This window comes from Arachis ipaensis, chromosome B2, assembly GCF_059453495.1.
Source record: "Arachis ipaensis isolate K30076 ecotype BB chromosome B2, ASM5945349v1, whole genome shotgun sequence".
Classification (NCBI taxonomy): Eukaryota; Viridiplantae; Streptophyta; class Magnoliopsida; order Fabales; family Fabaceae; genus Arachis; species Arachis ipaensis.
Window position 1 is genome coordinate 101882344 of NC_142437.1, and position 71009 is coordinate 101953352.

Below are 71009 nucleotides of genomic sequence, written 5' to 3' on the forward strand. Positions count from 1 at the left end.
ATGAATTTCATGCTAACTACTAGTCAGCGGCCCTTGACTCGGTTTTTGTCGAGGCAAGCAAGTCTTGGTGACTGAAGCCGTCATGCAGCAGGCACCTCCGCACCACCAGCAACACTTCCACAAGCATCTCAATCTATCCACCAACTAGTGATTCAGCTCTTCTAGAAGATTGACCGACAAAGCCAGAAGATCGAATAGAATGAGCATCATAGTAAGTGATGCTATGAATATTTGAAGAAGCTAATCAGCTGCAACAACCCACCCCCAGAAGAACCAGATACACCGGAATCCACCTCAGACTACTATGGAGACGAAGATCAGGCGGTGGACGTGGAGGCGCCCCAGTCTCACCGGCCTGAGGATATTGGAGGTGGAGATTTGTAGCATCCCTTACTCCCCAGTTCAACATTTAACGTACGGAAGACCGTACAAAATTTTAAGTATGGGGAGTTCGATGACCGATTTTTTAGGTGATATTATTTTAAACTTTTCTTTAGTATTTTTGCATTTTAGTTAGTTTGTACATAACGCTAGGCTTTATTTTGATTCCTGGTACGCTTTTTAGGATCTTTTGCACATATTTCTTTTATCTTTGTAGTTGTGATTGGATGGATATGGATTATATGACCTAGACAACTTTCTATATGCATGAGATAACTTGGAATAATATAGAATAGAGATAAGAACTTGGAATTTCAATTTTTCATCCAACCACCCTTAAAAAAATTAGGCCACTTGGTTAGAGTACTGATTTTCCAAGAAAATTATTTTAGGGCATCCTGCTGATTTGAGTCGAAACCTTTACTGATCTTGCTTGAAGAAAAATACTTTTTGAAATATAATTTAGAGTTAGAACACACAAATCAAATAAGATTTGAGATTAAATGTTTGGTTGCATCTTTCCAACTAATATTTCATTCTTATGGTGTTATTCTCTTTAAAATTGTAATCTTTGACTTGTTTGATTCTATATGTCCAATAATTTTTGTATGTGAACATGTATATGTATGATTGAGGCCATCAATTCTTATAAACTCACTTGTCTAAATAGCCTACCTTTCTATCTACCATTATTAGTAATTTTAAGCCTATTTAATTTCTTTTGTTCTTAATCTTTAGCTCATCACTAGCCCTAGTGGAAAACAATAAATGTCCTTGCCCGGATCTTTGATTGGCTTAGATTAGTGTGTGAGTGCATTATGTGATCTTGGGAATGGGAAATTGGGAACTTGGTAGAAAAGAAAGATATATTTTGGGTTTTATTGAGGATTTTTGGAGAAGCAAGTTTATTTTCATGCAGTAAATGTTCGTTTAAACCATGTGCATCTACCCCTTTATGTTTTATGTTTTATGTTAAAAAAAAGGAGAAAAAAAGGAGCAAAATAGTAAGTGTATATACTTGTACATAAGAAAACAAAAGAAAAGAATAAAAGGGGATAAATCATACCCCAATAGAATTTTGGAAAGTGAATGCATATATGATGAATCTTGACAAATGCATGAGTGAAACATGGGTAGTTGGAAATTCACATTAGGAATAAGTAGGCTATCTTGGATTAGGTGATAGTCTAAGCTAATCAAAGGTTTGAATTTTGAGTCCACCGGCCAAATACATGCCCATCTTAACCGTAACCCCATTACAACCTCTTATAAGCCCTCATGATACTTGTATGCATGCATTAAATGATTGTTTAGTAGAAAAAAATAAGTCTTAGAAAGCAGGATTAGAAGAGAATTGAGAGAATCAACCCGAAATACTAGAGAGACTAGAATGTAAACACATCCAGTGAGGGTTTGAATGCTCAATTCTATGTTTCCAACTTTCATTAATTGTCATTTTGCAAGATTATTTATATTTCATTTTGGAACTCAAATTAGTGGGATTGTATTGACCACTATATTGCTTTTGACCCTCTATGCTCATATGTGTTCTTGAAAATTGAGTTATTTGTAACCACGTAGATAGAAGTATGTAAAATTAGGTAAACTAGTTACACTCATGTAGATAGTTTGTATTCCATAAGTTTTACCACTCCCTTGATCTTGTCTTTTCTAATGCTTAGCATGAGGACATGCTATTGTTTAACTATGGGGAGGTTGATAAACCCCTATTTTATGATAAATTTTGGATAGAAAACATGGAGTTTATCAACTTAACTTGCATTTATTCACCAAGAATGCATGTTATTATGATTTCTTTCCTAAATTTTGCTTAAGAGTTAAAAACATGCTTTTTGGACCAATAAACTGTCAATTTTAATTCACTCTTTATTCCATTCGTTGTCGTAATGTGTTTGTTGAGTGATTTTAGGTTTAATAGGACAAGAATGGATTAAAAAGAAGAGCAAAAGTATACAAAAGTGAAGAAATCATGGAAAATTAAAGAATTGAAGACCTGGCTTCCATGCGTATGCATGACCCATGCGTACGCATCTTTCTCAATTCGCGCGTACGCACGAGGTGTGCATACGCATGACATGCAACACATACCTCATTAATGGAAACACGTGACCGCAATTTTGAGGTTATTTTTTTGGCTCAATTCCATTTTGAAGTATTGGAGGCCTAGACTCAAAGGAGAACACAGACTGCATCATTCCATCATTCCACATAGTTTTAGATAGCTTTTGTTCATAGTTTCTAGTGAGAGAAATTCTAGGTTTGCTCTAGATTTTTTCTAGGATTCTTGTCAATTTTGCTCTCAATTTTATATTCCGAACTTGTTTAGTTGTAATTTTGCTCTAGTTTTGTTATTCTCTCATTTGCTATTTCCTTAGTTTATGAATCTTGTTAATTTCGAATTTTTATTAATGTATTGATGTTTCTATGTTTTTATATGTGTTAATTGAGTTGCTATTGTTGATGTTTGGTAGTAATTAGATTTACTTTTGATTAATTTTCACAATTCCATGATATGTTCTCTTATTACTCACCAAGGGTTTGATGAATTATTTACTTTATCTATGGAGTAGATTCTTGAATCCTTGACTTGGAGTTGAGTAATTAGGATCCCTTAATTATCAATGTCCAATATTGAGTGGTGATTTAGGGTTGGTAGTTGATTTGGTTTCCACTAACGCTAATCTTTTACCAAATTTGTTTGGTAAATTGATTATGATTTGTGGATTGATATCAATTACGCCTACTTGAATTTTTTCCAATGTTAGGGGATAATGAAGTGGGAATAGCTCTTAATAATTTCCATGTTTGTGGTTAATAACAAGGATAAGAAGCCTAAATTCTCAACCCTAGCCAAGGCCTTTTAAGTATTTGATTACCATCTCTTTTATCGATTCAATTCTCTTAGTCTCTTTTTGTTTAATTCCATTGCTTCCTAGTATAGCTGCCTCGTAATTGTTGCTATTTCAATCGCATGCTTACTAGCTAATTATTTACTTGTTTATTGCTTTTACTCATTGCAACTTTATTACCGATTACTCTTTAATTTCTAATTACCTTAACTTTTTGCAATTATATTCAAACCTCCCCCCCAAATTCCATAACCAATGATGTGCATTCAATTGCAAGTATAAAGGAGAATGACCCGGAATTCAACTCCTTGTTATTGAATTGATTTTTGTGACAACCTTCTTAACTTTGATTTTGAGTTAATTGCCGATTTAGACTATACTTGCGACATAATTGAGTTTTTAAAACTGGTTAAATTTTGAACTGATGATTAGCCCGCGTCACATATATTTGGTTTCACCCTCTCTTTTAATTATTCTATTGTCCTTAATTTTGGACATTTGTATTTCATTTATCATCTAATGAAATATATCTATATCTTTGGCAAAAAAAATGCACCTTTCATCTCAACTTTTTGCACAATAGCTGGACCCTACAATTCTCTACTCCTGAAAAAACTTGAAGCAATTTTTAAGGATCCATATTCAACCAACTTGAATCTCTACCTTCATAAAAAAATAACACACCTCCAAATCTCCAACCGCTATTGCCTAAAACAAGAACAACAATCATAGTCAACAGAATTTTCATACTCCACTTAGAGTATATTCACTTGGAATAAACCCCTAATGATTTCACCATGTCACATCTCGAAAGAAAATTTTGTTAAAATTTAAGGTCAAACTTCCTCGTTAGTAATACCAAGAACTACGTTAGTCATCCATATAACTTCACAAAATACCTTGCATCATTGCTAACCAATGTCATGTGCAATTGTAAACTTGCTAGCAGCAACCCATCCTTTTTCATGGTAGTCCAAAATACGATAAAAATATTTTTATCATTCCAGAAAAAATCACCAAGAGAGATAATGTGAGATTCTAACTTCAACTTTTCATTTAAACTTGCTCCCGCTGCACAAAATAACATTCTCAAACTTGACTTTTTTTTAGTCTCGTGTAATCCTTATTGTATGAACACGTCCTTGACTTGAATTCACGCCAAGCTAAATTTTATCTTTCTATCACATTTCTATGTCAAGCATCACAGTTTCAGCAAAGGACCATGTAACTATACATCAAAGTAGTGTGTTCACATTATAAATGATACAAGATACACCAAATAGGTTTCGTACCATACTTTTATAATATTGCACTTCCTCCAATAACCAAGGCAAACTCTTTAACAACAAAGCAATTCTTTTCTAATGTGGAAGATCATATGACATTACAACTATAGAGCATATAAAGAAATGAACTTTCTAGCCCCTACAAGCTTCAATCGAACCATAGGCTCTAATATCACTTGATGTGAATTTTTTTTTTTTGCAAAAATATGACATCATTTCCTAGATAATCAACTTTAACAACAGAGGAATAAATTTGATGAAAAATATATTCTTGAACAATATCACATAGATCAATACTATCGTATACATATACAAATGTAAAATGAATAATACTATATCTAACTTATTAAAAAAATAGTAGTTTGCACCAATATTTTATATGAAAAATCTCAAAATAAGGTAAAACTAACAGGCCAAAACTTTGAAAGAAGTTTTATTATATTTAAGATAAGAGTATTTACTCAAATTAGTCCCCAAAAATTTTAAAAGTGGATACTTTAGTCCTCAAGAAAAATTAATAGACAAAAATATCCTTAACGTTTTACTCTGCCATACAAAATAGTCCATGGCTTGCTTTCTCCATTTGTACTTGATGAAAAATGATAAAGTGGCACGTTTAGCCACTCACATGACCCATTACGTTTTGCTAACAAAGACGGGGACTGATTTGTCGATATGGGTCACCTTCACATGTAATAGATTACATGAGCGATTAAATGTACCGCTTCATCATTTTCCATCAAGTACAAACGGAAAAAGCAACACAGTGACTGTTTTGTCGGCCAGAGAAAAACGTTGCAGATTTTTTGTTTATTAATTTTTCTTGGGGACTAAACTGTCCATTTTTAAAATCTTTAGAGACTGATTTGGGTAATTACTCTTAAGATAACTACATAGTGTCTTTACTACACTTTTACAATATGAGAGTTACATATAACGTTTTTCAATAAATACCCATTCCTATTCCGATAATAATAAAGATGTTATCCAAAAAATATTTTCATTGTATAAACTCACACCTTATAATTTTTGGACACTATACACACTTCTTTCAGAGAAAAAAACCTTTCTCTACATGTAACTTAATTGTTATATAACTTTCTCATGAATTATTCTTTCTCTTGTACATGATACAAATGAAACTCTCTTATTTATAAGCAAAAACCTATTCTTTAAATTTTTACATTCTTACATGTTACTTTGCATAACAAAAATTACTTCAGATTCTTTTACTTTTCGGTTACTGTGTACAAACATATTTTTCACTACTTTCATTTAAAAAATTATCTAAGCACTATTTTTTAGTAGTTGTACCCCAAAAATGAAAAGACATAGTACCAATATTTATTTTGTCTAGAAACTTTTGGAGAAAGGAGGATTAATAGGTTGAAAAAATATTTGGCAAAAATTGGTAGAGATATTAAGAGATATTCTAAAGTTTCTTATGATGTAGAAAAAACAAATAAAGACTTATTGAAAGAAATTTAATAAAAGTACAAGTAAAAAATAAAATGTAAGCTTTACCTATGAAGGAAGTGATGAGATTAAGGACATAATCGATGAAGCAATAGCAAAAGAGGAGTAACAATAAACTCCAAATCAACTACCAGTTAACAAGTAAGTTTATTGTTGGAAGCACTCCTAAAAAGAAAGCAAAAGTCTTTCCTGTTATCTTTGCACCAAGGCCAATTCCAAGAGCTCAACAAAGTCTAATAATTGTCTTCTAAAATAAAGAAGAGATACATGAGGATGATATGTGGTTGCTAGATTGCTTTTAGATACAAGAATTTCCTTCAATACAATTATGTTACCATAATATAATGATATGTTGGATAGTATTATTGTTGTTGGGCCGACTATAAATTGTTGATAAATCGTCAAACTGGTTGAACCACTATGATTTTTTTCGGTTTAGATCAATTTTTTATTGTTCCCATATTATATCATTAGTTCAATGTTGTCTCTCATTAAATTTTTTCATTTCTATAGATGCATAGAAATTTAAGTGAATAAGATTTATTTTTCAATAAGAAATTACATTAAATAATTTTATTTTGTTTAAACTAGTTAACCACGATTTATCACCATTAGACTATTAAATGTTTGAGCTAGTCACTCAACCAGTTTATTACCCGGTCCAGCACTTAGAATTTTCGTTATGAATTGTGATAATTGGTTATTTTAAGTCACAGTTTAAAACTGTAATTATAAACTCTTTTAAGTTATCTTATAACTGTGCTTATTATAAATCTTTTTAGGTTACAGTTTAATTGCGTGACTATAGAACCTTTTAGATCATTCAATAAAATCATGACTATAGACTTCTTTTTAGATCATACTAATAAACTATGATTATATACTTTTTAGATTACGCTTTAAAACTGTGGTTATAGACAGTTTTAAGTAACACTTAAAACTCCATAATTATAGACCGTTTAAGGTCACAATAAATCTTTATAGGTTAAGATTTCTAAAAAACCATTACTCTAGGTATTTTTAGGTCATGATTTTTAAACATGACATAAAAAAGATGATCTAAAACCTAAAATAATTATGATAGAAAAAGGTCATCATTTAAAACAGTGACTTTTGACATTTTATTGTTACGTTTTTTTTTTTATTTTTTTATAAAAAAACTATTTTATAAATTAACGGTTTAATATCATGATCATATGTTATCTATGGTAATAATTGTTAAACTTGATGTAAAAAATCGTGGCTTAAAACAAAAAATGTTGTAGTGATAAATGATGGATTTATTTTTCTTATTGATGATAGAACATGAATGGATTCATCAATATTTATCCATTGACTCCCATGTTCTTATGAGCAAGGAGCTTGGTCGCTACTATCAATAAACTATCTCTCCTTAGTTGTTAAGTATATATTTAATAAGTTTTTTTTTGTAGGAGCTTTTTTGTTTTTTCATCTTAAGTATGGATAGACACGTCATTTTTTTTGTATTGAACTTCTACTTTGTCGTTTAGAAGAATCGGATAATAAAGGGATCAAGATAAGGACTTTGCGTCGAGGGACTTAGACTTCAAGAGGAGTGGGTATCCACCTCCAGTATTTCCAAGGCTGGAATGATCATCGAAGGAATGACAATCGTCAAGGGCATGGTAAAGAAAAGCAGGCGAGGACTTATTCAAATGACTTAACTTGCAAGAGATGCGGAAAGTACCACCCAAACCAGCCATGTAGGGCCAGGTTAGGCATATGTTACAAGTGCAGAAAGTCAGGACATATCTCACGAGATTGTCCATACATGAAAACTCATGGAGAGGGTCGATCTCAACAATAAGGTTGGGAGAAATCGTGAGATGGGTAAGTATGATTAAATTCAAATTGCTTCACATAATAATGGTGTGTGGTATTTGTTTGTAACGTAAGGCTGAAATTGCAATAAACATGATTTTCAAATGAACTATTAACTCAGTCACAGATTCTTGACTAATCCTAAGAACAAGGAAGATGCATCGTGGCTTAAAGAGGAATTTGAGGCAATTAAAATTTTGAAGGCAAAATTTCTAATAAGGTGTGTAGGATGTAAAACCCGGTCAAACCGTCACTTATTTAAGTAATTAGTTAAATATGGGTGAAAATAGTTAGAAAATTTAGCAATTAGAATTTGACAATTAAAATATGATATTTGGACTCATTGGATCTTTCTAAATCAGAAAACATAGTTTTCTGCGTTAAAATGCTAATTTTAAAGGTTTTGGCCCAAAGTTAGGCCAAACGGGCTAAACCAAGTGAACCGAGCCCACGTAGACCCAAGCCCACATATATATAACATTACTAAACACATTTTCAGCCACCATACTCCCCCATTTATGAGAGATCCGAAAATAGAGAGGAGAAGAAATAAGAGAGAAACCCTAGCCTCCTTGAAATTTCAAACCACCATAACTTTCTCTCCAGTACTCCGATTGACAAGCCGTTTATAGCCACGCATCGCTCTCCTCCTCTTCTTCAATTATATCTAGGTATTGTGGTGAGATTTCTAAGCTCTCTATCCAGTTTTATTTTCACCTTCAATTTTCATTTTTGGTTAAGTGTATGTTGAGATATTATGATTTTGGTTGTTTAGAGATGCTCTAGTGTGAGCTATTGGTGAGGTTCATCCCAAATTCTCATGGGTTAAGGTAAGGAACCTCAAAACCCTTGTGATTTATCAAATTTATGAGCCCTAGGTTGACATATGTATGATATTAGTTTTGTTAGAGTTGTTAGGTGAATTTTTGGTGCACTTGAAAACTTGAATTGGCTTGTGAAACTCTTGGGTGAGCTCAAAAGTGGAGATTCAATTATGGGTACATTGTAAAAGAGGCTCAAGTGTGGGTGTCAACCACCGTCAAGAAGGTACGGTTTAAGTTTCATTTAACTACCGTGTGGTGTGATGAGAATTCCTAAGTTAAATTCTCTTAGGATTAATTTTGAATTGTGTGTTTGGTTGGAATTGATGTGTATAGATGACATGTTGCTGAAAGTAATGATTTGGATAAGTATTGTGTGATTTTGCATATTTGGATGACGATAGTATCTGTTGAATTATATATATATATATATTGCATTGATGAATTAGGCCAGAGGCCATAAATCCTGGGCCGGAGGCCAGAAAGAGGTAAGGACGACAAGTGGTGTTTGTATGGTGTGATGATATATGAGATTGAATGGATTTTTAGATATTGAATGTGTGAATAATTGGAATGATTATTGAATAATGAGAATTGAGTCATTGAGGTGTGGAATTCATGGATTTGGGTTGAATTGTGTGGATGAAGTAGGCTTGGATTTGGTTGAGTGTAAATATGTGAATGTGGTTGGTTTGTCGTCAATTTGATAAGAGAAAACTATTTTGGCTTGTGGACATTTGGAAAGATTGGTAAATGCCACTTTTGGTTGAAAAAAGATTTTTGGTCAACTTTGATGGGCCATAACTCGGTCCTCAAAGTTAAAAATTTTACAAAACTAATTTTTTTTAAAAAATTCATTCATCGATCTTTCCAATGGTTTAAGAATTGTTGAAAAATGAATTTTGTACCAAAAGATATGAAGGTTTGAAAATTGGGTTCAAAAACTGATGTTTACACTTAACAGCTTTTTACCTTTTCTGCAAGACTCGCGTACACGGAGGTGCCACACGACGCGGGCACTAGGCTCTGTCCAGTGGCCTCGTGTACGTAGAAGGAGGCACGCGTACGTGGGAGTGTCAAAATTGACTCGCATACGCGAACGTGCCATACGACGCGACACCTTCAGTTTTCATTACATGCGTACGCGAGCCACTTGGATGCGTACGTGAAACCCTCAGATTTTGGAAAAGTGTGCTTTTATGTATTTTAATCATTCTTTTGGCCTCCTAAAGGTTTATAAACTTTGATATGAATGAGTATAGAGAAGCTAAGAATGAGAAATTATGAGTTGAGAACTTATGAATAGAGAAGCTAAGAATGAGAATTTATGAGTTGAGAACTTGGAGAGGAATGATGAACTTGTTGGTTATTGAAAGAAAGTGTGCCAGACACTATATCCTTGGAACGATAGTGTGTCGGCACTATATCCCTGGACTGTTGAGACTTGAGAGTGAGAATGGATTGAGATGAGAAAATAGTGATGACTGATGATGATTTGATGTTGATGGATGAGTTGGGTTTGAGGATTCTCCCTTAGTTATTGTGGTTATAAAAAGAGACACATGTTTTATGCCTACGAGGTGTACAGAGTACTCACCCTGCGAGAGATACTGGCTGTTTTGCCTGCGAGATAATAGGAGTGATGGTGAAATCGTGAATGGTTATATGATGATATGGCAGGGTACTAATCCTGCGAGAAATACAAGCTATCCTGCCTGTGAGGTGTATAGGGCACTCAATCCTACAAGGTTCCCTCTATCTGCGAGGTGCATAGAGCACTCTCCCTGCAAGATATATAGATTATTAACTCTGCGAGATGTACAGGGCACTCACCCTGTGAGGCTATGCAATATGGCAAGTAAACAGCAGAGAGGACAATGTCTGGGTTAGCTACCAGATGTGTCGGATTTGGCTGTATAACTAACAGATGATATCATTGGTCATAAGGCAGGCATACATCATTTGCATGTTTTAATTTGTTTGGGTTTGTTTAATTGTCTGGTTTGCCTAATTATATATATTACATGATTATATGCTACTTGTTTTACTTGAATCTACTTGTGTATTACTTAATTGTATTACTTGTGTTTGTATGACTGAGAGGTTCCTCATGCTAGTGTTGGTTGACGCTGAGAGTTGGTGTTTGTTCTGGTTATGATGCTGTCTGATTGGAAAGTTAAAGAAAGGCGAGAATTGTTGACTTAAACTTAGAAATCCCTTAAGATAGTTGGCAAGTTATGGAGTAGAGAGAATAATAAGATGGATATGATGAGGTGTGAAGTTAAGATGCTTAGTGAGTTCTTATTATAGTGCATTGTATTTATTTGGCACATTTACCGTACTGGGAACCCATGGGTCGAGGGTTCTCATTCCGTATATATATCTTGTTTTTCACATGCAGGTCCTGGTGCTCAACAGTGAGCTGTGCTTCATCTGAGAGATGGCGAAGATCTTTGGACTCTGTTTACTTTCTGTTTAGAATCTCTCCGTATTTATTTTGAAGAACTTATATTATGTATTAATCTCTTTTGAAACTTGCCTATAGAGGCCTTATGTATATTTTGGGAGAGATAGCACCTAATGTTGTCAAACTGCTTTTATTCTGTATCCTAGCTAGCCTAAACTTCGCGGGTCATGACTAGTGGCTATTTACTTATTTTATATATCTATATTCTGTCTTTATCTTATTCTTCTCTACGGCTTTATCTTTATATCGTTTTTGAATCACGCTTTATCTTCTTGTTGATACGTGAGTATTACGCTTTGCGATTTTATTTTCACACTTTTCAGGCTTTCTCGATTAATAATTCCTTTCAATTATATCTATACTTATGTATTGTAATCCACCTTAAGATTCGTACCACCTTATTATCGTTGACATATGACTTGAGTATAAGGATTTGAATATTAGGGTGTTACAGTACACACGTCAACATTAATATTCTCTTATAGCAAACTTCTCTTATGTTATTGTTAGAGAAAAAAAGATAAAATAAAAATATAAAAAATAATAACTTTAATATAATGCACATTTCATATAGCAACTATAACAATCAATTTGATTTTTATTTTCATTTCCATTACCAAAAAGAAATCAAACATTTTAAACAAGCAACAGTTGATGCGTGAGCATCTATCTTATCTTTTCCTAGTAAATTTGCATTTAAATTATTAAGTTTAATCAAGATTTAAATACTTTTTAGCCACTATGAATGCTACTTTGAGTTGTGTGAAATTCTATTTATTTCAGGTAGTATTCGGATGGATTTGACAGAGTTTTATAGAAGAAGAGGAAGAAAGTGGATGATGTTGTCAACCCTGACCTCCTTTCACTATAATGGTCATAACTTGAGCTACAGAGGTCCAATTGATGCGGTTTTAGTGGCATTGGAAAGTTAACTTCTAGAGCTTTCCAATGATATATAATAGTATACACTTCTTCTCCAATCTGTATGGCCATGTTTGCGCCTAACTTGGGATTCTCCAAGTTAGGCGCCGGGTGAAGAACTTGCTCTCCAATTCATTCGGGAATGATGGCGCCTAACTTGGCTTTTCCCAAGTTAGGCGCCAATCTTGAAGTTAGGCGCCACCTTTGGAGTCTGCAGTGGTCCCACACGAAGATTTTATTTATTTTTTATTAAAACTTTATTTTATTTACAAATAGGAAAAGATATTATTTAGTTTTAGAAAATATATTTTACATTAATTAGGATTAGATATAAAAGGAGAAGAGATCTTGACTTAGGCATCTCCTAATTTTCATTCCACACTTTCATACTTTTCTCTATTAGGGTTTATTTTCTCCATGAGGAACTAAGCCTCCATTGTTAAGGTTAGGAGCTCTATTTACTTTGATGAATTAATAATTATTTGTTCTTCTACTCTTGATTAATGTTTTGATTATTGTTTAAGAATTGGTTTCGTTCTTCATCCTAAGAATTAGTGATTATTGGAAAATAACTCTAATTCAACTTGAATTCTATTTGAATCTTGGAAAAGCTATATCATTAGAATTACATCTTGAAATCAATTCCTCACAACTCTCTATTTATCTGGATTTAACGCGATACATGACATATAATCGTCTTATTTTTGGGTATCTAGGGTTTGTGTGGCTAATAAACTAGTTTTGAACTTAACCCTCTAATTGGAATCAAGTGACCAAGGAATTGGCAGTTGATGAAGATTAGAGGAGACTAAAAAGGTATAAGGAATTAGGGTTTAGTCACATATAGTTTGCCATGAACATAATCTTTGCATGATCAAGGTAGTTAACATTGAATATTAATTCGAAAATTTAAATATCTCTGACACCATAACTATTTTTTCATATTATTTTCTTAACCAATTTTAGTTTGCTCTTATTTAATTTTTTATTTTTATGTTATTTGCTATTGAAACCCTAAATTTTGACTGTCTTACTAGAATAATCAATTGACTATTGTTGCTTGATCTATTAATCCTCGTGGGATCGACCCGCACTCAGTTGAAGTATTACTTGGTACGACCCGGTGCACTTGCCGGTTCAGTTGTGGTATTCTAATTCTGCACCAGCAGTATATCCCATGAGACACTTCCCTAACCTAGTCTTGGCTACGGAAGTTGAAAATTCCAGAAAACTCATACTTCTCTTGTGGTTGGTGCTACACTTTGCCCTTCCAACCTCTGTATTTAGGCACAAGAGAAATTTTGTTGCCTCAAACCTATCTCAGATATGATAGAACTTTATTATATTTATAGTTTAATTTGTTAATATAGAAATTAGTCTTGGTGGTATTGTAATTATTAAAAAATTCTTATTAGTTAATTATATTGCCTGTTGATTAGTTCTCTAATGAAAAGAATACGTCTGTTCACAAAAAAGATATAATTTGGGTTCCTAATTCTAATCATCATGACATACACTCTAGTTCCATCTCAAGTTGGTGGTTCAAGAATTGAAAGTTTCAAATTTGAATAAAGAATATTTGGCAATAGTTAGAGTTACATAAATTATTGGTTTAATTAAATAACTAACATGTGGTATTAGAGCAAACAATTGCCTCTGGCTAGCCATTATCTGAAGAAGCATGAATAGTTTTTCAATCCAAAAGAAAATTTCAAGTTTATTGTTAAATTTCAAAGTTACTTGATACTATTTAGATAATGTTCATGCATATTTTTAGAATTTTTGAGCGTTTAAGATATTTATAATGAAAGAATAACTTTGAAATCTAACTAAGAGATTCAAATAAAGAGAAGAGGGAATAATGGTAAATATTCTTGAAGGACTTTCTCAGACTACCATGACTCGAATGTCAACGATTTGTTTCGGTGGTAGTGGAGTAAGGGCTTACGGTAATCCTTTGCGTGTTTATTCTTCGAGTAAATGGTCAAATTGATCCCTGAAAAATCACCTGATCTCCAAATTGTTCGAAGATTAAAATAATCAAAATCATCTCTGAAAGATTTTAAGTTAATCATGTTAGTCCCTCCGTCAGCTTTGTGGCTAACGGCGTTAATATTTTCTAATATGGCATGTTAAAAAAATAATCAAAAGAGAAATTAGAAAAAAAAAAGCATGAACTCTTTTTGTTTACTCAAGGTATAAAGCAAACTTCCATATTATACTAAATTTGAAACCATTTAAGCTCTAATAGCTAACCTCACTCTCACTTTTACTCTCGATATCAATTTTTAACACACCATAAAAGCTAAAAGCAACAAATGCGGTGAGTGGAAACAACGTTGTCACAAAATCCCTTCCCTTTCTCTAGGCTCAGCTCAAGCTAGTACACAACAGCGAGTGAAAACCACCACCTGCAGCTACGTTGACGAGGTGCGCTGTAGAAGCACCGCCAAATCTGAGCTAAAGCATCATTGACGCTGATGGAGAAGCTGCAGCAAAAGCTTCGGTGGCGGTGGCAAGAGAGGAGATTCTGTTCCTCCAACAAGGGTGGAGTCGGTGGAGGCAAAGGTCGGTGGTGGGCTAGAACCCAACTTGACAAGTGCACTGAATTGTATTAAGTAATACTACGGTGAGTGGATATCATTCCCACAAGGATTAAAGGACTGAGCAAGCAATGATTAGAATATGCTCTAATTAGACAAGCCAAAGATTTTGTTAATGAATGAATGATTATAAAATAGTAGTTAGAAGTAATGTAAATTATGCTAGTTGAAAATAATAATGATGAGAATGTTAAGGTTTTGGAGATGTTCACTCTTCAGAAAAATCAATCTTTATGTTTATATAGTTTGAGGCTTACAGAGATCCCTCATGACAAATCTTGTATAATCAAATTCCAATCCTTGACATTCAATTTCTCTTTAACTAATTAATCGCCAATTCCTTGGTCAACTACTTGATAAAAGAGGTTTAGCACAATTCTGATTTAATATCTCTTAATATTCAAAGGTAGTTCTAGGTCGAATTATATGTCACATATCCAATCTAGTCCTAAACAATTGAAGTTTATGAGAATGAAAAAAGTTGCACACTTTTTAATATTATAGGTCGAATTATATGTCATGAGAAAGAGTTTTCAAGCTGATTCCAATATTAAATTTTTCAAAGTAATAATCAGAACCCAAAATAGAGTTAAAATATTTTCCAATACATCTAATCTTTAGGATGAAGAACAAAAAATCAATCTTGAGATCGGATCAATGTAACAACCTCAAAACAAAATAAAACACTTAGATTAATAATCCATAAAAAGATTAACAGAGCTCCTAACCTTAACAAAGGAGAATTAGTTGCTCATGATGCAGAAAACAAAAACAACGATGAAGTGTAAAGTGATAAGATAAGATCCGCAAAGCTCAGATCAGATGTCTCCGGAGGAATTCCTTGAACTTATTTATGTTCTAACCTAACCCTAACTTTTAAATTCAAAATGAAATGAAATCAAATATTTCCTAATCAATCTAAACCAAAAGTGATCTACCCCTTGTAATTGAAATTCAAAGCTTAGTCATTACTTGGAGTGTTTGGTATTCATTGAAATCATGGTCCTTATAATTGGTCTTGGATTTTGGGCTTGGAGAGTTGGCGTGGCACTTGGATGAAGTAGCGTGGCACTTGGTGGAGTGGCGTGGCATGCCAATGTGTTTGCTTCTTAGAGGCTCTTTGTAATACCCAACCACACAGAGCTTTACGCTTACGTCATAAAACAGAGGTGGTGTGGTATTATGACCTCTAAAATAAAAAAATATATATGTATAATAATTGAAAGAACGTAGTATACTAGGAGCCTTGAAGAATAGGTAAAGCAAAAAGCGTAAAATTAAAAGCGCAACGCTTAGGAATAAGGATTTCTTGCGTACAAAGAAAGCTAAGGTGCATAAACATATATATGTAAAAAGTGAGAATAGAAGGCCAAGAGTACAAAATAACAAGCTCCTAACTCAACTTGCGAAGCTAAGGCTGGCCGGAGAATATTTACATACATATATATGAAACCCATAACCCAAAATATACAAAAGTAACCCTAGTTCTCCATACACCTCTAAGAGGTACAAAAGTAAAACAACTTAATAGGAGAGTTCTATATATATTGTCATATATAAACAGTACACAAAATAATGTCCCAAAAGGTCCACTTCGCTACAGAAACACCAGACGCCTAGCGATGTGCCTCTCAACCTGCCTTTGAGAAACACAAATATCCGTATGGAATGAGAACTGGGGGTTCTCAGCATTGTAAAGGTGTCACATACATAAGATATAAGGTCCCGGGAAAGCCAGAGGCAATCCTAGAATGCAGACACTCAAATTATAAAGTTTAAAGAACTAAAGCAGAAACCATAAGTCAGGGTAATTCTCTAAGGACTCCTAATCCCAACCAAAATCTTACTAAAACCCTAAACTCTTCTGCCTTTCCCCCAATCCTCCAACACCAGTGAACCCACACAGACAAACAAGCAGACAATGGCAAACATAGGTAGAATACAAGTACTGCAGATAGCAAATATAATAATTAATATAGTAAGTTCACTTAGGCATTCCCAATTAGTGCACAAGCAAGCAATTCAAATAATATGCATATGATGCATGCCTATCCTAGGGCTGATGAGTCTCATCTGTCGGTTATCAAGCCAGCCCGATAAGTCCGGCTGCTAAACCCTGGACTGTCCCCCGTCATGCATCCCTAAGAGTCAACCTTACGACGTAGTCTCATTTATAAAATTTGCTCATTGGGGGTATCCTTCCCGGGACCCGGTCACCTTACGACATAGGGTCAACAGAGTATCGAGTCTCAACCTGGAGCACGTGGTGGCAAGCCACTGCTCTTTACCCAGGAAAACTCGTATCTCAGATAAAATCGAGTGCATAAGCTACATAAGCATTCATAATCATTCATAGTTATTGCATAACCATTCATTAGAGCCATGACATCACATATACTTCATATCTTCACACTTTTCATACATAACTAATCATTTTTCAAATCTTATTTCATCTCCAACTTATCACCTTTTCCTAGCTTCATCTCATTACTAGGCATACCATTAAGATCTAAGGGTTAAAAGAGTAAAAATAGAGGTTTAGAGGTTCAAAATTAGGTTTTAAAATATAAAATTCCCTTTGCTGAAAACATGGGTCCCGGTACGCGTGAGTGTATATTTTTCCTTGCCCGCATACGCAAGAACCTTGCTCGTGTACCCGAGATGCCCAACCTGAAAAGGTTGGTCACGTCGCGTGCAGGTGGTCGCATACGCAACCCCTCAAAATCACTGCTCGCATACACAAGATGCCAAACCCGAAAGGGTTGGTCACGTCGCGTGCAGTGGTCACGTACGCAAGGTATGCAGAGTGGCAAAAATGTTGAATGCTGCAGAATTTCAATTTTGCACTCCAAACTTCTGACGCACATAACTCTTTTGTTTTAAAATATTTTTCATCCATTTTTTGAATGGCATAAACTTCACGGACCCAAGTTTTATATGAAATAAGTTTGAAACAATTTGAGGGTCTGGAAGCCAAGTTATGGCTCGCCGAAGTTCGACAAAAAATCAGATTTTCACAAAAGTTCATAAACCTCTATTTTCACCAAAATCAAACTCAATATCAACATTCTATACATACAAACAGCACCACAGCATTCCATTTACAGCACCACAATCCCCCTATCCTACCACAATCAACGATACCTCAATTTTACATAATCTCATACATAAATTCCTCAATTAACCAACAAGATCATCAATGATTCATCATATATACACATTCATTCTTAACACCTTGTCAATCATCATTAAATCATCATTTAGCATTCTATTTCCATCCCCAATATCAAACAACAAACCAATACTCAATCTAGTTCAACAATTATCATCAAGGCACTAAGCAATTAACACACTCATGCATTCCCACCTATCCTATGGTCATCTAGCCTAAGTTTTCACAAAACATTATATATTAAATACGAGAAACCAAAACCAAACCTTGGCCAATTTTCTCGTATAACCCAGAGACACCACCAAATGGCACAAAACTCAGGCCCCAAGAATTCTCAATCTCCAAAATAATAGCACCCAAAGCTCCACCAAGCATCCAACACTCACAACTATGCTCCAATTTACATATATACACACCTAACACATATTATCACATTTACACACCCCAAATTCAATACCCAACACACTTAATCAAGGAATGAACTAGGGTTCAAGGATTCTCACCTTACCCAAGCACCAATGAAGCAAGATTAAGCATTTTCTTCAAGCTAATCGGATCCTATAACATCAAGGAACAAAATCTAAACACTCTATTTATTGAATTTTTAAAAATTTAGGGAAGGAATAACTGAGATTAAAACTGAGACTTTCTTACCAAATTAGGCACTGGGCTTTGTAGAGCTCGTCACCGTAGACGCGTGACCGCAAACCAAGGTTGCAAGAACCGGACCGGTCAATAAACCGGTGAGGTCACTGGTTCAGTGGTTCACTGGTTCGACCGGGGTTCAACCGGTTTAATTAAATATTAAATAAAATTATTAAAAAACCTATATATAATTTTGAATATATAAATTCAATAATTTTTAACTTAATAAAATTTAAAATTTCACAATTTTACTTCATAAATTATCCAAAATTCATAACAAAAAACAACCATTTCTCCAAGGCATGACCCAAATTGCTTCCATTTACACAACAACATTCAACAATCATATCAATCAAAATCAAAATCAAAGTTTTATTACTCAACAAGAAGCATAGTTCACTTGAGCTGCAACTATTCATAACTAAATATGCATTAACAAACATGTTGAATAATGTGAAGAGGATCAAGAAAGGGTTAGAGAGAACAAGGTCAGCTATTATTAGAATTAGACCAATGATTGATGTTCCAATTTGCACCCAGGTCAAATTCTGACTTTTGTATAATCATATAGAATGTGCATTCCTTGTGATGTCACTAGAGGCCATAAATATTTGATGTTCTGCATGTGGGTAGCTAATTAGGAAAGAAGTAGGGGTAATCTCACATGATGGATGCAGAATTCCTCAAATAAGTGAGTCCCACATGGCTGCTTGATCCATCAGCCTCAAAGATTTGATCAATTGACACAATATTAATAAGTGAGTGGTGCAACAATTCAGTTTCAGGAAAAAAGCATAGTTGAATAAAATTCAGCTCAGACTTACAGCAACACCCAAGTTCCATCGAGAAGCACAGGTTCCTCAACAAACAATAACCTCAGGAAAAAATCATGAATAGAAAATCAGATTCCAATATAAACAATATTTCCCCTCACATCCAGCAACCCATAATCAACAAAACACCATCAATAACTCAAATCCAGCAACCAGAATCAACAAAGCAGACAAATCAGCAGAATCAAATCAGAATAAAAATCATACCATAAGGCGAGCTCACAGAACCTCGGAAAATCAAAATCCAAATTCAAGAAGGCGAGCATAGAACAGAGTCTTACCGAATTCAGAAGGACGCGGGCTCGGCCGGTTGTGGTCGCAGCGGCTGTGGATGGTTGTGGGTGGCGAATGAGGAGGCGGCCTAGGTAACGTTCGGCGACGAGGAGGCGGGCTCGGCCGGTGGTGGTCGCGGCGGCTGTGGATGGCTGTGGGTGGCGAATGACGAGGCGGCCTAGGTGACGTTCGGCAACGAGGAGGCGGGCTCGGCCGGTGGTGGTCGCGGCTGCTCTGTATGGTTGTGGGTGGCAATGGTGGCCTTGGTGGGTGAATGGAGGCTGGCGCCGATTAGGTTAGGGGAAAGGGGAAGAAAGGGGAAGAAAGGGTTAGTGACTTAGGGCATAGTGGGTTACAGGGTTAGTGACTTCGCGTACGCCTTTCTCTCTCTCTTTTTTTTTTTAAACGCCAAAACGACGTCGTTTGTCATTGAAGTTGCAAACCACTAAACCGCCAAAAAACGGGACGGTTCTTCGGGTTCACCGGTTAACCACCGGTTTGACCGGTTTTTTGCCAGGCGGTTTTCTACGTTACCCGGACCGGCTAGGTAACCGGTTCCCAATTTTTCCGGTTGAACCGGCCGGTCCGGTCCGGTTTTCAGAACTATGCCGCAAACGGTGCAGCGATCGGAGTGAGAAGATATGATAATTTGAATCAAAACCAAGGGTTTTGTTCTTGTTCTCCTTGCCTTGACCTTCCTTCAGCATTTTTGCTGAATGGAGGAAGAAGAATGATTCTTCTTTAAGTGTATTGGGCTGAGTGGGTTGGGCCTTGGGCCCAATATAGGCCCAGTTCAGCCCAATCTTAGGCCAAATTCTTTAAAATTATTATCAAAATTTTTATTTTAATTAGCTCTATCTCATAAAACTATAAAATTTATATTTCTAATTTCTTTTATTAAATTTAATTTATTGACTAATTATTCGCTAATTTTACAAGGTTTACATCCTACCCACCTAATTAAGAATTTTCCCCACAAAATTTAGATTTAGTTACCTGAAAAGAGGTATGGGTAGTCCTTCCGCATATCGGATTTGAGTTCCAAAGTATGTTCTTCGATACCAGCCCGACTCCAAGCTACTTTAACCAATGATACTTCCTTTTCGCGCAATCATTTGATGCTGGTGTCGTCAATCCTAACCGGGATTACTAGAAGTGTCAGCTCTTCTCTTACTTGAACCGATTCCGGTTCCAGAACATGACTTGCATCGGGAGTATACTTCTGAAGCTGCGACACATGAAATACATCGTGCAGGTTCGAAAGATGCAGCGGTAAGGCAATCCTATAGGCTACCGGTCCAATCCTCTTTAGAATTTCAAATGGTCCAATGTACCGGGGATTTAGTTTCATCGTCTTGATTGCTCTACCCACTCCGGTTGTTGGAGTAACTTTCAGAAACACATGCTCTCCTTCCTCAAATTCTAAAAGTTTCTGCCTCTGCTCAGCATAGCTCTTCTAACGGCTTTGAGCGACAAGCATTCGGCTTCGGATTTTCTCTATTTCTTCAGTGGTTTCAGATATCATTTCAGGCCCTAACAAACTTTTCTCCCCAGATTCATACCAGCATAGCGGAGATTGACACTTCCTTCCATACAGAGTCTCATACGGAGCCATTCCTATGCTCGCATGGTAGCTGTTATTATACGCAAACTCCACTAACGGCATATATCAGTCCCAGCTCACCGGCTGGTCTAGAACACAAGCGCTTAGCATATCTTCCAAGGTTTGGATTGTTTGTTCTAATCTCTCGTCGGTTTGAGGGTGATACGCAGTACTTAAACTCAACTGAGTTCCAAATGCTCGCTAAAAAGCCCCCCAGAACCTCTATGTGAATTGAGGATCTCTGTCAGATATAATGGTGGTAGGCACACCATGCTACCTCACGATCTCTTCGATATACAAATGTGTTAGCTCCTCCAATGTATAACTCATTCAAATGGGTAGAAAGTGAGCCGACTTTGTCAGTCAATCCACAATCACCCAAACAACATCGTAACCATCTCGAGTTCTTGGTAATCCTGACTCAAAGTCCATCGCGATGCTATCCCATTTCCATTGTGGAATTTCTAAAGGTTGAAGGGTTCCCGAGGGTTTCTGATGCTCAATTTTGACTTTCTGACAAGTCAGGCACTTAGACACATGCAACGCTACGTCATTTTTCATTCACAGCCACCAAAACATCGCTTTCAGATCTTGGTACATCTTAGTACTTCCCGGGTGGATAGAAAATCTGCTTTTATGCGCCTCCTTTAAGATATCCTACCGCAAGGTTCCAACATCCGGCACATAGATCCTACCCTTGAATCTCCATACTCCGTCATTGTCCCATGATACTCTCCACCGTTTCGCTTGCTCAATTGTCGGCCACGCCTTCTGTAATTCCTTCTCGTCTTGTTGAGTTTTTTCGATCTTGGACTTGAAATCACTTGAAATTTGCAACTGGCTTAGACATAGAGTACCAGACTCCTCTCTAATCCACAATTTTAGACTCTCGAATGCCTTTAGCAGTTCCTCCTTTCGTAGCATCATCCAAGCAGCACATAGGGACTTCTTGCTCAAAGCGTCCGCCACAACATTCGCTTTCCCAGGGTGATAATTTAACTCGAAATCATAGTCCTTTAATAGCTCAATCCACCTCCTCTGACGCATATTCAGTTCTTTCTGCTCAAAAAGGTATTTCAATCTTTTGTGATAGGAGAAAACTTGAAACTTGACACCATAGAGATAGTGCCTCCAAAGCTTTAGAGCAAACACAACGGCAGCAAGCTCTAAGTCGTGAGTTTGGAAATTCATCTCGTGAGGCCTTAACTGTCGTGAGGCGTATGCCACGATATTACGGTGCTACATCAGCACGCACCCCAGACCCTTCAATGAGGCATCACAGTACACCTCAAATGGTTCCTTCAGCTCAGACAACACCAATACAGGAGCAGTGGTCAACTTCTGCTTCAACGCTTGAAAACTCTCCTCGCACTCAGAAGTCCAGACAAATGGCGCGTCCTTCCTAGTCATCTTAGTCAAAGGCAGAGCGAGTTGCAAAAACTCCTTGATGAACCTTCGGTAATAACCCGCTAGATTGAGAAAACTCCTAATCTCCTTTACAGAAGTTGGTCGCCCCCAGTCCATTACCTTCTCAATCTTAGCAGGATCCACCGTAATTCCTTGCTGACTTACCACATGACCAAGAAACTTTACCTCCCTCTTCCAGAACTCACATTTAGATAACTTGGCGTACAATTTTCTCTCTTTCAACATTTGTAGCATAGTCTGCAAGTGATCCGCATGCTCTTCATCAGTCTTAGAATAAATTAGTATCTCATCAATAAAGACAACAACAAATTTATCCAGAAACAGACAGAAATTTCTTTTCATGTAGTCCATGAACACTGCATGAGCATTCGTCAGCCCAAAAGACATTACAGTGTACTCGTAATGACCATAACGAGTTTTGAAGGCAGTCTTAGGGATGCCTTCGTCCCTCACCCTTATCTGGTGATAACCAGATTGCAAGTCAATCTCGGAAAACACTTTGGCTCCCTGTAGTTGGTCCATCAGATCGTCGATCCTTGGTAACACATATTTATTCTTGATGGTGACCTTGTTTAGTTGCCAGTAGTCTACACATAAACGCACACTCCCATCTTTCTTTTTTACTAGTAGCACTGGCGCTCTCCACGGAGAAACACTCGGCCGAATAAAACTTTTACTCATTAGCTCTTCTAACTAAGACTTGAGTTCAATTAACTCTAAAGGCGACATCCAATAAGGAGCAATTGAGATTGGCCCGGCTCCAGGCACCAACTCAATCGCAAACTCGATCTCTCGAGTAGGAGGAAATTCAGGAATGTCTTCCGGAAATACTTCAGGGAATTCACATACAACCGGAATTTTCTCTAAGCTTTGTTCCTCCCCCGACACATTTGTCGCCAATAGAACAACACCCTCGCATTCACACCCACTGCATTTCACAACTACAGAGTTCAGATATAATCCTTCGCCACAACCAGCCCTTCCGACCCTTCCATCATAAAGTGCAACGTCCTTTTAGAACAGTTTAACAACAAGCGGTTCTTAGACAACCAGTCCAATCCCAATATGAGATCAAGACCAATCATTGGCATACAAATCAAGTCATGAACAAAATCATGCTGTTTAACTCGGAATGACACTTGTGGACAACCTAACCTAGTCACAATGGCTTCAGAAGTGGCATTATGTACCTTCAGATCATAACCCAAGACCACAATTTTCAATCCTAGTTCACTCGCCTTGTCAAATGCTATAAATGAATGTATTGCTCCCGAATCAAACAAAGCATTTAAAACTTTACCAGCTACTTCACAGTTACCTCTAATAAATGTCTCAGATCTCTCGGCACATGCTATATAAGTCATGAACACTTTTTCCAGTTGTTGTACTCTACCGGTCTCATACTTCTTCTTCTCTAGACAATTCCAGGCCAGGTGTCTGGGTAGTCCACAAAAGTAACATGCCCCCGATCCTAGTCTGCACGGGACTCCAAGATGATACTTCCCGCACCTCGGACAACTTAAATAAGTCTGTGGCTACTTTCCATACCTTCTTCCTTGATTAGCATTGTTATTCGGCCTTCTGAAGTTGCTTTGACCCTGATTGTACTGTGGAACAAAAACTCCATACTTAAAGTTTCTACACCTCGGTGCAAAGTTCCTTCCTTGAGTCCTCTAAAAGGGCATCCTCTGACTTCCTTTCTCCACTACTACCTTCCTCAGACACTCCTCAACCACCTGGCTTTTCTTTACAAGCTCGGATAATACTCTAATTTCCATCGGCCCAACGGAGCTCAAAATATCACTCTAGAGTCCTCCCTCATACTTTATGCACTTCCATTAAGCAAAATCCTCTGGGACACCTTGATAAATTTGGGAAAACCGGCACAGTTCTTCGAACTTGTTAGTGTACTCAGTAACAGTCATCTGGCCTTGTTTTAATTACAGCAACTCAAGCTCCTTTACGTTTCTGACCGAACTGAGGAAGTACTTCTTGCAAAACTCCGTCCAGAATACCTTTCAAGGTATTACAGCAATATCTGGTTGCAGGATACATCGTATTCCATGCCACCAGTATTGGGTCTCACCCTGTAACTAATAGGTCGCAAACTCGACCTACTATTTCTTGGGAACCTGCTGATCCTGCAGAGCTCATTCCATCTGTGGGGTTTGTGGTCCCCCTGAAGGTCGGAGGGTGCACCATCAGAAAAGATGTGAGCATCATAGGACCCTCTTCACCGTTGCTCCCATTATTCCCATTATTCATTTAATTCCCTAACGCCTCGGCTATCGCTTGCATAGCCGCAGCCATATTTCCTAGGGCAGCCATAAAGTCTACAGGGTTGTTACCTGCCGGTTCAGGACTTGCATTGTCTAATCTACCTCTACCTCACTCACGACCACGTCCACGAGGCACCATCTGGTTCCTATACACACCAAATAAGTGATATCAAGTTGATCATTCTCAATATCGCAAATCTAGTACTTCAAAGTCCCAAATCCATGCTCATGAATGTATATGCCACATATATCAGTTAGATATACTAATAGCACATAGACACATACACAGAGAATGCACATAAGCATAGTCAGTCCATCCCTCAGGCTCTACAGGAACGAACAGCTCTGATACCATAATGTAACACCCTACCACACAGAGCTTTACATTTAAGTCGTAAAACACAGCTGGTGTGGTATTACGACCTCTAAAATAATGTGTGTGTGTGTGTGTGTGTGTGTGTGTGTGTGTGTGTGTGTGTAATAATTGAAAGAACGTAGTATATGAGGAGCCTTAAAGAATAGGTAAAGGGAAAAGCGTAAAATTAAAAGCACAACGCTCAGGAATAAGGATTTTTTGTGTACGAAGAAAGCTAAGGTGCATAAACATATATATGTAAAAAGTGAGAATAGAAGGTCAAGAGTACAAAATAACAAGCTCCTAACTCAGCCTGCGAAGCTAACACTGGCTGGAGAATATTTACATACATATATATGAAACCCATAACCCAAAATATACAAAAGTAACCCTAGTTCTCCATATACCTCTAAGAGGAACAAAAGTAAAGCAAGTTATTAGGAGAGTTCTATACATATGGTCTTATATAAACAGTACACAAAATAATATCCCAAAAGGTCTGCTCCGCTGCAGAAACTCCAGATGCCTAGTGAGGTGCCTCTCGACCTGCATCTGAAAAACACAAATATCCATATGGAATGAGAACAGGGTGTTCTCAGCATGATAAAGGTGCCGCATACATAAGATATAAGGTCTCGGGAAAGCCAGAGGTAATCCTAGAATGCCGACACTCAAATTATAAAGCTTAAAGAAGTAAAGCAGAAACCATAAGTCAGGGTGGTTCTCTAAGGACTTCTAATCCTAACCAAAACCGTACTAAAACCCTCAACTCTTCCGTCTTTCCTCTAATCCTCCAACACCAGTGAACCCACAGAGAAAAACAAGTAGACAATGGCAAACAGAGGTAGAATACAAGTACTGCAGATAGCAAATATAACAATTAACATAGTAAGTTCACTTAGGCATTCCCAATTAATGCACAAGCAAGCAATTCAAACAATATGCATATGATGCATGCCTGTCCTATGAATGATGAGTCTCATATGTCGGTTATCAAGCCAACCTGACAAGTTCGGCTGCTAAACCTTGGACTGTCCCCCATTGCACATCCCGAAGAGTCTATGCATAGGTTTTTCTCATTTATAAAATTTTTTCAATAGGGGTATCCTTCCCGGGAATTTATACATGCACGGTCACCCTTACAACGTAGTGTCAGCAGAGTATTAAGTCTTAACCTGGAGCACGTGGTGGCAAGCCATTGCTCTTTACCCAGGGAAACTCGTATTTCAGATAAAATTGAGTGCATAAGCCACATAAGCATTCATAATCACTCATAGTTATTGCATAACCATTCATTAGAACCATGGCATCACATATACTTCATATTTTCACACTTTTCATACATAACTTATCATTTTTCAAATCTTACTTCATCCCCAAGTTACCACATTTTCCAAGATTTATCTCATTACTAAGCATACCACTAAGATCTAAGGGTTTTACTAAGGGTTAAAAGAGTAAAAATAGAGGTTTAGAGGTTCAAAATTAGGTTTTAAAATATAAAATTTACTTTGTTGAAAACAGGGGCCTACGTACACGTGAGTGCGTATTTTTCCTTGCTCGCGTACGCGAGATGCCCAACCTGAAAGGGTTGGTCGCATCGCATGCAGGTGGTCGCGTACACATGCACCCTGCTCTCGTACGCGAGATGCCAAACCCGAAAGGGTTGGTCGCGTCGCGTGCAGTGGTCGCGTACACATGATATGTAGAGTGGCAAAAATGTTGAATGTTGCAGAATTTCAGTTTTGCACTCCAAACTTCCGACGCGCATAACTCTTTCGTTTTAAAACATTTTTTATCCGTTCTTCAAATAGAATAAACTTCACGGATCCCGTTTTCATATGAAATAAGTGTGAAACAATTTGGGGGTTCGAAAATCGAGTTATGGCTTGCCAAAGTTAGGCCAGAGCTCAGATTTTCACAAAAGTTCATAAACCTCTATTTTCACCAAAATTAAACTCAATATCAACATTCGATACATACAAATAGCACCACAACATACCATTTACAGCACCACAATCCCCACATCCTACCACAATCAACCATACCTCAATTTTACATAATCTCATACATAAATTTCTCAATTAACCAACAAGATCATCAATAATTCATCATATATGCACATTCATTCTTAACACCTTGTCAATCATCATTAAATCATCATTTAGCATTCTATTTCCATCCCCAATATCAAATAACAAATTAATACTTAACCTAATTCAACAATTATCATCAAGGTACTAAGAAATTAACATATTTATGCATTCCCACCTATCCTATGGTCATCTAGCCTAAGTTTTCACAAGATATTATATATTAAATACAAGAAACCGAAACTATACCTTGACCGATTTCCTCGTATAACCCAGAGACACCACCAAATGGCATAAAACTCAGCCCCCAAGGATTCTCAATCTCCAAAATAATAGCACCCAAAGCTCCACCAAGCATCCAACACTCACAACTATGCTCCAATTTACATATATACACACCTAACACATACTATCACATATACATACTCAAAATTCAATACCCAGCACACTTAATCAAGGAATAAACTAGGGTTCAAGGATTCTCACCTTACCTAAGTACCAATGAAGCAAGATTAAGCGTTTCCTTCAAGCTAATCGGATCCTATAACATCAAGGAACAAAATCTCAACACTATATTCATTGAATTTTTGAAAATTTAGGGAAGGAATAACTGAGATTAAAACTGAGACTTTCTTACCCAATTAGACACTGGGATTTGTAGAGCTCGTCACTGCGAATGCGTGGCTGCAAACGATGCGGCGATCGGAGCTTGGAGTGAGAAGATACGGTGATTTGAATCAAAGCCAAGGGTTTTGTTTTTACTCCCCTTGATTTAAGCTTTCTTTAGTATTTTTGCTGAATGGAAGAAGAAGAATCATTCTTCTTTAAGTGTATTGGGCTGAGTGGGTTGGGCCTTGGGCCCAATATGGGCCCGGTTTGCCCAGTTTGGCCCGTCCGGCCCAATCTTAGGCCAAATTCTTTAAAATTAGTGTCAAATTTTATTTTAATTAGCTCTATCTCATAAAATTATATAATTTATATTTATAATTTCTATCTTCAATTTAATTTATTGACTAATTATTTGTTAATTTTTTGGGGTTTACAATTTTTGGATTTTGGCCCAGCGTGGCACTTTGGGAAGTAGCGTAGCACTTGGAAAGTGGCATGGCATGCCTTTGCTTAGAGGAGGTCGAAGGAGTGGCACTTGGGAAGTGGCGTGGCATGCTATCTTCTTGGCCTGCTTGCTGGCTTCTAGAATTTAGCCCAGCGTAGCATGCCACCCTTAATTCTTTTTCTAGCTTGATCAATGGGGTGGCACGCCATGGGTGCGCTACACGCCACCTTCGATTCCCTTTGACGGCGTGGCACTCCATGGGTGGCGTTGAACGCCATCCTCCCTTGCTTGTCTTTCTTTCTCTTTGTTCTTGTTAAAACTCTTTCACCAATCTCCTGCAAAAATACAAAGTACTCAAAGTAACATTGACTAAAACACAAGGAATTTATTGAAAGATCAGTAACATTATTAAGAGAAATGACAAGAAAAACTATTAAAAGATGCTCATGCATCAACTGGAGGCCGATGATTTGGTCAAGGAAGTCTTCGGCGGCAGGAGCTTTGGAAGGATGGTGATTGGCCATGGGAGAGAGCGAGTTGAGTTTCTTTTGGACTCGGGCGAGTTGAGTCCTGAGTTGAATCTAATGAGTTATGAATTCTTTTGTTCTATGACTCACTACACTTCTTTAACTCTGCACATAACTCGATCATTTCATTCTTCTTTCATTCAAAGCAAAACCTCTCCCGATTAAGGTTTGTGCAGTTGGGGACTAATTTGTCATAGTTCATTAAACTTATCTCAGAAATCATTGGGTTATTCATATATTGTGAGTTGTCACTTTATCTTGCTGGCTCAGAAAATATTAACGTTGTTAGTTACAGAGTTGACAGAAAGACTAACATAATTAACCTAAAATATTTTAAAGGCGATTTTGATTAATTTAATCTTTTGAAAGCTAATTTAAACATCATTGGGTTAGTCATATATTGTGGGTTGTCACTTTATCTTGCTGGCTCAGAAAATATTAACATCATTAGTTAAGTTGACGGAAGGACTAACATAATTAACTTAAAATATTTTAAAGGTAATTTTAATTAATTTAATCTTTTGAAAGCTAATTTAAACATCAGATGTTCTTTTAGGGACCATTTTGATCATTTTCTTCTTTTCTTCCTTTTGGTTCTTTATTTTCATTTTGCATTAAAAAAATTAAATAAAGGGATGAAGTAGAAGGAAACTTACAAAACTGAAAGAAGAAGAACGACGTGCTATATATGCATTAGGTTTCATTGAATTCTCTTTCATTAGCAAATATTACTATATGTTCTTGAAGATTGTATTATGATTGGTCCACTTCTCATAAATTTTGTTTTGAGTGGGTTTTGAACTTGGAAACTCCACTTCTTATCAAAAGGTTTTAGCCACTAGATCATACTCAATTTTAATATTTATGTGATTATGATAATTATATTTTCCTGTAATATAAATTTTTCTGCTGTATATTATATTATGCTTAATATATATATAATTTATTGAGGAATAGCCACATTATTTTTTATAATAATTGTGTTTAAAAAATTACATAAATATTAATATGACATATTGGTAATTATTGTGAATGATATAGTGAATTTACCCACATGAATTCATTATGTTATTCACATATAATTAGGTTGAAATAGAAAATATTTTACTTTTTAATTAGCCCACAGGTATTAAGAAGTTGTATCTTATTTTCTAATTTCAACACTTTAGTCAATATAGTGAATATTATGTGTGTTAAAGTCTTTATTCACAGGTGGATTTTAATGACACTATGATTCAGTTATTTTGATATGACTTGCATTGGCATGTATTATTATATGTTTTGAATTTTGATGTGCCTATTTAAAGTGGAGTAATGTTAGCACGATTTATTATTGCAGTAGTAGTGATACCTGAAAATGTATCTGAAATTCATTTGTTAAGTGATGACAACTAATAAAGAGTGAAAAGATAAAATTTTCTTTCATTTATGGTGTGCAAACTTTGACTATACTCTTCGTATGGAAGAGCCTCTGGCACCTACTGATGCTAGCACTCTAACCGAGGTAGCATTATACAAAGGGTGGGAGAAATCCAACTGTTTAAGTATGATGTTCATTAAGTCTCCTATCTCAGCTAGTATCCATGGTTCAATTTTTTATTGCGAGAATGTCGAGGATTATATGAAGGCTATTGATGACCAGTTTGAGTCTTCTAGTAAGGCACTTGCAAGCATCTGGCACAATTGTCATCCATGAGTCTTACCGGCATACGGGATGTGCGTGAGTACATCATGATGTTGAGAGACATAGCAGCATAACTGAAGTAGATTTCTGACTCATTTCTAGTGCATCTTATTCTGAATTTCTTTCCTACCCAGTACAAACCATTTAAATTTTCTTACAACACACATAAAAAAAATGATCTATTAATGAATTACTAGTGATGTGTATGCAAAAGGAAGGAATGCTAGTTCAGAACTTGGTGAAAGTGCACTGCTGGTGACAAATGAGGGTGATAAGAAGCAAGCTCATAAGAAAAAAAAGAAAGGGTATTGCTGATAGACGGATAAATACCGGTCAAGAATTACCAAAAGTATTTTTCCAAATTAACGTTGCAAGTATAGTCTTGACCGACAAGATTTTCACTATCGAATTTAAAATGTGTCACAAGTGAAATAAATAATCGGGAGTAAAATCTCGAGTCGTTTTCCTAGGAGTTGACACAAAATGCAAATTATTGGTTGTGATTTTCCTGGAAATTTTTAAGGTTGAGAACAAGAGAAATAAATAACAAGAAATTAAAGCAATGAATAATTAGCAAGACTTGTAAAATAATCAATATAAAAAGTCTTGGTTAGGGGTGAGAATTGAAAATTCTATCCTTATTGTCTTTCCCAAGTGTGATGGTAAAAGCTTATTGCTCTCACTTAGTTATCCTCTAACAAGTAGAGGAAAGTCAAGTGAAACAATTAACCTTAGCTCACAAGTCCTGGTTACTTCATAGGGAAGAACTAGAGTTGGTGAGTCTCAAGCTAATTGGCAATTTCCAATTACAGATTAATACTTGGGTGTAACAATTCAAGTGGCTCGAATTATCAACCCCCAACCAAGCAAGAAAATCTACTCCATGATATTGGAAGACATTTTCTCAAACACTTGGTGGGCGAAAATAAAAGATATGATAAATATGACAAAATAATTCAATCCAAATTACCACTAACAATAATCAATCATAACAAAATAAGCAATAATAATAGATATGGAAATAACTCAATGCATTAATAAAATCCAAAGGTAACAAGATCCAAACATGAATTAAAAATAATCAAATAGAAAAATAGAAAAGAGGAATAAAGGGATTAGAGAAGAAAAACTATAAGGAAAATGACTCCAAATGAAGGTGAATACAGCTTCTCTCCAGATCCAATTGCAAGTAAACTAAGAAAAACCAAAAACCCTAGAGATAAGTGGGAGTTTCTCTCACTAGAAATTGAAAATCCAAAAACTAAGCTAAAGTGTGAAGTATCTTCAGTCTTAGCTCCATCCCAGCCTCTAGTCTGTATTTTCGGGCTTGAAACTGGGTCCAAATTAGCCCAGAAATTGCCCCCAGCAAGTTCTGTTAATTGCAGCACGTGACGCTCATCACGCGTACGCGTCAGCCACGCGTACGCATCAGTGGGCTCTGTAAAAAGTCACGCGTACGCATCAGTCATGCGTACACGTCAGTGAAAAATGGCTTGATCAGGCATACACGTCAGCCATGTGCGCACATCGCCTCCAGTTTCTCAAATCTTCAAATTCTTGTGTTCCTTCCACTTTAGCATGCTTCCTCTTCATCTTCTATGCCATTCCTGCTCTATGAATCCTGTAATCACTTAACGCACATATCACGGCATCGAATAGTAATAACAGAGGATTAAAATTAGCGGTTTAAAGGCTTGGGAAGCATGTTTTCAATCATAGCACAAAATTTAGGAAGGAAACTTAAAAACATGTAATTTACATGAATAAGTGTGGGAGTAGTTGGCAAAACCCACTCAATTCAGTCCAAAATATATCATAAAATAGTGGTGTATCAATTGCATCCCATCTTTAAAGAAAGAAAGTACACGGTGTTTCTTTTGCAAACACAAAGGATGCATGAAGAAGGAATGCCCAAAGTTTAAGTCTTGACTTGAGAAGAAAGATACTAACCTTTGTGATCTTATTCCTTCAGTATGTTTTGAATCTAATTTTGTTCAAATATGCCATGATACTTGGTAGATTAATTCTGGTGCTGAAATTCATATTTCAAATACCATGCAGGCACTACAAGAAAAACGTTGAGTACTGTCGGATTTAGCATCACAGAGTAATGGTGGTTTTACTGTCGGATTTACCGGTGATAATGGCGTCGAAATCATAAGATTAAGTAATTACTGGGGTATTTACGTTTGTGATGGTATATTCACTGGTAATATTTGGAGGAAAACAAAAATAAATTGGCGCATCCTTTCGGGGTCGAATTTACCATCGAAAAAATCCGACGGTAAACCAACTTAGTGAAACGATGCATTTTAGTGAGACGCAATAGTTTACCATCGGATTTTTCTGATGGTAACTAGGCCGTAAATTCAAAGCGCAAACTTTTTTCCCTTTCATTAAAATTTGTCTCTCTCTCACTCATCTGTTTCTTCCATTCTCCCCATCACCACCATCTTCCACCGCCGAAACCACCACCATCACAACCCCTTCTCCGTCGCTGCCAACCCACTGCTTCTCTTCCCCTTTGGTCAGACCCTAGACCTTGCCAACAGCCACCCACCATCACCACCACCACCTCTGTTCCTTCCTCTTTGTCACCACTGGCAACCACAGAGCCACTACGACGTCGCCCCCTTTCCTTCTTCTTCCCCTTTCTCTTGTTCTTCCTCTGGCCGAACCACCCTCACTGTCTCAAAGACCACCCAAGATCCATCCTTTGCCTCCCCTCGAGCTCACTATCGCTGTGGCTAGTGATGAGCGGATAATTTATACGCTTTTTGGCACTGTTTTTACATAGTTTTTAGTATGTTTTAGTTAGTTTTTACTATGTTTTTATTAGTATTTATGCAAAATTTATATTTCTGGACTTTACTATGAGTTTGTATGTTTTTCTGTAATTTCAGGTATTTTCTGGCTGAAATTGAGGGACCTGAGCAAAAATCTGATTTAGAGGCTGAAAAAGGACTACAGATGCTGTTGGATTCTGACCTCCCTGCACTCGAAATGAATTTTCTAGAGCTACAGAGACCCAATTGGCACGCTCTCAATTGCATTGGAAAGTAGACATCCTGGACTTTCCAGTAATATATAATATTCCATACTTTGCCCGAGCTGAGATCACACAAACTAGCGTTTAACGCCAAATTTCTACCCTATTCTGGCGTTAAACGCCAGAACTAGCATAAAAGTTGGAGTTAAATGCCCAAACTGGCACAAAAGCTGGAGTTAAATGCCAGGAGCAGCCTATGCACGTGAAAGCTTCAATGCTCAGCCAAAACACACACTAAGTGGGCCCCGAAAGTGGATTTCTGCAAGTTCTATCTTAGTTTACTCATTTTCTGTAAACCTAGGTCACTAGTTGAGTATAAAAACTACTTTTAGAGACTTACTATGTATCTCGTGACATTTCACATCTGAATTTTGTATCTTCTACGGCATGAGTCTCTAAACTCCATGGTTGGGGGTGAGGAGCTCTGCTGTGTCTCAATGGATTAAGCAATTACTAATATTTCTCATTCAATCACGCTTGTTTCTATTCTAAGATATTCATTCGTACTTCAACATGAAAAATGTGATGATCCATGACACTCATTACCATTCTCAACCTACGAACGCGTGCTTGACAACCACTTCCGTTCTACCTTAGATTGAATGTATATCTCTTGGGTTTCTGGTTCACGAGTTTGACTGCCTCTCCTGACAACAGAGCATTTGAATCCGTGAGATCAGAGTCTTCGTGGTATAAGCTAGAATCAATTGGCAGCATTCCTGAGATCCGGAAAGTCTAAACCTTGTCTGTGGTATTCTGAGTAGGATCCGGGAAGGGATGACTGTGACGAACTTCAAACTCATGAATGCTGGGCGCAGTGACAGTGTGCAAAAGGATCAATGGATCCTATTCCTATATTAGTGAGAACCGACAGATGATTAGCCATGTACATGGACCCTTTTCACTGAGAGGACGGCTGGTAGCCATTGACAACAGCGATCCACCAACATACAGCTTGCCATGGAAGGAGATCTATGTGCGTGAAGAAGAAGACAGTAGGAAAGCAGAAATTCAGAAGACAGAGCATCTCCAAAACCTCAACCTGCTCTCCATTACTGCATAACAAGTATTATTTAATCCATGTTCTTTTACTCATTCCAATTAAAACTAAGAATTATTATTGATATCCTGACTAAGAGTTACAAGATAACCATAGCTTGCTTCAAGCCGACAATCTCCGTGGGATCGACCCTTACTCACGTGATGTATTACTTGGACGACCCAGTGCACTTGCTGGTTAGTTGTGCGGAATTGCAAAAGTGTGATTGTGATTTCGTGCACTAAGTTTTTGGCACCGTTGTCGGGGATTGTTCGAGTTTGGACAACTGACGGTTTATTTTGTTGCTTAGATTAGGAAAAATTTTTCTTTTTGATTTAGAGTCTTCTATTATTGTTTTTGGTTAAAATTTTAAAATCCTTATTTTATTTTTCTAAATTAATTTCGAAAATTTTTTTTACCAATAACTTCATAATTTAGTCTTTTGTTTGAGTTTAGTTTCATATTCTAAGTTTGGTGTCAATTGCATGATTTTATATTTCTTTCATTTTTTTTCGAATTATCAGTGCTCAAAATATAAAAATTTTCAAGTTTGGTGTCCTTTATGTTTCTGTTTTCTTAAAAATTCTCAAAAGTTGCTCTTAGTGTTCATTTTTGATATTCAAAGCTTCCTTGTTTGTTTTCTTTGTTTTGATCTAAAAACTTTAAGTTTGGTGTCATTTTTCCTGTTTTTCTTTTTCTTCATTAAATTCAAAAATATTTTTTCTCTTTATTTTAATTGATTTTCGAATTCTACCTTTAAAAATTCAAATTTTTATTTTAAAACTTCTTATTTGATTTTATCTTAGTTTTGGAATTTCAAAATTCAAATCTTTTTCAAAAATCATATCCAAGGTTTTTCAAATTTTCTTAATTAATCAATTATTCTAGTTTTCGAAACTTTTATTTTATTTTCCATTTATTTTATTCTATTTTATTCGGTTGCTTTTAATTAAATAAAATAAAATAAATAAAAATATAATTCATTTGAAATTCATATCAATTCCCTTTTCTCCATCATGGACATAAGTGGAAATGAACAGTCCAGAAGGACTCTGGGGTCATATGCTAACCCCATTACCGCTGCATACGGGAGTAGTATCTGTATACCTCCTATCAAAGCAAGCAGTTTTGAGCTATTCCTCAGGTCATTGTCATGGTGCAGCAAAATTGTCAGTATTCCAGTCTTCCACAGGAAGAACCTACTGAGTTTCTGGCGCAGTTCTTGCAATTTGCTGACACAGTGCGTGACAAGGAGGTAGATCAGGATGTATACAGATTATTACTATTTCCATTTGCTGTAAAAGATCAAGCTAAGAGATGGTTAAATAACCAACCCACAGCAAGCATAAGAACATGGAAACAGTTATAAGACAAATTCCTGAATCAATATTTCCCTCCAAAAAGGATGACACAGCTAAGACTGGACATCCAAGGCTTTGAACAAGAGGATGATGAATCCCTTTATAACACCTGGGAGAGGTACAGAGGGATGCTAAGGAAATGCCCCTCTGAAATGTTTTTAGAGTGGGTGCAGTTAGACATCTTCTACTACGGGCTTACAAAAAAAGCTCAGATATCTCTAGACCACTCAGCTGGTGGATCTATACAAATGAGAAAGACTATTGAAGAGGCTCAAGAGCTTATCGATACAGTTGTTAGAAATCAGCACCAGTACATAAGTAGTGAGTCCTCCATGAAAGAAGAAGCTAAGGTAGTATCAACTGACTTTAGTCCTCAGGAACAAGTTGCTGAACTCAATCAACAACTATCTTCTATAACAAAACAGTTAGCAGAATTTAAGGAGATGCTAAAAGAAACCAAAAATGCTAACAAGGATATGGAATCACAATTGAATCAGATAAAACAGCAGTTATCAAAACAGATAATAGAAGAGTGCCAAGCAGTTCAATTAAGAAGTGGAAAAACATTAAATACCTAAACTCAAAGCAGCAGAAAGCCAAGAAAAGAACAGCTGACAGAGGATGAGCAACCTGCTACCCAAAATTCCCCTGAGGACAGTAAGAGCCCAGAGAGGAATAACTCTGGCATTCAAATGCCAGAAAAGGGTAAAAAACTGGCGTTAAACGCCCAGTCCATGTCCAGTTCTGGCGTTCAAACGCCAGAAAGGGGAGGGAATCTAGCATTAAACGCCCATCCAACCCCCAAGCCTAGCGTTCAAATGCCAATGAGGGATCAGACACCTACAAGTGCTGATGGTAACCCCTCTAAGAAGGCTTCTCCAACCACCTCTGTAGGGAATGAACCTGCAACAACTAAGGTTGAAGAATACAAAGCCAAGATGCCTTATCCTCAGAAACTCCGCCAAGCAGAACAGGATAAACAATTTGCCCGTTTTGCAGACTATCTCAGGACTCTTGAAATCAAGATTCCGTTTGCAGAGGCACTTGAGCAAATACCCTCTTATGCTAAGTTCATGAAAGAGATCTTAAGTCATAAGAAGGATTGGAGGGAAACTAAAAAAGTCTTCCTCACTAAAGAGTGCAGTGCGGTCATTTTAAAAAGCTTACCAGAAAAGCTTAAGGATCCTGGGAGCTTTATGATACCATGCACATTAGAGGGTACTTGTACCAAGATAGCTCTATGTGATCTTGGGGCAAGTATCAATCTAATCCCTGCATCCACTATCAGAAAGCTTGGCTTGACTGAAGAGGTCAAACCAACCCGGATCTGTCTTCAACTTGCTGATGGCTCCATTAAATATCCATCAGGCATAATTGAGGATATGATTGTCACAGTTGGACCATTTACCTTTCCCACTGACTTTTTAGTGCTGGAAATAGAGGAGCACAAGAGTGCAACTCTCATTCTAGGAAGACCTTTCCTAGCAACTGGACGAACCCTCATTGATGTCCAAAAAGGGGAAGTGACCTTGAGAGTCAATGAGGATGAGTTTAGGCTGAATGTTGTTGAGGCAATAAAGCATCCAGACACATCAAAAGACTGTATGAGTGTTGATATTATTGACTCCCTGATAGAGGAGATCAACATGGATGAGAGTCTCGAATCAGAGCTAGAAGGCATCTTTAAAGATGTTCAGCCTGATCTGGAGGAATCAGAGGATATAAAAGAACCTCTGAAAATTCCTTAGGAAGAGGAGAAACCTCCTAAACCCGAGCTCAAACCACTACCACCATCCCTGAAATATGCATTTCTGGGAGAAGGTGACACTTTTCCAGTGATCATAAGCTCTGCTTTAAATCCACAAGAAGAGAAAGCACTACTTCAAATGCTAAGGACACACAAGACAGCTCTTGGGTGGCCCATAAGTGATCTTAAGGGCATCAGCCCAGCAAGATGCATGCACAAGTTCCTATTGGAGGACGATGCTAAGCCAGTGGTTCAACCACAGAGGCGGCTAAATCCAGCCATGAAGGAGGTGGTGTAGAAAGAGGTCACCAAGTTACTGGAGGCTAAGATTATTTATCCTATTTCTGATAACCCCTGGGTGAGCCCTGTCCAAGTTGTCCCCAAGAAGGGAGGCATGACAGTGGTTCATAATAAAAAGAATGAACTAGTTCCTACAAGAACAGTTACAGGGTGGCGTATGTGTATTGACTACAGAAGGCTCAATACAGCCACCAGGAAGGATCACTTTCCTTTACCATTCATAGACCAGATGCTAGAGAGACTAACAGGTCATGAATATTACTGATTTTTGGATGGCTATTCAGGTTACAACCAAATTGCAGTAGATCCTCAGGACCAAGAGAAAACAGCATTCACATGTCCTTCTGGAGTATTTGCCTACAGAAGGATGCCTTTTGGTCTGTGCAATGCACCTGCAACCTTTCAGAGGTGCATGCTATCTTTCTTCTCTGATATGGTAGAGAAATTTCTGGAAGTCTTCATGGATGACTTCTCAGTATTTGGAGACTCATTCAGCTCCTGCCTTGACTATCTAGCACTTGTTCTAAAAAGGTGCCAAGAGACCAACCTAGTTTTAAACTGGGAAAAATGTCACTTTATGGTGACTGAAGGAATTGTCCTTGGGCATAAAATTTCAAACAAGGGAATAGAGGTGGATCAAGCTAAAGTAGAGGTAATTGAAAAATTACCACCACCTACTAATGTTAAGGCAATCAGAAGCTTTCCGGGACATGCAGGATTCTATAGGAGGTTTATAAGGGATTTTTCAAAAATTGCAAAACCTCTGAGCAATCTGCTAGCTGCTGACACGCCATTTGTATTTGACACAGAGTGTCTGCAGGCGTTTGAAACTCTGAAAGCTAAGCTGGTCACAGCACCAGTTATTTCTCCACCAGACTGGAAATTACCATTCGAACTAATGTGTGATGCTAGTGACCATGCCATTGGTGCAGTATTGGGACAGAGGCATAACAAGCTTCTGCATGTCATTTATTATGCTAGCCGTGTTTTAAATGATGCACAAAAAAATTACACAACCACAGAAAAAGAGCTGCTTACAGTGGTTTATGCCATTGACAAGTTTAGATCATACTTAGTAGGATCAAAAGTGATTGTGTACACTGACCATACTGCTCTTAAATATCTACTTACAAAGCAGGATTCAAAACCCATGCTCATAAGATGGGTGTTGCTTCTGCAAGAGTTTGATATAGAAATAAGAGACAAAAAAGGGACAGAGAACCAAATGGCTGATCATCTGTCCCGAATAGAACCAGTAGAATGGGCGTCCTCACCCTCTATTGAGATCTCTGAAATCTTTCCGGATGAGCAACTATTTGCCATTCAGGAAACACCATGGTTTGCAGACATTGCAAACTATAAAGCTGTAAGATTCATACCCAAAAAGTACAGCAGGCAGCAAATAAAGAAATTAATTTCTGATGCAAAGTATTACTTATGGGATGAACCATATCTCTTTAAGAGATGTGCAGACGCAATAATCCATAGATGTGTGCCCAAGGAAGAGGCACAGAAGATCTTATGGCATTGCCATGGATCACAATATGGAGGCCATTTCGGAGGTGAGTGAACAGCCACCAAGGTTCTCCAATGTGGCTTCTACTGGCCTACTCTCTATAGAGACTCCCGAGAGTTTGTACGTAACTGTGACAGCTGCCAGAGAGCTGGTAATCTGCCTCATGGTTACGCCATGCCTCAACAAGGGATCTTGGAGATTGAGTTGTTTGATGTATGGGGTATTGACTTCATGGGGCCTTTCCCACCATCTTACTCAAACACGTATATTCTGGTGGCAGTAGACTATGTATCTAAATAGGTAGAGGCAATTGCAACACCCACTAATGATACTAAGACAGTGCTGAAGTTCCTCCAAAAACATATCTTCAGCAGGTTTGGTGTCCCTAGAGCACTAATCAGTGATGGGGGCACTCATTTCTGTAGTAAACAGCTTTACTCTGCTATGGTCCAATATGGAATTAGCCACAAGATAGTAACTCCATATCATCCACAGAAAAATGGGCAGGCTGAAGTCTCTAATAGAGAACTAAAAATAATCCTGGAACAGACTGTAATTGCTCGTAGAAGGGATTGGGCAAAAAGCTTGGACGATGCTATGTGGGCATACAGAACAACGTTCAAGACTCCTATAGGAACCTCTCCATACCAGCTTGTGTATGGCAAGGCCTATCATCTGCCTGTGAAACTGGAGAATAAGGCCTACTGGGCAACCAGGTTCCTAAACCTAGATGCTAAGTTAGCTGGAGAGAAGAGATTACTCCAGTTTAAGTGAGCTAGAGGAATTCAAACTCAATGCTTTCGAAAATGCAAAAATTTACAAGGAGAAAGCAAAAAGGTGGCATGATAAAAAAAAACTGTCATCCAGAGTCTTTGAACTAGGACAGAAGGTTCTGCTGTTTAACTCTAGGCTCAGATTATTCCCTGGGAAATTAAAATCCGTGGAGGGGACCATATGTGATTACAAGTGTGTCACCATATGGATATGTAGAGCTTTAGGATATTGACTCTTATAAAAAGTTCATTGTTAATGGACAGATAGTCAAGCATTATCTTGAAGGCAATGTTTAGCAAGAATGCTCAAAGCTGAGACTAGATTAAAGCTCAGTAAGGTCCAGCTAAAGACAATAAAGAAGCACTTGCTGGGAGGTAACCCAGCCATTAGCAAAGTTTATTTATTATTCAAATAATAATTATAGGAGTTTGATATAAACTATCTTCAATGTTAATTATCAATTGTAGGAGTTCACAAAGTTACAGAAGAATTCAGAGCATAAAGCAGAGAAAAGGAGCTCACTGGCACAAAAATGCCAGTAAGGGGTATTGTGCCCATTCTGGCGTTTAACGCCAGAATTACAGCATCCTGGGCATTTAGAAAAACGACCAGTGATAAAGGCTATCTGGCATTTAACGCCAGCCAAGGTACTTGGCTGGGCGTTAAACACCCAAAAAAAAGCAACAAATGGGCGTTAAACGCCAGAATGGGTGCCATTTTGGGCGTCTAACGCCAGGAATGTGGAGGGGAGGAAGTTTTGTTTCCAACTCAATTTTTTTCAAATTTTCATGGTTCCATCCAAAATTTCTTGCATAAACACGTTACAAATTATCATCTTTCAATTTCAATTTAAAAAAAAAAACAACAAAACAAATTAAAACGAAATTCTTCTTTAATCCTAAAAATCTTTCTCAAATCTTCTTCAACTCCTTTTCAAATCTTTTTCAAAACTCTTCTATTTTCTCAATCCTTTTTCAACTCATCATACTATCTTTTCAAATTCAGATTTATCTTTTTCAAATATCTCATATCTTTTCATTTTTAAAATTTTATCTTTTTCATATCATATTTATCTTTTACAAATCATATCTTCTATCATATCTTTTTCAAAATTTTCGAACCCACCCCCTCCCTTATAGATTCACATTCGGCCTCCCCCTCTCCTCCATAACTCGAATTTGACTCTCCTTCTATTCCTCTCCTTTCTTTTCTTTTGCTTGAGGACAAGCAAATCTCTAAGTTTGGTGTGTTTTTCATGATCACTGAGCTAAGCTTCACTAAGATCATGGCTCCTAAGGGAAAACAAACCACTTCAAGAGGCAAGAAAGAGAACACTCCAAAATCACTTTGGAATCAGGAGAGATTCTTAACCAAAAAACATGCAAACCATTACCACAAAATAATGGGCCTAATGTCAGTGATCCCGGAAGTTAAATTCGATCTGAAAGAAGACGAATATCTGGAGATCCAAGAGCAGATTCGAAACAGGGGCTGGGAAATTCTAGCTAATCCTGAAACAAAGGTGGGTAGAAACATGGTTCAGGAATTCTACTCAAATATGTGGCAAACAGATAAGCAAAGAATAACTGGAACCGCCTTCTATACCTTTCGAACCATGGTCAAAGAGAAGATTATTTACTTTTCCCTGGACAAAATAAGAGAGGTCTACAAGCTGCCTCAACTACAAGATGATCCAGAATCCTTTAATAGGAGAATGGTGAGATTAGATAAGCGCTTGGACCAAGTTCTAGAGGACATATGCATCCCTAGAACCAAGTGGATAACCAACACAAAGGGCGTCCCAAATCAACTCAAGAGAGGAGATCTCAAACCAGTTGCTAGGGGCTGGCTGGACTTCATTGGGCATTCTATACTGCCCACCAGCAACCGCTCTGAAGTCAATGTCAAAAAAGCAGTGATGATCCACTGCATTATGCTGGAAAATGAAGTGGAGATTCATCATCTGATTTCTTGTGAGCTTTACACAATTGCAAACAAGAACTCTACTGACGCCAAATTGGCTTACCCAAGCCTAATCTCTCTGTTATGTAAAGATGCTGGGGTAAAGATGGGAGTGGATGAGTATATCTCAGTCGAGCACCCAATCACCAAAAAGTCAATGGAAGGACAACAAGTGCAAGATAACTCCATCAAAAGAAGGGCATAAGAGTTCCTCCCAGAAATCCCTCAGATTGACTACTGGACCTGCCTAGAAGCATCTATCACCAAGATGCAAGAAGCTATGGATCAACTGAAAGAAGAACAGCAAATTCAAAATAACATGCTCTGTAAACTGCTGAAGGAACAAGAGAAGCAAGGGCGTGAGCTACAAGAGCTGAAGCGCCAGAAGCTGTCTCTTGAAGGACCAGACACCCCACAGATTGAAGGAGCATCCACTTCTCAAAATCAAGGTTATTGAGTCCTAACTCTATGATAACTTTTGTCATTAGAGATCTATTTTAAGAGTCATTTATTTTTATGTTTTTAATTTTCTGTCTTCTATTATTATTGGTCTACTTTTATGTTTATTTTAAGTCTTATTTTTATTTCATGATTAATAAAATTTAGAGTCTATGCCTTAAAGCTATGAATGTCCTATGAATCCTTCACCTTTCTTAAATGAAAAAAATGTTTTTAATTACAAAAGAACAAGAAGTACATGATTTTAAACTATATCTTGAAATTAGTTTAATTATTTTGATGTGGTGACAATACCTTTTGTTTTCTGAATGAATGCTTGAACAGTGCATATTTTTGAATTTGTTGTTTATGAATGTTAAAAATTGTTGGATCTTGAAAGAATAATGAAAAAGGAGAAATGTTATTGATAATCTGAAAAATCATAAAATTGATTCTTGAAGCAAGAAAAAGCAGTGAACTCAAAAAAAAAAAAGAGAGAAAAAGCAAAGCAAGCAGAAAAAGCCAATAGCCCTTTAAACCAAAAGGCAAGGGTAAAGAGGATCCAAGGCTTTGAGCATTAATGGATAGAAGGGCCCACAGGAATAAAATCTTGGCCTAAGCGGCTAAACCAAGCTGTCCCTAACCATGTACTTGTGGCGTGAAGGTGTCAAGTGAAAAATTTGAGACTGAGCGGTTAAAGTCGTAGTCCAAAGCAAAAAGAGTGTGCTTAAGAACTCTGGACACCTCTAACTGGGGATTGTAGCAAAGCTAAGTCACAATCTGAAAAGGTTCACCCAGTTATGTGTCTGTGGCATTTATGTATCCGGTAGTAATACTGGAAAATAAAGTGCTTAGGGTCACGGCCAAGACTCATAAAGTAACTGTGTTCAAGAATCAACATACTTAACTAAGATAATCAATAGCACTATCTGAATTCTGAGTTCCTACAGATGCCAATCATTCTGAGCTTCAAAGGCTAAAGTGAGATGCCAAAACTGTTCAGAAGCAAAAAGCTACTAGTCCCGCTCATCTAATTGGAACTAAGTTTCATTGATATTTTGGAATTTATAGTATATTTTCTTCTTTTTATCCTATTTGATTTTCAGTTGCTTGGGGACAAGCAGCAATTTAAGTTTGGTGTTATGATGAGCGGATAATTTATACGCTTTTTGGCACTGTTTTTACATAGTTTTTAGTATGTTTTAGCTAGTTTTTACTATGTTTTTATTAGTATTTATGAAAAATTCACATTTCTGGACTTTACTATGAGTTTGTGTATTTTTCTATAATTTCAGGTATTTTCTGGCTGAAATTGAGGGACCTGAACAAAAATCTGATTTAGAGGCTGAAAAAGGACTGCAGATGATGTTGGATTCTGACCTCCCTGCACTCGAAATGGATTTTCTGGAGCTACGGAAGCCTAATTGGTGCGCTGTCAATTGCGTTGGAAAGTAGACATCCTGGGCTTTTCAGTAATATATAATAATTCATACTTTGCTCGAGCTGAGATCACGCAAACTGGTGTTTAACGCCAAGTTTCTACCCTATTCTGGCGTTAAACACCAGAACTGGCATAAAAATTGGAGTTAAACGCCCAAACTGGCACAAAAGTTGGAGTTAAATGCCAGGAGCAGCCAATACACGTGAAAGCTTCAATGCTCAGCCCAAACACACACAAAGTGAGCCCCGCAAGTGGATTTCTGCAAGTTCTATCTTAGTTTACTCATTTTCTGTAAACCTAGGTCACTAGTTGAGTATAAAAACTACTTTTAGAGACTTAATATGTATCTCGTGACATTTCACATCTGAATTTTGTATCTTCTACGGCATGAGTCTCTAAACTCCATGGTTGGGGGTGAGGAGCTCTGCTGTGTCTCAATAGATTAATGCAATTACTACTATTTTTCATTCAATCATGCTTGTTTCTATTCTAAGATATTCAATCGTACTTCAACATGACGAATGTGATGATCCGTGACACTCATCACCATTCTCAACCTATGAACGCATGCCTGACAACCACTTCCGTTCTACCTTAGATTGAATGTATATCTCTTGGGTTCCTAGTTCACGAGTTTGACTGTCTCTCCTGACAACAGAGCATTTGAATCTGTGAGATCAGAGTCTTCGTGGTATAAGCTAGAATCAATTGGTAGCATTCCTGAGATCCGGAAAGTCTAAACCTTGTCTATGGTATTCCGAGTAGGATCCGAGAAGGGATGACTGTGACGAACTTCAAACTCATGAATGCTGGGCACATTGACAGTGTGCAAAAGGATCAATGGATCCTATTCCTACATTAGTGAGAACCGACAGATGATTAGCCATGTACATGGACCCTTTTCACTGAGAGGACGGCTGGTAGCCATTGACAACGGTGATCCACCAACATACAGCTTGCCATGAAAGGAGACCTGCGTGCGTGAAGAAGAAGACAGTAGGAAAGCAGAAATTCATAATACAGAGCATCTCCAAAACCTCAACCTGTTCTCCATTACTGCATAACAAGTATTATTTAATCCATGTTCTTTTACTCATTCTAATTAAAATTGAGAATTATTATTGATATCCTGACTAAGAGTTACAAGATAACCATAGCTTGCTTCAAGCCGACAATCTCCGTGGGATCGACCCTTACTCACGTGAGGTATTACTTGGACGACTCAGTGCACTTGCTGGTTAGTTATGCAGAATTGCAAAAGTGTGATTGTGATTTCGTGCACTAGCTAGCTCCCTCCTTCTTCCCTCCTTCTCACTCTTGGCCACTCTAGCTCGACCCCTGTCTCTCTCATTTTGCTCACCATTCTAGGTGTTCGCTCAAATTGCTAATTCATATTCTATTTTAGTTAGAATTATTATTGGTTTAGGTTTTAGTTAATTAGTATTATGCTTTAGGTTTTAGTTGTTAGTGGATTTTAGGTGGTTAGGATATGGTAGATTAGGTTATTAGGGTTTTAAATTGTTGAAAAGTGTTTAGATTATTGAACTGAATTGCTAAATATTATTGCTGTTGTTGTTTGAACTGTCTTAATTATGTTAATTCACTGTGTTACGGCTGGTTTTGCTGAGATTTGATTGCCAAATTATTTGGATTATACTTGGTTGTTGCTGGTTTTGAATTATTTGTTGCTGTTATTGATCGTAGATTTGAAATTGGTGCTATCAATTGATATTTGATCTTGATTTTGCATGATTGAGGCATTTATTTAATAGTACAAGATTAATTAAGTTGGTCCTTTTTAACCCAGTTGTATCAACTTTGTATGTTGAACTTAATCTTGTGGTATTAGTTATAAGAATTACATTAGTATTATTATAATTTATTATTGATTTGTTGTTCTAAATTTCTGTTAGTTGGTATGCTCTTTGCAGACATGATGGCATGTAGAGGTGTCGCGGATTAGCCTACCGGTCGTGGTTGTGGTAGAGCGAGGGTTTCTTGTGGTAATCTTGGAAATTCTGGATCCTCTCCCGCTACTCCGACTACTCCAGTGACGTCACAGGTTGCGGGTTTATCGGACCAACAGTTCATCATGGCCCCTAACCTTAACTATGTCTCTCTGTACTCAGCAGCATATTGTCTCCACGATGCCGTTTCCAGTGACAGACACTGCGGCCCCAGAATCCTCTCTCGGAAGTGAGCCAGTTGATGCTCCTCCACCACCTCCCATCGTATGGTTGACGATTTAGCCTGATGGTGGAATGGGATAGGTATCACTTTAAGTCTTCTATATGCTGAAAGTGTCTGACTATTGATTCTAGTTTAGTGGATTTAGGGTTGTAGGTTTGAACTGCTAAAAGTGTTTGATATATCGTGATTAGTGATTCTTGATAGCTGATTCTAGTTTTAGTGGATTTAGGATTGTATGTTTGGATTGATAAAAGTGTTTCATATTTTTTTATTATTGAATTGCCGAAATTGTCTGATTATTAATTCTAGTTTAGTGGATTTAGTGGATTTATGGATATTACTTCTTGATTATTGCTTGTTGTTCATTGATTATTGATATTTGGTGCTATTTAAGTTAATTGTTTATGGATAGAGTTTGTGGTGCATTCCAGTTATAGATGAAACTCTTCCGACATGATGGATAGGAGATGACCAATGCCATCAAGCTATAAGAAGATCCCCTCTAGGCCAGAGAGTTATAAGAAGATCTCCTTTGAGACCAGAGAGAAATGGTTTTAGAAGTGGGCGGTAACTAATTTTTTTTAGTTTCAAACCTTCTTAACTAGTTTATATCTTCTATTTTGATTAACTACTTTTAAAGTTTCTTTGTGCAGTTAAAATTTATCTGGGACACTGAGCACGATGCCTTCATCAGAAAGATATACGACCATCAAATGGGTTAGCGACTACAATAGATGTTGGAGCATATTCATGAGGGGTGGGACCACCTTACGACCTGGCTCTGCCTGAAAATCAATAAGGCTCTATAAGTTCACTAGGAGACCGACGACGAGTTCAGGCATCAGCGTCTCACAAACAGAGTTAACAAGGCATCGGCCAGGTTGTCCAAGTACACCGGTTGCTCAGCGACCTTCATAAAGACTAAGACTATGCTGGTATGTAGCTTCTTTAATTTTGTTATTAACTTAGTTATATTCTTTGACATATCATTACTATACATCCTAATCATATTGTTTCAATGCAACATGTGTAGTCGAAGTCGTTGGATCGCGATGCAACATTGGCGAAGACATTCAAGTACATCCACACTTTGAAGGAGAACAAAGAGAGATTTGCTTATCAGCGGTCTCAGGATCATTATGTGAGTAAACATCTAATCTTGTGATATAAAATTAAAGATTAAGTCTATAGCTGTCTTACTAATTATAATAACATCTATTACACAGAAGTTCTACACGCAGAGACTAGAGGAAGCGACTCAGCAATCTCAACAAAGTGGGGAGGGTGTCAATGGCTCTGCTACTTTAGTTGTCAATCCCAGTACAAGAACTGCGTATACAGGCTAGGGTCGTTCTTTGCCAACAGCCTCTGCACCTCCACGTTGAAGCCATCATCTGTCTCTGTAACCAGTCAAGTCGTCGACCCCAAGGAAGGCATTGATTTGAGGCTGCAGGTGCAGGAGCTCACCTGCATCCTTCACGAGCAAGCTCAGAAGCTGACTGGATATCGGGAGAGGTACCAGAAGATCCTCACACGCGTGATGGACATGGATGACCTCAGTTTAGAGTGGAGGGAGCAGTTGGAGCTGCTTCAGCAGATGGAGGCAGGCTCAGATGGAGGTGTACCAGGCTCAAATACGCGCCGCTAGCATCACCCTGCTGGTGGCTACAGTCCTGCTGGTGGCAGACAAACATCGCCGCCTTCTGCGCCACCTCAGTAGGACCACGAGAATGACGACGATGACTACTTGTATCTTTAGTGATTAGGACTTCATTTCATTGTTTCATTGTATTTATTTGATTTATTTGACTTTCAATTTATTTAAATATTTGATATTAAATATTACATAATTGGTTTCTACTATTTATAAATTTGACTATTAATTGTGTGAAAAATAAATTTAACTAAAAATTAAAATTAAAAAAATTGCATCACTATTTTAAAAAAAATGACATTACCTTTGGATTTACCAAAGGAATAATTCGACGGTAAAAGTGAAGGAAACAACATATTGTGGTCCCAACTTTACTGTCAAAAAAGGCTGACGGTAATCAAATGGTTTTTCGGGTAGGTAATCCGTCACAGAATCTGGCGATAATTACCGTCGAACAAAAAAATCTGACGGTAACCATTTACTCATAAGGATTATACCATCTGATTCCTTCCAACGATGCTCAACATTTTTTTCTAGTGAGGTGATGAGCGAAAATTGAAGCTCACGGATACCAACAAGTGGACCGAATCGCACAAGTAATACCACGGTGGGTGGTGCACGAAACTGGCTTCGCAAAATTCGCATAGATAGACCGGCAAGTATACCGGGTCGTCCAAGTAATACCTGAGGTGAGTCAGGATCGATCCCACGAGAATTGTTGGTTTGAGCAAGTAGTGGACACCTTGCATATCTTAGTTAGGCGGATAGAAATTATGGTTTGTCACGAAAAGCATATAAAACGAATAATTAAATAAAACGTTACTGATTAAACAAGAATTCAATGGTGATAGAATGGTTGAGGCTTCGGATATGCTTTTTCTTTTTGGATTAACATTTCGTACTGTCTTCTTCAATAACCTTCTAATTCCTTCAATGGCAGCCATAAGTGATTAACTCATGTCCTCTCATCAAGTTAACCTCTTGTACTGCAGCAATACACCACGTTGAGATGACTCATGTCCTCTCATCAAACCACCTCTAGGTTTCTCACTGTAGTAGAAGATGAAGCTCTAAGCAGTCCACTCCCCTCCATAATCCTACTCAAGGTGCCACAGACATGGCAGATCTTCCGGATCAAAAAGTGCCGCTTCTCTGACTCTAGCCTTAATGCCACAGAAACTTCACGCACCCATAGTCAACGGGATTATATGTCACATATCCAAGGTTGCTCAGATGCTCTATAGGAATCCGCAATGCAATCTCTAGCTTAAATTCAACGCTATCCAGGTCAGGGATTGCCACAGAACCCAAGTAAAACAAGGGTGATTGTCACGGGTCACCCTTAATTCATAAGATGAAGAATGAGGTTGCATAAGAGAATAGAGTCAGACATATTGAATGAAAACAGTAATATTATTGATCCATGAAACTCAGTAGAGCTCCTAACCTTAACCTTAGGAGGTTAGTAACTCATACTGTACATAAAATTAATAATGTTCGAATGGGGGAGGAAGAAGATCCTAAACATGGTTGATCTTCTCCTATATATACTAATCTAATAACTAAGGATTACAGAAATATGATTGACTAATCTTAGGGGTGTGAAAATCCACTTTCGGGGCCCACTTGGTGAATGTTTGGGCTGAGCTTGAGTGTCTCCCACGTGCTAGTGTCCCTTAGGGGCATTGAACGCTGGCTAAGGACCCCCTTTTGGGCGTTGAACTCCAGTTGCTCCCCTGTGGGCGCTGGACGCCAGGAATGGGGATGGTGGCTGGCATTGAAACACAGTTTTGGGCCTTTATTTTCGAAACAAAGTATGAACTATTATATATTTTTGGAAAGCCCTGAATGTTAGCTTTCCATAGCTATTAAGAGCGCGCCATGTGGACTTCTGTAGCTCCAGAAAAGCTCCTTCGAGTGCATGGAGGTTAGATCCTAACAGCATCTGCAGTCCTTTCTCTGCTTCTGAATCATACTTCTGCTCAAACTCCTCAATTTCAGCCAGAAAATACCTGAAATCACCATAAAACACACAAACTCAAAGTAGAATCCAAAAATGTGAATTTTGCACTAACACCTATGAAAAATTAATAAAACTTAGACAAAACATAACAAAAACTATATGAAAATAATGCCAAAAAGCATATAAAATATCTGCTCATCAGAACACCAAACTTAAACTGTTGCTTGTCCCCAAGCAACCAAAAACAAAGTAGGATAAAAAGAAATAGAAGGATGTAATAAATTTCAGAGTTCTCAATGAAGCTTAGTTTCAATTAGATGAGCGGGACTAGTAGCTTTTTGCTTCTGAATAGTTTTGGCATCTCACTTTCCGTTGAAACTCAGAATAGTTGGCATCTTTAGGAACTTAGAATCCAGATGATACTATTGATTCTCTTAGTTAAGTTCTTTTTTATCCTTGAACACAGCTTCTTTAGAGTCTTGGTCGTGACCCTAAGCACTTTGTTTTCCAGTATTACCACCGGATACATAAATGCCACAGACACTTTAACTGGGTGAACCCCTTAGGATTGTGACTCAGCTTTTCTAGAATCCCCAGCCAGTGCTGTCCAGAGTTCTTAAGCACACTCTTTTCTTTGGACCACGACTTTAACTGCTCAGTCTCAAGCTTTTCACTTGACACCTTCACACCACAAGCATATAGTTAGGGAAGCAGCTCATTTGAACTGCCTAGGCTAAGATAGTTCTTTTAGACCCTCCTAACCATTGATGCTCAAAGCCTTGGATCCTTGCTCTTGCCTTTTGGTTTAAAGAGCTATTGACTTTTTCTGCTTGCTTTTCTATTTATATTTTTTATTTTTTATTTTTTATTTTTCATGATAAAACTTTTAGTAACTGATTTCCAATTCCTTGGCTCCTCAGTTTCTCAAGAATTAATAAGGCGTCACTTTAATTAAACAAGAGATTAAGTACAAAAATTGATTTTGAATTCAAATAGGTTTTAAAAGTAGTCATTAGGTTGGATTATATGACACGTATTCAAGCTAGTTATGTCCAGTTAAATCTTAAAAGAAAACATAATTTTCAAAAGTTTTTCTAATCCGAATTATATGTCACTTATTCAAAATTAGAGTGATTGAAAATCATGTATGTGTCGCATACTAATTGAACCACTATTCCTAGCCGAATTCAAATAGTCATGTGAATCACACTTTTCACAACTCGTACCACTAACCAGCAAGTGCACTGGGTCGTCCAAGTAATACCTTACGTGAGTAAGGGTCGAATCCCACGGAGATTGTTGGTTTGAAGCAATCTATGGTTAACTTGCAATTCTTAGTCAGGAAGTCAATTATATTTATCAGTTGAATTGCGAATAAACAAGAGAGCATGGATTAAAGGTTACTTGTTATGCAGTAATGGAGAATATGTTGGAGTTTTGGAGATGCTTTGTCTTCTGAATCTCTGCTTTCCTCTGTCTTCTGATTCACGCACGCACGTCCTCCTATGGCAAGCTGTGTGTTGGTGGATCACCGTTGTCAATGGCTACCATCCATCCTTCCAGTGAAAAGAGTCCAGGTGCGCTGTCATCGCACGGCTAATCATCTGCAGGCTCTCAGTCGTACCGGAATAGGATTTACTATCCTTTTGCGTCTGTCACTACGCCCAGCACTCGCGAGTTTGAAGTTCGTCACAGCCATCCAATCCCATAATCCTACTCGGAATACCACAGACAAGGTTTAGACTTTCCGGATTCTCACGAATGCTGCCATCAATCTAGCTTATACCATGGAGATTCTGATTAAGGAATCTAAGAGATATTCATTCAATCTGATGTAGAACGGAGGTGATTGTCAGACACACGTTCATGTATTGAGGAAGGTGATGAGTGTCACTGATCATCACCTTCTCCATAGTTAGGCGCGAATGGATATCTTAGATAGGAACACGCATGTTTGAATGGAAAACAGAAATACTTGCATTAATTCATCGAGACACAGCAGAGCTCCTCACCCCCAACAATGGAGTTTAGAGACTCATGCCGTCAAAGAGTACAAAGTTCAGATCTAAAAATGTCATGAGATACAAAATAAATCTCTAAAAGTTGTTTAAATACTAAACTAGTAACCTAGGTTTACAGAAAATGAGTAAACTATAACAGATAGTGTAGAAATCCACTTCTGGGGCCCACTTGGTGTGTACTGGGGCTGAGACTAAAGCTTCTCACGTGCCTGGGGCTGTTTTGGGCGTTCAACGCCAGCTTTGGATCCTTTTCTGGCGTTGAACTCCAACTTGCAACTTGTTTCTGGCGCTGGACGCCAGAATTGGGCAGAGAACTGGCATTGAACGCCAGTTTACATCGTCTATCCTTGAGCAAAGTATGAACTATTATATATTGCTGGAAAGCCCTGGATGTCTACTTTCCAACGCAATTGGAAGCACGCCATTTGGAGTTCTGTAGCTCCAGAAAATCTATTTGGAGTGCAGGGAGGTCAGAATCCAATAGCATCAGCAGTCCTTTTTCAGCCTGAATCAGATTTTTGCTCAGCTCCTTCAATTTCAGTCAGAAATTACCTGAAATTACAGAAAAATACACAAACTCATAGTAAAGTCCAGAAAAGTGGATTTTTCCTAGAAACTAATGAAAATAAACTAAAAACCAACTAACACATACTAAAATCTATATGAAATTAACCCCGAAAAGCGTATAAAATATCCGCTCATCAACGTGTCATCACAACACTAAACTTAAAACTTTGCTTGTCCTCAAGTAAAAAGAAAGATAAGCGGAGTTTTGCTTAATGAAAGAGATTTGAAAAGATTTTAAGATTTGAAATCAAAAAGTGGAATTTATGATAATTATTTGTGATTATACTTGGCTTCTCTTATCCTTCATGAATCTTGCATACTTAGGATTAGGAATTTTCAAAAATTGAAATTCAAATTGTATTATGAGAATTCTTTTTAAATTTATATGACTTGAAGGTAGTTTACTTCTTATTTGAATTACGGAAAGATTTCTGCGGCTTTTGACTCTAAGGGTTCTGTCACAAGGCAACTCTTAATGGTCTTTCGACTGGTAATCCCGATCTAGTTGGCCTAAGATACCGGGTGATAAAGGACCCCACGGATCTAATTACCTAAGCCTCTCCTTGGCATAATCACCCCACAAGCACATAACTAGGGTTTCAATTTTGCAGACATCGATACCCAGAGCCTCTTTGGACTTCTTAATATTTTGTCTTAAGGCAACTCTTTAAGCAGACTTTCAATCGATAATCCCAGTCCAATTGGACCTAGTTATCGGGTGATAAAGCACTCCTCAGATTTACTAACCCAAGTCTGTCCTTAAAATAGAAACATCATGGGCACATAACTGGGCCCTACTCATTGGTGCTCAGAGTCTTAGAACTTTTGATTTCTTTGAATCTTTCCGAACTTTTTTTTTCAACTGCTTCAAAGAATTGATGGTCGGATCCTCATAATATTTCTTTAAATATCTGTTCTTGAAGATTCTTTTTCTGTTTCCTCAAAATTCAAGCATTTCATATTTCTTCAAATGTAATCACATATATTTAATCACCTCCATTGTTTGTTTTTAAATTTATTTAATTAAATCTTTTCAACAAGATATCCTCCATAAAAATAGTTACTAGAGGACAAACATTCAAATTTTAAATTTAAGATAAAAAAAGATAGAGTATGCTATGTATACAGGGAAGAAAAATGTAAATAAAAGAGAAAAACAAGAAAACTAAAAACAGAAAAGATGAGAGTAAAGGAGAAAAATAACTAATCATCATTAGAGAGATTTTATCTTATTATGATCTTACCCAAGTCTATTCAGTTATCATCACTGCTCCTTGTGCCGATTTCTTATGATCCATGGTGTTACCAACACCAAACTTAAGGGTATACACCAGACTTAGAAATTTATATTAAATTTAAAGATTGACAAAGTAATGGATGTAAATCATGTCCAAAAGCATACATTTATGAAGAGAAGATGCATAAGATAAAAGAATATAATCTAGCGTGATTTTAATTTTTTTTTTTGGAATAAACTTAAAACAAAGAAAAGTAAATATGCATGCAAAAGAGGAGGAAGAAAGGGAAGAAGATGATGATGATGACTACGGGCTCTTAAACAAAAGAAACAAAGATGAAAAAGGAAATATTAACCATGGTTGGGTTGTCTCCCAACAGGCGCTTCTTTATTGTCACTAGCTGAACGTTAGGCTTCTTAAGTTGGGGTTCGGATTATTTCACAGCACCCCTTAGTGTTGTGTGTCTTAGCCAGCTCTTTGTGGTATTCCTTCCTCAGATTGTTGGTTGTAATTGCTATTGCTGCTAATACCTTTTCAGATGTCTTCTTTATTAATGAACCTCTTACTGATGAATCAATTATCGTTCTTGAGGTTTGAGAGACCTCATCATAAAAGAAGTAGATTATCAGCCAATCGGATAGGGTATGATATGGGCATCCTTTGAACATTCTCTTATACCTCTTCCATGCTTCATGGAATGATTTGCTCTCCTTTTAAGAAAAAGAAGCGAGGTCATTCCTTAATCAGATTACACTTTTATTATCAGCCATCATTTTTTCCATCTTTTTCTTGCATGTGTAAAAATAAACAAGATCAAACATACTTTGTGAAATAAGGAAAATTACAGAAGAAGAAATTTAATCCAACAAAGTGAATACAAAGAAAAAAATAAATAGGATTTAATTTTAGATAAGAAAAATAAAATAGAAGGGAAGAAAAACTCAAAAGCAAAGAAAAGAATGTGGAATAGAATATATATATATAATAAACTAATAATGTAAACAAAGTTTTTTAAAAAATAGAATAAATGTATGTGAATAAATAGGAAAGGAAACAAAGGATGTGAGAACCAAAAACAAGAACAGAGAAAATAAAAAGGAGAGAAAGAATAACGTGAAATAGAAAACAAAACAAGAAAGAAAATAAAAGAAAAGGAAAAGAACGTGAAAGAAAAAAAAAAGAAAACAATGAAACTTAAAGAAAAGTACATAAATAAGATCTAAGTTAGGATTTCATCGGAAATTATGTTGTCAATCTCAATTAATCTCTGGTAATGGTGCCAAAAATTTGATGAGCAAAAATTGAAGCTCACAGATACCGACAAGTGTACCGGATCGGACAAGTAATACCACGGTGAGTGGATATCGTTCCTACGAGGATTAAAGGATTGAGTAATTAAAGGACAGATTAAATACCTAATTAGATTAATAAAAGCTAAGAGACGATAGTATTGCTAAGAGCCTTAAAAGTATTGAATGTTGAATGTTTGGATGTCATAGACAGTGAGCTTGAATGAAAAATTGAGAGAAGACAGTGATGATGAGAGTCAAGGGCTTTGGAGATGCTTATGCTCTTAAGAAAACCAATCTTGTTTATTTTCTTGAAGTTTTCAAAGATCTTTCACGACAAAATTTTTAGTAAATGATTTCCAATTCTTTGGCTCCTCAGTTTCTCAAGCATTAATAAGGCATCACTTTAATTAATCAAGAGATTAAGTACAAAAACTAATTTCAAATTCAAATATGATTTAAAAGTAGTCCTTAGGTTGAATTATATGTCACGTATTCAAGCTAGTCTTGTCTAGTAAAATCTTAAAAGAAAACATAATTTTCAAAAGTTGTTCTAATCCAAATTATATGTCACTTATTCAAAATAAGAGTGATTGAAAATCATGTATGTGTCGCACACTAATTGAACCACTATTCCTAGCCGAATTCAAATATTCATGTAAAAGAGTTTTCAAGCTTTGATTCAAATATCAGATTTTTCAATTATAATAAAAGAATCCAAGAAGAATTAGCTTACCTTTCGATCCACTAATTTGAATGAAGAATGAATATCTCAATCATGAAATAGATTAATGCAAGACTTCAAAATAAAATAAACATAGATTAATTATCCATAGAAAATATAAACAGAGCTCTTAACCTTTTGACAAAGAATTAGCTACCCATGAAGAAGTAAGAAAAACAAGAAGAAGAGAAGTAGTCTGAGGACTTGATGCCTTTTCCTGTGAGCTATGCTCACTTATTTATAGCCTAAATTCTAGAATTCAAATTCAAAACTAAACTAATCTTATCTTTCAGAAAGAAAGATAAGCTACTGACTTCCATTTTAAATTCAAAATGAAAACTCAAATCAAATCTAAAATGACTAATCTCTTATGCTTTTAGATAGAATCAATAACTAATCTTCTAGATCTTCAAGTCTTCTGAATGTAATTAAGACTTTTGATAATGTGGATAATTAAGTTTGAGCCTTGATTTGTTGAATCCAAGATTTGTAAATGCCTTTAAGCTGACTTGGATAGGAGATAATTGGGCAAAAGGCCCAGGAACACCTTCCAGGAAGGGTGTGTCTGCCAGGCGTGGAGTTGGCATGTAGGATGGATGCCTGGCAGAGGTGATGATCAAAGGGGGGCCACCAGGCGTACAAGGAGGCCGTCGGGCGTGTGAAGGAGCCGTAGGGAGTGGAGTTCCATCCGCCTGGCATCCGTGCTGGGTGTCTTGGCTCCAGGCGTGCGTGTCTTCATTCCCCTTGGGCCACGCTTCTTGGGCTATGCTTTTAATTTCTTTATGTTTTTCTTGTGAAAAAACCTTGATTTTAGCTACTTTTTGAACCCAAAATTTTTGAAAATATAAAAATACTATCCCAACTCTAAATATTAGATTATTTATTAAATTTTATTAGAAAATATAAGAAATTTAATTAAAACCTAAGAAAATAAATAAGAAAAATAATTTAAAAACCACTTAAGATGACGTGTCATCACAATACCAAACTTAAAACTTTGCTTGTCCTCAAGTAAAAAAAAAAAAAGATAAATGAAGTTTAGCTTAATGAAAGAGATTTAAAAAGTTGTTAATATTTTGATGAGTTTGAAAAACTCTAATTGAAATTAGTGATGATCAAACATTATTAATGTGACTAATTACAAAATTATTAATTCATATATGTTAATTAAAATAATTTTTTCTATGTAGGTTTTTGTTTGGGCCGAAAAGAAAAGAAAATAAAACAAGCCCATTAAAATATTTTCAACATTGATACAATGTTTATTGTGGCTGAAACAATGATTTGCTGGTTGGGCCAGTAAAATAGATTTGAAGCCCAACAAGGTGGCTGGTCCGAAATTAAAAGGGAATTGGGGCACTATGATTAACTTGTTCTTTTAATATATGGTGAAACCCAATTTCTTTGATACTTTGCTGCATGTTTCCACGGACACCACCCTTTCTCTCAATATATTTCAAAATTTAATTTGCTAGCATTGGAAACATAAATGAGAAAGAGAAATTGATTTGATTGCTTTAATGACTCTACACGCTACTCAGCAAAGGGAAGTGGAAAACTTGAATTCACTTTTGTTCTCTCTCTTTGTTACATTGATTATTGTTCAAATCCATTGAATATTTTCTTTCTTCTCTCTCTACTCTTTCTTCTCTTTCGGCCATATCAACAGAGAAAGCATGGAAGCTAAAGCTAGCTACCGAAGAGATGAAGATGCAAGCTACAAGACCATTGTAATGATGGCAAGAAAAAGAAAACAAAAAGTATGTTGTGGCTGAGATTTTCATCACTTATGGTAAGATTTGGTGAAGAGATCTCAGCTTCTCCATACCAAAAATGGAAGAAGAAGATTTCGGTCAGTAGAGGAAGATCCTTGGAGGGATGGCTTGTCTCTGATTTTGCTTAACCACCACATGAGGTAGCTACAGTGGCTACGTGATGGAGGAGGCAGAAGTTGGAGCAGATGAAACTGTCATCATCATAACTCATCAAGGGCTAGGAATCCGTCTTGGAGGGCAAGGCAAGATGGAGGGCTTGGATTGATGAAGATTGGTGACCAAGGAAGGACTAGAGGTAATTGCATGTTGGGTTTTGCATTTGGTTATCTTTCCTCTCACTTTGGCCGAACCAGTTTGCATGAAGAAGAAGTTTAGCTTGGTTTATTTAGTTTCAACCGTGGAGGCTTCCCCCTATAAGTAAGGGAGAACAACCAGGGCTTGAAGCAAGGAGAAAAGAGTGAAAGCACAGAGTTCTCATAGCTACCCAAGCTAACAGAAATTCTTCTCCTTCAATGTTCTTCATTCTGTATTTTTTTGTTTAATTTTGTCTGTCTTGAGTCTCATGGAAAAAGACAAACAGTGAGGTTTGTAAGAAAAAGTCATAGAGCGGAAAAAGACAGAGAGTGCAAAATTAAAAGAAAAAGCCATAGATATCCTTAGAGGTCCTTTGTACATCTGTGTTGTGTTTCATGATTCTGTGGGAATCCCCTTGCAAGTTGGGTTAGCACTTAGCAGTTGGAAAGCTTGGCAGTGACCAAGTCAAATTCAGGATTGGGGTTTAGATTCTGGACTTGTCCCGGATAGAAAGGGTAGTTCCTAGGGAGAATTGGTGTTGGTAATCAAGAATGATTATAGTGAAATTCCATCATTATTGTGATGTAGGCTGCCTTGCACTTTGCAGCTGAACCAGGATATATCTTGGTGTAATTCTCTCTCTCTTCTACTCCATTTTTGTTTCTGCTGCCCAGGAGATAAAACTGAAAAATAACTCGTGCCGAGTGACGAGACAAAAAGAAAAAGTCTCGTGGCTGGGTACGAGACAAAAATCAAAAAGTCTCCAGAAGTTGTTTTAAAGACCAACAAGTGTTATTAAGTGAAAAGGGGGCTAAGATTCAACCCCCCTTCTCTTAGCCACTGAAAACCATCATATTTGAAATAAAAAAGTGAGATTTATGATAATTATTTGTAGTTACACTTGACTTCTCTTATCCTTCATGAATCTTGCATACTTAGCATTAGGAATTTTCAAAAACTTAAATTCAAATTGTATTATGAGAATTCTTTTTAAATTTATATGACTTAAAGGCAGTTTACTTCTTATTTGAATTCAGGAAAGATTTCTTGGACTTTCGACTCTAAAGGTTCTGTTGCAAGGCAACTTTTAATGGGCTTCCTGTGGAAGTTATTAGAATTTTTAGGTTTGTATTAGGTACTGGTTGTATTTTAGATTTAAAAGGAACCTTTTATATTCCAGATTTCTTTAAGAATTTAATTTCTCTATCTAAACTTATGAAACAAGAATTATGTGTAAATTTTTATCATTATGTTGTTAATATTATTAAAAATCCTAATATTATTGGATATGGTACTTTAATTGGTGATTTATTCAAAGTTCATCTAGCAAATAACATTCCATCAAGTTTAATGGTTGTGCGTGATAATTGTATGAATGAAAAACCTTTCATGTTGTGACATCGTAGGGTCACACATCTCCATTGGGAGAATGAAGAAATTAGTAAATGATGGGATTCTTAAACCTCTAGACTTTACTGATTTTAATACTTATGTGAATTGCATTAATGGCAAGTAAGTCAAAAGGTCTCAAAAACGTGCTAAGTTGAGTTCTGACATATTATAAATAATTTACAATGACATATGTTATCTTATATGTCCTTAAGTAGTCAGAAATACTTCATTTCCTTTATTAATGATTATTCACGATATATGTATCTCTATACGCTTCATGATAAATATGAGGTATTTGATGCTTTTAAAGTTTATAAAGTTGAGGTAGAAAAATAATGTGAAAAGCAAATTAAGATCGTGAGTTCAAATATAGGTAAAGAAATTCTATGGGAGATATACTAGAAGTGGACAAGCACCTAGTCCGTTTGCAAAGTCTCTTTAATAGTATGGTATTGTGGCACAATACACCATGCCAAGCACACAAGCTAAAAGAAGAAATAGGACTTTGCTGGATATAGTGAGGAGTATACTTAGCAACTCTAATCTTCCTTTATCCTTGTAGAGTGAAGCCCTTAAAATAGCCGCATGTATATTAAAATGCCATTTGAACTATCGAAAGGTTAGAAACCTAGTTTAAATCATATACACATTTGGTGTTATTCTGCTGAAGTTCGGGTTTATAGTCCACAAAAAAGGAAGTTAGACCCAAGGACGATAACTGTCTATTTTATAGGTTATGCAGAAAAGTCTAAGGTTTACAGGTTTTATTATCCCTTTCACTCAAGTAAAATAGTAGAATATAGAAATGCAAGATTTTTAGAGCATGATGTAGAAAGTGGGAGAAACCGTTCTCTTAAGATTGTTGAAAATGATAATGTTTGTAAAACTACTCTATGTACAAGAGTGATTGTTCAATACAATGTCCATACAGATAGGGTCAATGTAGAACAACATATTATTGATGTTTCACATCATGAAGATAATGTTCTAGTAGATCATATTGTAGAAGATCAAACTCTTCATAATGAAAATATTGTTCAAGAGCAATCTCAAGAAGATGAAAAAACTACTCTGCCACTATCTTTATAAGAGGTTGATGATGCAATATTAAGAAGATCAACTAGAATAAGAAAACTTGCTAATTTTAGTGATTATGTAGTGTATCATACTAAGTCTAACTATGATGTTCATAATGAAAAAGATTCAACGATATTTTCACAAGCAATGAAAAGTCATAATTCCAATTTATGGCTAGATGCTATGAAGGATAAAATAAAATCTATGGTGGATAACCAAGTTTAAAATATTATAGAAATACCTTATGGGAAAAAGGTCATGGGCTGTAAATGGGTCTTTAAGACCAAGAAGGATTTATTGGGTAATATTGAGCATTACAAGGCTTGACTTATTACCAAAGGGTTTACTCAAAGAGAAGGAGTCGACTACAGAAAAATATTTTCTTCTGTTTCAAAGAAAGACTCTTTCGGTCTTTCCACATCATTATGGCATTGATAGTGTACTTTGATATGGAATTGCATTAGATGAATGTGAAAACGGTCTTCCTTAATGAAGATTTGAAAGAGGATGTCTATATGAGACAACCCGAAAGGTTTATCTCAAATGTTGGTAAGAAGTTAGTTGGCAAGCTTAAGAGAGCAATGTATGGTCTTAAGCAGGCTTTTCAAGAGTGGTATTTAAAGTTTCACAATATGATTTTTTCATTTGGTTTTATTGAGAATAATTATGATCAATGTATATACTACAAGGTTAGTAGGAGTAAGATCATATTTTTCATCTTATATGTAGATGACATTTTGCTTGCAACAAATGATTTGGGGTTGTTACATGAGGTGAAACAATTTCTCTCTAGACATTTTGATGTGAAAGATATGGGTGACTGATGAGCGGATAATTTATACGCTTTTTGACATTGTTTTTAGTATGTTTTTAGTAGGATCTAGTTACTTTTAGGGAAGTTTTTAATAGATTTTGTGTTAAATTCACATTTCTGGACTTTACTATGAGTTTGTGTGTTTTTCTGTGATTTCAGGTATTTTCTGGCTGAAATTGAGGGACTTGAGCAGAAATCAGATTCAGAGGTTGAAAAAGGACTGCTGATGCTGTTGGATTCTGACCTCCCTGCACTCAAAGTAGATTTTCTGGAGCTACAGACCTCGAAATGGCGCGCTTCCAATTGCGTTGGAAAGTAGACATCCAGGGCTTTCCAGCAATGTATAATAGTCCATACTTTGGCCAAGAATTGACGACGTAAACTGGCGTTCAACGCCAGCTTTCTACCCAAATCTGGCGTCCAGCGCTAGAAAAGGATCCAAAACCAGAGTTGAACGCCCAAACTGGCACAAAAACTGGCGTTCAACTCCACAATTGGCCTCTGCACGTGCAACACTTAAGCTCAGCCCAAACACACACCAAGTGGGCCCCGGAAGTGGATTTATACATCAAATACTTACTCATGTAAACCCTAGTAGCTAGTTTATTATAAATAGGACCTCTTACTATTGTATTAGGCATCTTTGGATTATATTATGATCCTTTGATCACGTTTTAGGGGGCTGGCCATCTCGGCCATGCCTGGACCTTCACTTATGTATTTTCAACGGTAGAGTTTCTACACTCCATAGATTAAGGTGTGGAGCTCTGCTGTTCCTCAAAGATTAATGCAAAGTACTACTGTTTTCTATTCAATTCTTCTTATTTCTCTTCTAAGATATCCATTCGCACCCAAGAACGTGATGAAGGTGATGATTATGTGTGACGCTCATCATCCTTCTTCCTTATGAATGCGTGTCTGACAAACACTTATGTTTTACATGAAATAAGCTAGAATGAGTATCTCTTAGATCTCCTAACCAGAATCTTCGTGGCGTAAGCTAGAATGATGGCGGCATTCAAGAGAATCCGGAAAGTCTAAACCTTGTCTGTGGTATTCCGAGTAGGATTCAATGATTGAATGACTGTGACGAGCTTCAAACTCGCGATTGTTGGGCGTTAGTGACAGACGCAAAAGGAGGGTGAATCCTATTCCAGCATGATCGAGAACCGACAGATGAATAGTCGTGTCGTGACAGGGTGCGTGAGCATATTATTCACTGAGAGGAGGGGATGTAGCCACTGACAACGGTGATGCCCTTGCATAAAGCCAGCCATGGAAAGGAGTAAGACTGATTGGATGAAGATAGCAGGAAAGCAGAGGTTCAGAGGAACGAAAGTATCTCCATTCGCTTATCTGAAATTCCTACCAATGATTTACATAAGTACCTCTATCCCTATCTTATTAATTATTATTCGAAAACACCATTATCCATTTATATCTGCCTGACTGAGATTTACAAGGTGACCATAGCTTGCTTCATACCAACAATCTCCGTGGGATTCGACCCTTACTCACGTAAGGTATTACTTGGACGACCCAGTGCACTTGCTGGTTAGTTGTATCGAAGTTGTGACAATTATGAATTAAGATCAGAGCACCAAGCTTTGGAGCCATTACCAGGATTTGTTCGAGCCTGGAGATCACAATTTCGTGCACCAAGTTTTTGGTGCCGTTGCCGGGGATTGTTTGAGTTTGGACAACTGACGGTTCATCTTGTTGCTCAGATTAGGTAATTTTCTTTTTATTTTATTTTCAAAAAAAAATTTCAAAAAAAAATTTCTAAAATTTTCTCATCTGTTTTCGAAAAAAATAAAAATGTTTTCAAAAATAAATTATTCTATGGCTTCAAAATTTTTAAGAATGAATTCTAGTGTTTCATGGAATATGTTGAATCATATCTGGCTGTAAAGCCATACCCAAACTACTTTGGGATTGGTATTCAACTAATCACTCCAGCCCATGTAATTATATGTTGCAGCTTGGCTGGCTGTAAAGCCATGTCTAAATTCTTTTGGACTGAGGCTTGTAATTTGTTATCAAGAGCAAGCTAGTTGGAGCTAATCCACCTGCTACTGTTCCTGATCTACCTGCTGAAGCTTGGCTGGCCATTGGCCATGTCTAGTGTTTTGGACTGGAGCTTTCTTTGAAAGCTTGGCTGGCTAGTGAGCCATGTCTAATTCCTGGACTGAAGCTTTAGAGTAAGAATGCAAGATTCCTGGAATTCATATTAAAAATTTTGGAATCCTTATTTTTCTTTTTCATATAATTTTCGAAAAATATAAATAAAAATCCAAAAAAATTAGAAAATCATAAAAATCAAAAATATTTTCTGTTTCTTGTTTGAGTCTTGAGTCACATTATAAGTTTGGTGTCACTTGCATATGCATCTTGCATTTTTCGAAAATATCATGCATTCATAGTGTTCTTCACGATCTTCAAGTTGTTCTTGGTAAGTCTTCTTGTTTAATCTTGATGATTTTTTGTTTTGTGTCTTTTCATGTTTATCATATGCATTCTTGAATTCTTAGTGCGTAAGCATTAAAGAATTCTAAGTTTGGTGTCTTGCATGTTTTCTTTGCATTAAAAATTTTTCAAAATTATGTTCTTGATGTTCATCTTGACATTCATAGTGTTCTTGGTGTTCATCTTGACATTCATATCATTCATGCATGCATTCATTGTTTTGATCTAAAAATTTCATGCATTGCATATTTTTCATGTTTTTCATAAAAATTTCAAAAATCAAAAAAATATCTTTCCCTTTTTTCTCTCATCAAATTCGAAAATTTTGATTGACTTTTTCAAAAATTTTTAAAATCAAGTTGTTGCCAATGAGTCAAATCAAATTTTCAATTTGAAAATCTTATCTTTTTCAAAATCTTTTTCAAAAATCAAATCTTTTTCAAAATTCTTAGTTATTTTCGAAAATTCCAAAAATATTTTTCAAAAATCTTTTTCTTATTTTTATACCAAATTTTCGAAATTAACTAATCAATTAATGTTTTGATTCAAAAATTTGAAGTTTGTTACTTGCTTGTTAAGAAAGATTCAAACTTTAAGTTCTAGAATCATATCTTGTGATTTCTTATGAATCAAGTCATTAATTGTGATTTTAAAAAAATCAAATCTTTTTCAAAAACTAATCTCAATCATATCTTTTCAAAAATATCTTCTTATCTTATCTTTTTCAAAAATATCTTTTCAAAATATCTTTTCTAACTTCCTAACTTCTTATCTTTTCAAAATTTGTTTCAACTAACTAACTAACTTTTTGTTTGTTTCTTAACTTTTTCAAAACTACCTAACTAACTCTCTTTCTCTAATTTTCGAAAACATCTCCCCCTTTTTCAAAAATTTCTTTTTAATTAACTAATTATTTTATTTTTATTTTTATTTCAAAAAAATTTTCGAAAAAAATACTAACAATTTTCAAAAACTATTTTCAAAAATCACTAACTCCTTTTCAAAAATAAATTTCGAAAATTCCCTCCTTCTCTCCCATCTCATTCTATTTATTCATTCATATCCTAACATCTCATCTCACATTCCAATCCTCACAGTTGTGTTTCTTCCTTTACATCACATCCTTTATCTCCCCCTCTTCTTCTACTTACAAAGGGATCCCTATACTGTGGTATAGAGGATCTCTATTATTATTATCATTTTTCTGGCCATTCTTCCTTGTCATATGAGCAGGAGCATGGATAAGAACATTCTTGTGGAAGCAGATCCAGAACCTGAAAGGACTCTGAAGAGAAAATTAAGAGAAGCTAAAATACAACAATCCAGAGATAACCTTTCAGAAATTTTCGAACAGGCAGAGGAGATGGCAGCCGAAAATAATAATAATGCAAGGAGGATGCTTGGTGACTTTACTGCACCTAATTCCAATTTACATGGAAGAAGCATCTCCATTCCTGCCATTGGAGCAAACAACTTTGAGCTGAAACCTCAATTAGTTTCTCTGATGCAGCAGAACTGCAAGTTTCATGGACAATCCATCTGAAGATCCTTTTCAGTTCTTAACTGAATTCTTGCAGATATGTGATACTGTTAAGACTAATGGAGTAGATCCTGAAGTCTACAGGCTCATGCTTTTCCCTTTTGCTGTAAGAGACAGAGCTAGATTATGGTTGGATTCTCAACCTAAAGACAGCCTGAACTCTTGGGATAAGCTGGTCACGGCTTTCTTAGCCAAGTACTTTCCTCCTCAAAAGCTGAGCAAGCTTAGAGCTGATGTTCAAACCTTCAGACAGAAAGAAGGTGAATCTCTCTATGAAGCTTGGGAAAGATACAAACAGTTGACCAAAAAGTGTCCTTCTGACATGCTTTCAGAATGGACCATCCTGGATATATTCTATGATGGTTTATCTGAGCTATCAAAGATGTCACTGGACACTTCTGCAGGTGGATCCATTCACCTAAAGAAAACGCCTACAGAAGCTCAAGAACTCATTGACATGGTTGCTAATAACCAGTTCATGTACACTTCTGAAAGGAATCCTGTGAGTAATGGGACACCTATGAAGAAGGGAGTTCTTGAAGTTGATACTCTGAATGCCATATTGGCTCAGAAAAAAATATTGACTCAGCAAGTCAATATGATTTCTCAGAGTCTGCATGGAATGCAAGTTACATCCAACAGTACTCAAGAGGCATCTTCTGAAGAAGAAGCCTATGATCCTGAGAACCCTGCAATAGCAGAGGTGAATTACTTAGGTGAACCTTATGGAAACACCTATAACTCAACATGGAGAAATCATCCAAATTTCTCATGGAAGGATCAAAAGCCCCAACAAGGCTTTAATAATGGTGGAAGAAACAGGTTTAGCAATAGCAAGCCTTTTCCATCATCAACTCAGCAACAGACAGAGAACTCTGAACAAAATGCTTCTAATTTAGCAAATATAGTCTCTGATCTATCTAAGGCCACTGTAAGTTTCATGAATGAAACAAGGTCTTCCATTAGAAATCTGGAAGCACAAGTGGGCCAGCTGAGTAAAAGGATCACTGAAATCCCTCCTAGTACTCTCCCAAGCAATACAGAAGAGAACCCAAAAGGAGAGTGCAAGGCCATTGACATAAGTGCCATGGCCGAACCTGTGAGGAGAGGAGAGGACGTGAATCCCAAGGAGGAAGACCTCCTGGGACGTCCAGTGGTCAATAAGGAGCTTCCCTATGAGGAACCAAAGGACTCTGAGGCTCATCTAGAGACCATAGAGATTCCATTGAACCTCCTTATACCCTTCATGAGCTCTGATGAGTATTCCTCTTCTGAAGAGAATGAGGATGTTACTGAAGAGCAAACTGCCAAGTTTCTTGGTGCAATCATGAAGCTGAATGCCAAATTATTTGGCATTGATGCTTGGGAAGTTGAACCTCCCTTGTTCATCAATGAACTAAGTGATCTAGATCAACTGACATTGCCTCAGAAGAGACAGGATCCTGGAAAGTTCATAATACCCTGTACCATAGGCACCATAATCTTTAAGGCTCTGTGTGATCTTGGTTCAGGAGTAAACCTCATGCCCCTCTCTGTAATAGAGAAACTGGGAATCTATGGGGTGCAAGCTGCTAAAATCTCATTAGAGATGGCAGACAGCTCTAGAAAACAGGCTTATGGACAAGTAGAGGACGTGTTAGTAAAGGTTGAGGGCCTTTACATACCTACTGATTTCATAGTCCTGGATACTGGAAAGGAAGAGGATGAATCCATCATCCTAGGAAGACCTTTCCTGGCCACAGCAAGAGCTGTGATTGATGTTGACAGAGGTGAAATAGTCCTTCAATGGAATGAGAACTCCCTTGTATTCAAAACTCAAGGATCTCCCTCTGCAACCATGAAGAGGAAGCAGGAAAAGCTTCTCTCCAAGCAGAGTCAACCAGAGCCCCCACAGTCAAACTCTAAGTTTGGTGTTGGGAGGCCACAACCAAACTCTAAGTTTGGTGTTGAACTCCCATATCCAAACTCTAAGTTTGGTGTTGGAGAGTTTCAACAAAGCTCTGCACATCTGTGAGGCTCCATGAGAGCTCACTGTCAAGCTATTGACATTAAAGAAGCGCTTGTTGGGAGGCAACCCAATGTTTATCTAATTCTTATTTTTATTGTTTTTCATGTTTTCTTAGGTTCATGATCATGTGGAGTCACAAAATAAATATAAAAATTGAAAACGGAATCAAAAACAGCAGAAGAAAAATCACACCCTGGAGGAGCATCTGTCTGGCGTTCAAACGCCAGAACAGAGCATAGTTCTGGCGCTGAACGCCCAGAATGGGAGCATCCTGGCGCTGAACGCCCAGAACAAGCATGGTTCTGGCGTTCAACGCCAGAAATGGCAGCAAAGGGGCGTTGAACGCCCAAAATGGGCACCAACCTGGCGCTGAACGCCCAGAGTTGTGTGCAAGGGCATTATACATGCCTAAATTGGTGCAGGGATGTAAATGCCTTGACACCTCAGGATCTGTGGACCCCACAGGATCATCTCAGGATCTGTGGACCCCACAGGATCCCCACCTACCTCCTCATAATCCTAGTTTTTATTTCCACATCTTCTTCTTCATCTATTCCTTCTTCTTTTGCTCGAGGGCGAGCAACATTCTAAGTTTGGTGTGGTAAAAGCATAGCTTTTTTGTTTTTTTCCATAACCATTGATGGCACCTAAGGCCAGAGAAACCTCTAGAAAGAGGAAAGGGAAGACAAAAGCTTCCATCAAGGGTCTATAGCTCAGTGGTAGAACATTTGACTGCAAATCAAGAGATCCCTGAGATACCTCAGGGGATACATTTTCTTCCACACAATTATTGGAAGCAACTAAGGGTGGAACATCAAGAGCACTCCATCATCCTTCATGAAATCAGAGAAGATCTAAAAGCAATGAAGGAGGAGCAGCCAAGGCAAGGAAGAGACATAGAAGAGCTCAAGGACATCACTAAGGTGGACTCATTCCTTGTTCTTACTTTCTCTATTTTTCATTTTCTATGTTATGTGCTTATCTATGTTTGTGTCTTCATTACATGATCATTAGTAGTTAGTAACTCTGTCTTAAAGTTATGAATGTCCTATGAATCCATCACCTCTCTTAAAATAAAAACTGTTTTAATTCAAAAGAACAAGAAGTACATGAGTTTTGAATTTATCCTTGAACTTAGTTTAATTATATTGATGTGGTGATAATGCTTCTTGTTTTCTGAATGTATGCTTGAACATTGCATATATCTTTTGAAGTTGTTGTTTAAGAATGTTAAATATGTTGGCTCTTGAAAGAATGATGACTAGGAGACATGTTATTTGATAATCTGAAAAATCATAAAAATGATTCTTGAAGCAAGAAAAAGCAGCAAAGAGCAAAGCTTACAGAAAAAAAAAATAGGCGAAAAAAAAAATAGAAAGAAAAAGCAAGCAGAAAAAGCCAAAAGCTCTTAAAACCAAGAGGCAAGAGCAAAAAGCCAATAACCCTTAAAACCAAAAGGCAAGGGCAAATAAAAAGGATCCCAAGGCTTTGAGCATCAGTGGATAGGAGGGCCTAAAGGAATAAAATCCTGGTCTAAGCGGCTAAACCAAGCTGTCCCTAACCATGTGCTTGTGGCGTGTAGGTGTCAAGTGAAAACTTGAGACTGAGCGGTTAAAGTCAAGGTCCAAAGCAAAAAAAAAGAGAGTGTGCTTAAGAACCCTGGACACCTCTAATTGGGGACTTTAGCAAAGCTGAGTCACAATCTGAAAAGGTTCACCCAATTATGTGTCTGTGGCATTTATGTATCCGGTGGTAATACTGGAAAACAAAATGCTTAGGGCCACGGCCAAGACTCATAAAGAAGCTGTGTTCAAGAATCATCATGCTGAACTAAGAGAGTCAATAACACTATTCGAAATTTGAAGTTCCTATAGATGCCAATCATTCTGAACCGCAATGGATAAAGTGAGATGCCAAAACTATTCAAGAGGCAAAAAGCTATAAGTCCCGCTCATATGATTGAAGCTCTGTTTCATTGATAATTTGGAATTTATAGTATATTCTATTCTTTTTATCCTATTTTGATTTTCAGTTGCTTGGGGACAAGCAACAATTTAAGTTTAGTGTTGTGATGAGCGGATAATTTATACGCTTTTTGACATTGTTTTTAGTATGTTTTTAGTAGGATCTAGTTACTTTTAGGAATGTTTTTAATAGATTTTGTGTTAAATTCACATTTCTGGACTTTACTATGAGTTTGTGTGTTTTTCTGTGATTTCAGGTATTTTCTGGCTGAAATTGAGGGACTTGAGCAGAAATCAGATTCAGAGGTTGAAAAAGGACTGCTGATGCTGTTGGATTCTGACCTCCCTGCACTCAAAGTGGATTTTCTGGAGCTACAGACCTTGAAATGGCGCGCTTCCAATTGCGTTGAAAAGTAGACATCCAGGGCTTTCCAGCAATGTATAATAGTCCATACTTTGGCCAAGAATTGATGACGTAAACTGGCGTTCAACGCCAGCTTTCTACCCAAATCTGGCGTCCAGCGCCAGAAAAGGATCCAAAACCAGAGTTGAACGCCCAAACTGGCACAAAAACTGGCGTTCAACTCCACAATTGGCCTCTGCACGTGCAACACTTAAGCTCAGCCCAAACACACACCAAGTGGGCCCCGGAAGTGGATTTATACATCAAATACTTACTCATGTAAACCCTAGTAGCTAGTTTATTATAAATAGGACCTCTTACTATTGTATTAGGCATTTTTGGATTGTATTATGATCCTTTGATCACGTTTTAGGGGGCTGGCCATCTCGGCCATGCCTGGACCTTCACTTATGTATTTTCAACGGTAGAGTTTCTACACTCCATAGATTAAGGTGTGGAGCTCTGCTGTTCCTCAAAGATTAATGCAAAGTACTACTGTTTTCTATTCAATTCTTCTTATTTCTCTTCTAAGATATCCATTCGCACCCAAGAACGTGATGAAGGTGATGATTATGTGTGACGCTCATCATCCTTCTCCCTTATGAACGCGTGTCTGACAAACACTTCTGTTCTACATGAAATAAGCTAGAATGAGTATCTCTTAGATCTCCTAACCAGAATCTTCGTGGCGTAAGCTAGAATGATGGCGGCATTCAAGAGAATCCGGAAAGTCTAAACCTTGTCTGTGGTATTCCGAGTAGGATTCAATGATTGAATGACTGTGACGAGCTTCAAACTCGCGATTGTTGGGCGTTAGTGACAGACGCAAAAGGAGGGTGAATCCTATTCCAGCATGATCGAGAACCGACAGATGAATAGCCGTGCCGTGACAGGGTGCGTGAGCATATTATTCACTGAGAGGAGGGGATGTAGCCACTGACAACGGTGATGCCCTTGCATAAAGCCAGCTATGGAAAGGAGTAAGACTGATTGGATGAAGATAGCAGGAAAGCAGAGGTTCAGAGGAACGAAAGTATCTCCATTCGCTTATCTGAAATTCCTACCAATGATTTACATAAGTACCTCTATCCCTATCTTATTAATTATTATTCGAAAACACCATTATCCATTTATATCTGCCTGACTGAGATTTACAAGGTGACCATAGCTTGCTTCATACCAACAATCTCCGTGGGATTCGACCCTTACTCACGTAAGGTATTACTTGGACGACCCAGTGCACTTGCTGGTTAGTTGTATCGAAGTTGTGACAATTATGAATTAAGATCAGAGCACCAAGCTTTGGAGCCATTACCAGGATTTGTTCGAGCCTGGAGATCACAATTTCGTGCACCAGTGACACATCTTATGTCATTGGTATAAAGATTCA

At 37.1% G+C, this 71009-nt stretch overlaps 1 protein-coding gene, 1 non-coding gene and 1 pseudogene across 2 annotated transcripts; 1 reads left to right on the forward strand and 2 right to left on the reverse strand.

Moving 5' to 3' along the window:
• Positions 1 to 23314: 23314 nt before the first annotated feature.
• LOC148575039 (uncharacterized) lies at positions 23315 to 24248 on the reverse strand. The gene is made up of 3 exons (XM_088506024.1): positions 24170 to 24248; positions 23812 to 24035; positions 23315 to 23632 (listed from the first exon to the last, which is right to left on the reverse strand). The coding sequence occupies exons 1-3, from the start codon at positions 24246 to 24248 to the stop codon at positions 23315 to 23317; spliced, it is 621 nt and encodes a 206-aa protein (XP_088362150.1).
• Positions 24249 to 36796: 12548 nt separating this feature from the next.
• On the forward strand, positions 36797 to 48078 carry LOC148575040 (uncharacterized; annotated as a pseudogene).
• Positions 48079 to 65464: 17386 nt separating this feature from the next.
• Positions 65465 to 65572, reverse strand: LOC148575041 (small nucleolar RNA R71). The gene has a single exon (XR_015906370.1). It is a non-coding gene; the product is annotated as a small nucleolar RNA R71 (small nucleolar RNA).
• Between the last annotated feature and the right edge of the window lie 5437 nt (positions 65573 to 71009).

Excerpts from the sequence above, each read along its gene's own strand:
- LOC148575039 (XM_088506024.1), bottom strand. The coding sequence starts at position 24,248 with ATGGAGTTTTTGTTCCACAGTACAATCAGGGTCAAAGCAACTTCAGAA. Across the intron at positions 24,036-24,169 it reads AATGCTAATCAAGGAAGAAG|AGAAGAAGAAGTATGAGACC; the intron begins GTATGGAAAGTA and ends GGAATTGTCTAG. Across the intron at positions 23,633-23,811 it reads TCTTGGGTTATGATCTGAAG|GACGTTGCACTTTATGATGG; the intron begins GTACATAATGCC and ends CTGTTCTAAAAG.